The following is a 71,278-nucleotide window of genomic DNA, read 5'->3' as shown; positions in this document are numbered from 1 at the left end:
ACTGGGCCATTTCCAGCTCCCTGGCTCTGTGTAAACTGCCTCATACAAGTCATCCTGTGGTTGCTCCCCGTGACATGAGGACTGTTATCCCTACCTTTATGATGAGGACAGTTGGACTTAACTTTGGTGGCTTGCCTAAGGTGACTGACCTAGCTACCAGGTACTGGAGCTTCAAGCAGAGCTGTCTTTTGGAACAAAGACCCGGAGAATGACCTAGAAAGAGTCAGACTCAGGCTACAGAGAATTTGGGCAGGGCCAGGTCCATGTCCAAGGCAGTCAAAGAGCTGGGAAGATACAGTGTGATCACCCAGGCTCTGATACTGATGTGACCGCTGTTACCTCCATCAGGGAGAGGCAGGAGCTAGCATGACCATGTGAGGAAGGAACGAGGTAGAAAAGCAGTGTGCAGGGAGCAGAGAATGTTACATGCGCTCTGGAAACATCCTAGTCCTGGGATGTGGAATCGGGAGAGATGTCAGAATGCCCTAGCAAGAGGGCTGGAGCCTGGAGACACAAGAACACAGAAATCAGGAATTGGACTTTGGACCAGAGCTGAAGGCTGCATATAGCTGGATGCCCTAGTGTGTGATATGGGCCAGATGGTAAACCTAGAACATTTGAAGGAAAGAGTCCCTAAAAGAGAAAAGGAAAGAGTGCTTAGCACAGGTGATAGTGAGGAACATAGGCACAGAGCAGGGGAGCCAAGGACAGAAAGAGCCCGCAGGAGGGGCACCTCAGCAGACCATTGCTCAGTGGCCCATCCAGTGTGGCAGGAGGCAATGAATGCTACTGAAGATCACCTGTCGCCCCAGTGCTCTGGATTCTTGAATGAAAGACACTTACTCGCAGCCGTATATTCTAACATGCCTTAAGCAGGGTCACTCCAAACCTCCACACGTCTAGTACACTCTCACATCCGATATTCCTGAATTATTACTTACTAAGACCTATATTCCATCCTTGCTGCCTAGACCCAGGCCTGCAGCCCTCCTGGACAACGATCCCTGACAATGCTGGCTGTCTCTCTGTCCTGCACTTCTCAAGCCTGGACTTTCTCCTTTCCAGGCACGGGGGTTCTTCTTCTTCCCTCGGTCCCCTTGCCTATGAGTCCTAAAGTCCCACCTCTGCCTCTCTGCCCAACCATTAGCTGCTGGCAACCTTGTTTACTAATCGAAACCAATGGGGAGCCGGGGGATCTCACCATATTACATGTGGGATTCTCTTGTAATTTGGGGGACCCAATTAACATAATATAAGCTGTAAACCAAATCCACAGCAATCCAGTACAACCATCTCGGTATACACACACTCTTTCTGTCTTCCTGTCTGTCTGCGTGGTTCATGTGTGTCCTCCATATGGTCCTGTGCTGGGATCTTAGGTCTTCAGTGGGATACTGTTGAGAGGTGAGGCCACCACGGGATTAGATTAAGGGCATCCTTCCATGAGAGAGTTCTTTGCAGAGCTGATCAATAACCAGCAAAAGCAAGTTTGTGTAAGGCTGTTTTCCTTTGATTTATACCCTGGTAATAGACTTTCTAGACTCCAGTGCTATGATCCTAAATATATTTTCCTTACAAGCTACTCAGTTTCAGGTATTCTGCTGGAGCAACAGGAGCCAGGCGCGGTGGTTCATAGTCGCACTCCTAGCTATCGGGGAACTGAGGCAAGAGCATTGCTTGTCCCAGACGTCTGAGCCTAGCCTGGGCTACATAGCAAGACCGTGTCTCAAAAAGGGTAGGGGACTGAGCAGGGCTGTGGAGATGGCTCAGCCAGTAGGGAGCCCGCTATACAAGCCTGAGGATGAATTCAGATCATTAGCACCTGCACAGAAGGTGTTTATAAACTTTTACTACTAGAGGTGGGGGGGCAGGCAGAGATAGGCAGTTCCCCACAGCTCACTGGCAAGCCCACCTAGCCAATCTGTGAACTTCAGGCTCAGTGTGAGACTCTGTCTCTAAACATAGTATGGAGAATGATTGAGGAAGCAGTAGAAGTCTTCCTCTGACCTCCTCCCATCCTCTTGCACACGCACACGTGCACGCGTGCACACACACACACACACACACACACAGCTTGAGTAGAGAGGAGTTTGTGGAAGAAGAGATTGGGATAATGGGTAGAACTGGAAAAGAGTGGTAAATGATCTGTAAAAGAAGGAACTAGTTGTCAAAGTTGACACCAGAGATGGGAGCCCTAGCTGACAGATAGACCGTCTGAGGAGGCTGGGTGGAAGTGTGTGCAGCTTCCCTCACAGGGCTAACGTCAAAGGTAACGCTGGGCAGTGAGCACACTGACTGAGGATTATGGGAATGAGCTAATGAGTTGGTGAGGTCGGGCAACCAAGGAGTGCGCGCTGAGGGACTTGAGCCACAAGAGACTTTCTCACAGCTCTGGGAGCTGTCAGCCCACGGCCCAGGTGCTGCTGAGGCTGGCCTCCAGCTGCCCTGCAGAGGGCTGCCCCCTTTCTCAATCCTCAGGCGGCTCTCTCCAGGATGTATTCAGCCTGGGGTGAGAAGGGGGCTTCCTCTTCCTTTTTGTTTAATTTAATTAATGTGTTGTTTGCACACACCTTGTTTTTAGAAAGAGCATCTCTCACCGATCCTGGAACTCACCAAGTGGCCAAATGGTTGGCCTGTACTCTCCAGGAATCTTCTCCTTGGCTCTCCCTGCCAGTGGTAGACTGGCTTGTACTTAGCCTGTGAGGATTTGAACTCATGCTGGGAAGATGACTCACTCAGTCAGCAAAGGGTCCCGACTGAGTATCTCTCCAGCCCTTCTTCCTCTAAAGACACCAGCTCTATCCAGCTGTGCTCCCCAGGCCTCGGTCTTTGATAGAGTCTCACTGGGGACAGAGACCTAAGAGCCATGTAGTTCAGGCCCTTCTTTTACCAGCAGGTAAGCTACGGATTTGCACAAGGTCACACAGCTGATGGGACCCAGACAAAGATGGACTTCAACTATTGCAGGTGTGATGGGATGGCCTCCCTCCCACCCCACCCCCGCCCCCGCCCTTCAGGAGCCCAGTCTGTTGACCAGAGACTACCGTAGAGGGGAGCAGGAGGAGTTAGGGAGCTGTCAACCACGTCAAGGTCTGTCACCGAGGGATGGGAGAGACACACATTTAGCTAAGGTCTGTCCATCTGTCCTCATTGTGGAGAACACAGCTGTTTGTCTACTCACAAGGACTTCTCAGCAGTATACCCTGACCTTGCTGTACTGATTCAGCACAAAAGTTTAGACTTTTATTTTTCTTTTTGTAAGAAATGTTTATTTTTGGGTTGGTGAGATGGCTCTGTGGGTAGGAGCACTTGACTGCTCTCCCGAAGGTCCTGAGTTCAAATCCCAGCAATCACATGGTGGCTCACAACCACCCATAATGAGATCTGATGCCCTCTTCTGGCATGTCTGAACACAGCTACAGTGTACTTACGTATAATAATAAATAAATCTTTAAAAAAAAATGAGAGAAATGTTTATTTTTAAAAGTTATATTAAAAATAAAGTGAGAAAAGAGGTATTAAAAAATAAAATTGGATGATGCCTTTTAGAGGCACAGGTGCTATTTTGTAGGAAAATAAGGGCTTCTAAGACCCACCCTGCCTGTGTAATAAATACTAGCTGTTGACCTTTTAAACAGTTACTCCCAGCAGGAATCAGGAGAATGTGGGTCTTGGGAGAAGCCACATACAATAACAACACAGCAATAGCTAGGCCTTCTTTCTACAGTCTCCATGTGACCTTTGTTCACCATTTTCTGGCTGTGATAAAGCCATGGCCCCTTCGAAAGGAGAGGAGGAGGAGAGAACTGGGCAAATGGTTTCTGCTCTTCTGCCTCCAACCACACTGCCTGTTCTGCACAGAGCAAAGACCACACCCATGCATGCACATGTGCACACACTCGTGCACAAGCCTCCCCACTATTTACAAAATGTAAATCAGTGCTGGGAGCCTGGCTCTACTCTCCATGACTCCCAGACTCCAGGCTACTGGCTGCAGACAGTTCACACCCGCAGGGATTCACACCTGCAGGAAAGCTTAGCCCAGTGTGAGCTGCCAGAGTGCTGCTGTCTTTCGAGGGTACCAGAAGGGAGGGGAGGGGAAGGCAGAGTGCTGTGTCCCAAGACCACAGGACCTGGTTTTGAGTTCTGCTCTCCCTCTTCCCAAGGACAGCTTTGAGTTTCAGGCCGTCCATTCACAGTGTGGCCAGTGGCTTGAAGGGCCCTCGCTCCCACTTATTCTAGAGACAAGACTGCAGTGGGTTTGCTGAGGGGCCTTTTCTCTAAGCCATGTGGAGTCTGTTTCTGTTCACCAGGTTATGCTGTCAGTGTGGGATCTGGCTGGGTGCTTCGTGACTGTGTGGGTTCCTGTAAGTACATGAGTGGTGTGAATTTGGGGTTGCAAGTGGCACGAAAGAGAATGTAACCTCTTCAAGCCAAAACAAACCTCTTTTTTTGTTTATTTGTTTGTTTTGTTTTGGGTTTGTTTTCTGAGATTAGGTCTTAGCCTGTCACCCAAGCTGGCCTCAAACTCACTGCAGTCCTCCTGTCTCGGCCTCCTGAGGACTACAGGCTCGCTCGTTCTCCTTCTGAGTCGTAGTTAGCTCTCCTATGCTCTTCACCAACATCCTACCCAGATGGAGGCAGGAGATTAGATGATGCCATCCACCTACCCATTTGACTTTGGGTGTGCCCATTGAACTAACTGACATACTGTTTGCACAGTGAAGCCCAGGATACCCTGTTTCCACCTGGGAGTTTTAAGAGTCTACATAGGGGCCAGGTGCAGTGGGGTCCAGTGACTAGTTTGTGCCTTGTCTGTCAGTCATTCACTGTCTCTGTGGCCTTGGAAGACCTTAGGTTCGCAGGTTCTTCAATGGAAAAAATAAAGGCTCTACCTCACCACCTGCCATGAGAGGCATTTAGAGGAGTCACAGGACCATTAGCAACATCCTTGGTGTGTAGACAGCACTCGCTCACCGCTTTTGACCATCCATGGATGTACCCCTCACCTACATGACCCGCCACTGCCCAGTCAAGGTGGAATCACACAGAAGTCAGCTTTCCCTGGGTAATGAAAGCTGTGAGTTTGCATTGAATGGGCCATTGGATGAAGGAGTGGCACTGTCACTGAGCCATGGGGACCTAGTTGTAGTGCCATCTCACCTTAGGGGCTTCACTACCCTAAATGATGACCACAACTTGAGTGAACTCCCACAGAACACGGGGACCAGCATGCCCATAGACAACTCCAGGGCAAAGGTTCTTAAGGACTCCAGGACTAACAGACATACCCTTCTCCAAGCAAGATACCCGTTCTGGTTTGCACATGCTTGGCCCAGGGAATGGCACCATTAAAAGGTGTGGCCTTGTTGGAGTAGGTGTGTCACTATGGGTGTGAGTTTTAAGACCCTCATCCTAGCTGCATGGAAGCCAGTATTCTGCTAGCAACCTTCAGATGAAGATGTAGAACTCTCAGCTCCTCCTGTACCATGCCTGCCTGGAAGCCACCATGCTTCTTCCCACCTTGATGATAATGGACTGAACCTCTGAACTTGTAAGCCAGCCCCAATTAAATGTTGTCCTTTAAAAGAGTTGCTTTGGTCATGGTGTCTGTTCACAGCAATAAAACCCTAACTAAGACATTACCCAACCCAGTACAGACAGCAGACAGCGTCTGACGGAGCAGGCCATAGTAAAGCCACTGCAGATGGAGATGATTCCCTGTACTTCGGAGATGAAGTGGGAGGGGCTCTAAATTCACAAGGCAGGCACTAAGCTACCATTTCTGGCCTGACCTGTAAGTCACGTTGGGTGGGCCAAGGTCTGAGGGCCTCCTCCAGCGTGTCACCAGGCAGCCCTGAGGGCTGAGGCCTGATGAGGAATGAGAGATGCAGTGGGTGCAGCAGATGAGAGATGAAAGCCTTCTCAAGGAAGTGGAGGAGGCAGAGGCTGAGGCGGAGGCGGCTGACATGTTAATTGCCGTTCGAACTCCTAGCCAAGATCCTGTGGGGTCTCCCTGGGGCTTTACCCTTGGCCAGAGCATGCACTGGTCCCGGCAAAGGGCCTCGGAATGGAATGTTCTGAGGCTGGCAGGTGTGAAGCAACTGCTACAAATGCTTGCTCAGTGATGTCAGAGATCAGTGCTGGCAGAGGGCCAGACTCCCAGAGTGAAGGTCACTGTGTTGACCTGGAACTCTTAAATCTCAGGTTCCTGCCTCAGGCTCACCAAGTAGCTAAGGAGTAGAGGCATGTGGGGCCATGCTCAGCTCTACAGTCTCAGTCATGGCTCTCTTCTTTCTCCTCTCCCCTACTTTAGACCATTTTGTTAGGAAATGAGAGTTTAAACTACAAGGACTAACTGTGTGCTTGATCTCCCCTTCTCTCTTGAGCAGGATTGATAGGCCTCTGATTTGATTTGGAGCCTCAGGAACTATGCATCCCTGAGATTACCTGGAGATGAGCCAGGAAGTAAGTAAAGCCGTGGGATAACTTGCTGAACCTTTTGGAATGTCAGTTTTACCGGCAGATTAACTATTAAAACAAACAGAAGCACCAAAAAACAAAAAACCAAAACAAGTGTGCAGTAGAGAGGAAAGAGGGGTTTTCTTCCTAAAATTTATTTTTATTTTATATGTATGTGTGTTTTGCCTGAGCTGGTATACATGCATGTGTGTGTGTGTGTGTGTGTGTGTGTGTGTGAGAGAGAGAGAGAGAGAGAGAGAGAGAGAGAGAGAGAATGTGCAGTACCCACAGGGGCCAGAAAGGGCATCGGGTTCCCTTGAAACTGGAGTTACAGATGGCTCTGATGCCATGTGGGTGCTGGGAATCGAACCTCTGTCCTCCATGTTAGGATTAGGCAGTGAAAGGTATCTCTGAGCCAAGGTATGCTGCTTAGCTCACGCTATGCAATGGATCTAACACAATCGGTTTATTGGGGTAGGGGAGAATGAAAGGCTGTCTCAGAGTGGAGAGACCAGAGAGAGATAGAGACAGACACAGAGAATGGGAAGACGGGGGTGGGGGTTATATCCAGAGGGACCTTTAAAAAAATCACTTTTATTTAGTCTTTGTGAATATCACATCAGGCACCACCTCAAAGGAAACAAACAAATGTCACTATGGAAGCTGTGGTGTGTCATGGTGTGTCACACAGTATGCTTTTCGGCCCTGGCCCAGGCAGCTGCAGAGGGACCTTTAAAGGCTATGAATGTTATACGGGGTTCGAGTGTTAGACAGGAACATAAGTAACAGTGGAAACGAGCCTGGAGGTGGAGGGGTGATGATATAAGTCACTGAAAGGAGGCTGGCACAGCCCCCATTGACAACACGATGGAAGAACAGCCCTCTCTCCAGCCCCATCACCGACTCGTTTAGCAAAAACCTCACACATTTACAGAAAAGCTTGAAAGTCGTTTTTTGTTTTTGTTTTTGTTTTTGTTTTTAATTAGAACCATTTGGGAAAACCTTGTGTAGGGGCCTCATCACCTTCAAATACTGTGACACACATTTTGAGTAAGAACACCTTTCTATGTCACCATGCTACACGGGTCAAAACCTGGACATTCAGGTTGACCGATGATTACCATCCCAGCCTGTTCAAGTTCCAGACTTCCTGTGATGTAATGAGAACCAGAAAAAAAGATAGAGGCTGGAGAGGCAGCTCGGACGGTGAAGCTTGCACGAACACGGGGCCCTGAATTAAAATTTCCGGAGCCATGATTTAGAGAGCAGAGTGTGGTACATGGAAACACAGACACATGAGCACTCCCGTGTACACGAATGCTTAAACATGAATGCATGTATACATGTTCACATGTAGATACATATAAAAACATCAGCAGAACAGTAGTGGTGTTTATTGTTTATTATTATCTGCATGTGGAGCCATGTATACTTAGGAACCATGGTATATTCAACTAAAGCCAGGGGGTGTCATAAACATACAAATGGGGAGGAACGTTTTTGAGTCTATAATCCTGAGCGACTGATTACTACCAGAGTGGTGGTGTCAGTCTAGGGTTAAACAGACAGTTCTGCAGCAAATCCTGTACTAATAGAAGTAGGTTTGTTCAGAAACTCAATCCCTCTGTGTGTGTGTGTGTGTGTGTGTGTGTGTGTGTGTGTGTGTGTAGCCCAAGTCCATGTCACTTGTCTATCTCAATAACTCTCTACGACACTTTTGGGACAGGCTGTCTCTGGAATCTGGAGCTCATTCATTGAGCTAGGCTAACCAGCAAGCTCCACCTCTTCCTACCTCCCCTGGGCTGGAATGGCAGACATAGAGCCCTGCCTTTACCGGAGTGTGAGGGCTGAGGACTAACTCTTCATGGTCTTCATGTTTGCATTACAGCCACCCTCCCAGCCATAAACGTCCAGCTCCTTCTGTCACTAAGGTCGACACAGACAACTCCACTTTGAATCTGACAGCTTTGACATTTCCTTCACATAAGCAGAAAGATCCAGCACAGAAATATGTGGTATTTGGTGGCCACGTCTTTCATCTCCCTTCAGTCTCAGAGTCTCGGGTCTTTTATCAATTCACAATGATAGCATCTGAGGATTGCTGAGTAGGCTTGCGTTTTCTGTCCTCTAATGTGGGGGTTGGGTGGAGGGTTCAGTTCTGGAAGGAACAGCAGGAAGAAATACTATGCTCTCATGGTGTGATTGCTGCCGTGTCATCCCTGAGCCATCTCTGATGTGCCTGCATTATTTGACTGAGGTAGCATCCCCCACACTTCTCCATATAAAGTTATTTTTCCTTTGTAATTAGTTAAATACTTTTGTGGAGTATTACTTTGAAACTACATAAAAATCCTTTTACTCATCAAATAAATCATTATGATTAATCATTAGTGATAACTATGCTTATGAACATAACTATGACTATTATAATTAATTAATGTACATGGATCCCTCTTTTATTTAATGGGATGTAATGGGCTATAATCTATTATCACTATTTCATACTTAAATGATGTCAGATTTAGTCAGTGGGAGGCCCTTCAAGCTGGCTTCGGGTATTGCACGTCAGCATCATTCAAATACTCCTCCTCCTCCTTCTCCTCCTCCTCCTCCCTCCTCCCTCCTCCTTCTCCTCCTTATCCTCCACCTCCACCTGCTCCTCCTCCTCCTCCTCCCTCCTCCCTCCTCCTCCTCCTGCTCCTCCTCCTTCTCCTCCTCCTGCTCCTCCTCCTGCTCCTCCTCCTGCTCCTCCTCCTGCTCCTCCTCCTCCTTCTCCTCCTCCTGCTCCTCCTGCTCCTCCTCCTGCTCCTCCTCCTGCTCCTCCTCCTGCTCCTCCTCCTCCTGCTCCTCCTGCTCCTCCTGCTCCTCCTCCTGCTCCTCCTCCTGCTCCTCCTCCTTCTCCTCCTCCTGCTCCTGCTCCTCCTCCTGCTCCTCCTCCTGCTCCTCCTCCTGCTCCTCCTCCTTCTCCTCCTCCTCCTCCTGCTCCTCCTCCTGCTCCTCCTCCCTCCTGCTTCTCCTCCTCCTGCTCCTCCTCCTGCTCTTCCTCCTCTTCTTCTTCCTCCTCCTGCTCCTCCTCCTGCTCTTCCTCCTGCTCTTCCTCCTCCTCCTCCTGCTCTTCCTCCTCCCTCCTGCTCTTCCTCCTCCCTCCTGTTCCTCCTCCTCTACCTCCTGCTCTTCCTCCTCCTCTTCCTCTTCCTCCTTCTCCTGTTCCTCCTCCTCCTCCTCCTGCTCCTGCTCCCGCTCTTCCCCCTGCTCCTCCTGTTCTTCCCCCTCTTCTCCTTCTTCAAGTAAGGTCTCACTGTGTAGCCCGATTGATCCGGAACTCTCTGCATGGACCAGGCAACAGACTGGTCTTGAACACACAGAGATCCATACGCCTGTCTCCCAAGTGCTGAGATTACAGGTGTGCACCACCACTCCTACTTATTTTATTTTCTGTTCTCTGCCTTCCCTGTCTGAACTCTGGAGTCACCTCTCTCTAGAGTGCTTCTCTCATCAGTGGAGAATGAACAGTGTGTGCCTGTGGAGATCAGGCTGTGACTGACCTGAGGCCCTTGGGGACTGAGCTAAGAGATGCAGGTCTATCTATGCACATGGACGTGCAGATACACATGTGAGTTTGAGGACAGTCTGGTCTATATAGCAAGTTCCAGGACAGCCAAGAGCTACTGACTCACACACTTATCCCCAGACAAAAAAGGAACCTTGCAAACCCAGAGGGCAGCCTGAGTGATCCCTCCCTCAGACGACCCCTCAGGAGTGACGCTTCCTGGTGCGCTGCCTGTGACACTGTCTGTGCTAATGATAACTCCTGAGTGTGCTCTTAAGCACTCTTAAGCTGCATGCTGGAGGCTGGGTGGGTTATCTCCTCCTGTTCCACCAACTTCCTGCCTACAGGGAATTTCCCATCTCCTCTTGGTTCTCCTTGCTCTCCTAAAGCAGGCATGTGCCAGCCCTTCCCACCTGAGTCACTCCCCAGCAACCTGCACCTGGGGCACGCCCAAGGGGGCCATGTTCCACTCTGCAGGGAATAGGCAATGAGCCAGGTATTTGGGGATTTTCCTTCAGACTTCTCTCCCCAAAGCTGGCTTTCTCATCTTTCTCACTTGAAAAAGTAGCTTTGCTCTCTTTTTCAGAGAAAAGGGGCACTGAAGAAAAACACTCAAGAGCCCTGGCTCTGTTAAGTTTTGTGTTTTGTGGCTGGTGGTTGTTTTATTTATTTATTTATTTATTTTTAGACAGCATTTCACTAGCTGACTTCAAACTTTTTATGCAAATCATGCTAGCCTTGGACTCACCTGCCTAAGCCTTCCAAATACTGGGATTAAAGTTATGTCACCATGCCTGGCCCATACTCTATTTAAAATAAATGTCTCCCAAGTTGGCTAAGATGGTAGTCTGACAACTCAGGCCTGCCTTGGTTCATGTCCCTCAAACAATAAGACTCAGGCTCAGTGAGTCCCAGAATAGTGGGCAAGTTCCTAGGACAAGACCCCTGTGAGGGGGAGAACAGCTCAGGGTCACAGCAGGAGTGAGACCACCTGGGCTCACATCTTGGCTCTGGCCCTGACTATCTGTAGGATTTTGTTGGATCCCAAACGCTCCTGTCTCAGTTTCCTCTGTAATACGTCCTGTGTCCTGCTCAGGACTGACCTGAGAGCTCAGGACAGACATTCAGGCTGAGTCCCTGGGCAGCTCTCAGACACACTTCTGCTGTAGTCTTCTTATAAAGCTGGCAATGTCATAAAACATGAGCATCCTGTAGACTCCCTGGTACTCTTGTTCCATGGGCAAAATCTGCTCCAGGATTGCTTCATTTAGCCATGCCCGGAGAACCTGGTGACAGACCCCAGGAAGGATGTCACAGGCTGCTTTGCCAGGCTAGTGGTCTGGCCTCACCCACCACATGCGGACACTTTTGTACCTCAGCAGTAGGAGGCGGAGCCTTAAGGCCAGACTCTGAGCTCCCTTCCCCTGACGGGAGCTACCACACAGTGGTTCCTTGTTGCATGCACACTTCTCCCCAGCTCAGCTCAGTGGCGTCACGAGCTGGACATTGGCCCGACCCTGTAGGAGTGTTTACTTCCCCCCATAGGCGAATACTACAAATCAGGGCTTGACACAGGCTTTGTGGGCTACACTCGAGAAAGAAAGAAAGGAAGAGACTGTTAGTGAGGCAGATTAAATGAGTTATACCAGCGCCCTGTGAGCCACACTTTAACAAAAAAAAGCCTCCCCTCCCCCCGCTTAATAAATACAACTTTCAATAAATATAATTTGTGTAACAATCACAATAGACTTTAAATATATTTACTTATATGTGTATTTATGAGTATTGTGTCTCTGCATGAGTGTGTGTATCATGTGTCCAAGGGCCTGTGGAGGCCAGAAAAGAGAGTCTTGTCCCCCGGAGTTCAAGGCAACTGTGAGCCACCTGATGTAAGTGCTGGGAACTGAACCTTGGTCCTCTGCAAGAGCGGCCAGTGCTTTTGACCACCGAGCCACCTCTCCAGCCCCAGAAACACACAATTGTGCACACACAGAGATGCTGTTTTGGGAGACTAGTTGTAAAAGCGCTTCCCTACTTGCCCTGGCTCTAGGCTATGCCCCTGTCACCGTCCAAGGCTGTAACTGCTGTAGCTATGGGTGTCACTTGCTAAACTTTGTGAGGACAGGGAGGTCTTAGTGGCTCCAACATATAACTTTGCCTGGCCCTCATTCCAAAATAGAGCATGAATGGAAGCCCTCAGCAGTGGGGTCGTGCAGACCCCGCTCCACGCTCTCCATAGCTGTCTCTTCGTGGGAGCACACTGACTTCCTGACAATCCCCATGATGTGATATGATGAACCCAGTCCAGAGATAGATGGTAGGAGGAGAGATGCCATCCAGGTTTGGCCCACCAGATGCTTTCAGTGCCTCACCCTCCTCTACTGCAGGGACACTTTGGGAACGGTTGTAGTCTGTCACACGCTGTTGTTCTGGAATAACACTGTGTGGTCATTTATAAACAAGACAAGCTTCAACTGGCTCACAGTCTTTTTTTTTTTTTTTTTTTTTTACTAATAAAAAAAATTGTATTTACTTAGAAGCATTCAGAATGTCAACAAAACAGCCGCAATTTTTTTTTGCAATTACAGAGTGGTATTCAGTTAACAGAACAACAATTATCTTCGTATAAGCTGCATCAGAGACAACTGAAAATGAAAAAAATAAAACCCAAAAATAAAACCAAAGGAAAAAAAAAAAAACCAAACTACTGTCCCCATATATAACTAATTTGTGCTGTGCACCAACAAGAACCTGCTTTAAATTTCCATGCCAATTTACAACCCCCAGACTGTACCAGGCAAGGTTAGTGGCTATTGAAAATACCACCAGGACAGGGCTATCTAAAGACACATTCGGTAGTGTGTTAACTATACAAAAAAAGACACTGTACAGTTTAAAAACAAATCTTACACAGCCTTACATTTCAATTTTTTTCTTTAAAAGGAGTGAGTTGTGTACAGGGGGGTTAAATGCTTTATAGACAAGAAAAAAAAACTGCGCTAGAACCAACTTATTCATCATCATAATCTTCTTCCTCATCTTTGTCTTCCTCTTCTTCTTCCTCTTCCTCATCTTCATCCTCCTCATCATCTTCCTCTTCCTTCTTTTTCTTGCTCTTTTCAGCCTTGACCACCCCCTTTTTTGCTGCATCAGGTTTTCCTTTAGCTCTGTAGGCAGCAATATCCTTCTCGTACTTCTCCTTCAGCTTGGCAGCTTTCTTCTCATAGGGCTGCTTGTCATCTGCTGCAGTGTTGTTCCACATCTCTCCTAGTTTCTTTGCAACATCACCAATGGATAAGCCAGGATGCTCGCCTTTGATTTTGGGGCGGTACTCAGAACAGAACAAGAAGAAGGCCGAAGGAGGCCTCTTGGGTGCATTGGGGTCCTTGAACTTCTTTTTGGTCTCCCCTTTGGGGGGGATGTAGGTTTTCATTTCTCTTTCATAACGAGCCTTGTCAGCCTTTGCCATATCTTCAAATTTCCCCTTTTCTTTAGCAGACATGGTCTTCCACCTCTCTGAGCACTTCTTGGAGAACTCTGAGAAGTTGACAGAAGCATCCGGGTGCTTCTTCCTGTGCTCCTCCCGGCAAGTTTGCACAAAGAATGCATATGAGGACATTTTGCCTCTCGGCTTCTTAGGATCTCCTTTGCCCATGTTTAGTTGATTTTCCTCCGCGAGGCACAGAGTCGCCCAGTGCCCGTCCGGCTCGCGCTTGCCCCGGCGCTGTCTCTATGGAGCTCAATGTACTGCAATGGCTGTGAGAGCCGGCTCACAGTCTTGAGTTCTGCAAATCCAAGATGTGTGTGTGTGTCAGGGGGTATATCTAGTGAGGGTTTTCTCTCTGGTGAGAGGGATCCTGTGGCAAGAAGAAATGCCAAAGCTGGCAAGAAGGAGGGCTGAGCTCACTCACATAGCAAAGCCACTGTCAGATGACAAGTCTACAGTCAGAGTCATCCTTTTGACTGCAACAATTTCCAGTGTAGGAGGCCCCACTTCCTACACAGCCATTGGAGGAGTACCAGGCTTAAAGGATGGCTGTAAGTAAAATAGGCTACATTTTGTTAAGATACAAAAACCTTAGGGGGATTTTCTTATCATAGCATGGTCTAATTGCTCCTGGCTAGTCCCGTGAATAGTGGAGAGATGGGAAGTGACATGGGCCCAGCTGGGTGCCCAGCGTGTGTGTGGCAGGGCCAGACCCAAGCTCATCTTTATTTCACAGATATACCAGTCTCCACCTCCAGGCCTTCTCTCCTCCGCACAGTTCAAGAGGAGTGAGTTCTCTCGGAGGATCCAAGTTTGTTTCCCTGTACTCAGGCTCAGGTCATGCAGCTCAGAGCTGCCTTGTCTCCACTTCCAGGGGATTCAGCTACTGCTTTAGATTGCATAAGCGTCTGAACTCACCAGTGCACATATCAACATACAGACCCAGGCACACGTAAATAATTAAAAGGATATGCATCTTTTAAACAAGCGTTCAAAAATAAAGTGTGGGGCTGGTGAGATGGCTCAGTGGGTAAGAGCACCTGACTGCTCTTCCAAAGGTCCAGAGTTCAAATCCCTGCAACCACATGGTGGCTCACAACCACCTGAAATGAGATCTGACGCCCTCTTCTGGTGTGTCTGAAGACAGCTACAGTGTACTTACATATAATAAATAAATAAATCTTTAAAAAAATAAAATAAAGTGTGATCCCAAGGTAAGTTTTGTTCAAGGCCCTACTTCGGGCAGTCTGATCAGGACTCTCCCATGATGACGCCTCTGAAGGCGGCCAACCGACACAGGAGGAGCCACACCCACCGAACATTCTCTGTCATTAGAGGATCAGCCAGTGTGGCTGCTGTCTGCATCTGAGACTCCATCTCCCATTAAGTGTCATTAGCCTGGCCCACAGGCCCCTCCCTGCCTCCACTTGCCTGGATGCAACCTGGGAACTGGGTGGACAGAGAACCGGTTTTAGAAATGACACTTTCACAGCATGGGACTGAGACCCCAAACACGGAGCTGAACAAATAGGGCTCCTTGTTCCCAGCTGCATAAACCTTGGCTCGGTTTCCCAAACATTTGCTAAACAGTATTATAGTGTGTGGTGTACAATAAGAGTAGCATGGGGGAGCACCATGGGGGAGCACCATGGGTGCTGCATGGGGGAGCACCATGGGTGCTGCATGGAGGAACTGGTCTAGCACCATGTAGTGTAACACATACAGTATTTTTTATGTTTTGCGCCCTCCTAGGAAGGTTGGGCATTTTCCTTTTCTTTGATTGCAAGCAGGGATGTTGAAACCCTCTGGCTCTAGTGTGGAGAGACTAGAGTTGACCTGGCACATTCCCAACTCCTAATTGCCTGTGATGACACTGTCCTTCTACTCCTGGGCCCCACCCACCTGCTTTGTCAGGAATTCCACCTAGTCCTGGCCACAGCTCTCTCCCTACCTTTCACACAGTAACAAGTTCAAGAACAGGGCCCTTTCTTTCTTCCTTTCTTTCTTTCTTTCTTTCTTTCTTTCTTTCTTTCTTCTTTCTTTCTTCCTTTCTTTTTCTTTTTTTTTTTTAATGTATATGAGTAACTGTACAGATGGTTGTGAGCCTTCATGTGGTTGTTGGGAATTGAGTTTAGGACCTCTGCTCGCTCCAGTCTGCTCTGCTCCCTCAGGCCCAAAGATTTATTTATTATTATAAATAAGTACATTGTACACTGTGGCTGTCTTCAGACGCACCAGAAGAGGGCATCAGATCTTATTATAGGTGGTTGTGAGCCACCATGTGGTTGCTGGGATTTGAACTCAGGACCTTCAGAAGAGCAGTCAGTGCTTTTACCCACTGAGCTATCTCGCCAGCCCCAGGGCCTCCTTTTTTTGCTTCTATTTTATGGTGTACTGAATGATGCTGTTTGTTGAGTTGGGTTGTACAACCTGAGTGATTAGGGAGCATGGCTCTTCCTCAGGCCCTTCCTCACTCAGGGGGAGTGTTTGTCCAGTGGTGGTACAGGCTGCTGTCCCTCACACACCTTCCTCTTCCTGACCTGCTCTGAGTCTTGGTCAGTGTGATTCCTTTTGCGGGAGCTCACTCTCTCTCCCTTTTGTTTCTAGCAGCTCTGGCGCTGTCCTCCAGGTATCACCTTGGCCACCTCCCCTGCCCTCAGTTCTGCAGTCCCACATTTAACCCTTTTGCAGTGCCCATGGAGGAAGCAGCCTGAACTGCCTGCTCACTATTATGTGATCAGCTCCCAGAACAGCACATAGTAGGGCACTCGAATGCTAGTAGGATGTATCCAGGAAGGGCTGGCCACAACCAACACCTATCCTTTTGGTCCATTCAAGGGAAACCCAGAGATCATGTACTGGAGATGCAGGAGACATAGACTGGCCCTTGTCAGGGAAGGGGGTCTCCAGTGATCACCTCCCTCTGTGTCTCTGTTCTCCGAGCTAGACTATTCTTGGTAGCAGACTCTTGCTGTAATATGCTTATTCTCTCACAACTATTCAACTTAATTGCTGTTTTTGGCACCTACTATGTGCCGGGTGCCACAATAGGTACACCGTGGGTGCAAAGGTTAGAAAATGTAATGGGACCCCCACCTCAAAGATACTGTAGGCCAGCACTTTAGGGTACTTCATCTACCTTGGGAGAGGGACACACTTTCTGTTTTCTGGCCGTGCCTCTAAAACTTTAATCCTAGCACTCGGGAGGCAGAGGCAACTCGGGAGGCAGAGGCAGGTGGATCTGTGTTTCAGGCCAGCCTGGTCTATATAGTAAAAAAAAAAAAAAAAAATTAGTATGTATGGGACACATCTGAGGGCCATTGCTGGCCACATGGTTCCCCAGTCTTCTGGGAGAGTTGGGCTGGCATTGCCTCTAGGGAGGAGGCCTGGAAGGGAGGCTGTGGAAAGAGTCCTCCGCAGGCCAAGAAAGGAGGCAGCCTGGAACTGTGAGCTCACATGTGTGCTTTGTCCAATGCTGGCTTTCTGAGCAGGAAGCCAGGCAAGCGAACCCAGCCCCAGAGAAGGGAAATACACTCAGGACTCATATTTTTAGAAAGTGGGCAAGTCCTGCAGCTCGGTTCCCCTGTGGAATCTAAACCAGTTGGTTGTGTCTCTAAGCAGGAAGCCAGGAGCTACAGGCTGCAAGCTAGACAGAGACCTCCGTGGAATGCCAGAGTTCTCTATCCCGCTGTGGCTGCCACTTCAGGTCTTGCTTCAGGTCCCCAGGGCTATGAGAGACTTCCCCATTGTGGTGTAGGCAATGGCTGTGGTGACAGAGGTGTGAGCCAGGCACATGCTAAGCCTATGCTCAGTCAGGCCCTGCCATGACCCTGAGACGTAAGTATGGCTCATCTAGATCACCTATGCGCAGAGCACGTCATAGGCTGAGGCCTCAGAGGCTGGTGCTCTGTGTGAGATCTGAAGCCTCAGGGCAGAGCTTGGCTCCCAACCCCCACTCCCAGACTCTGCCAGGGAGGACGGCTTAGGTGCCTTAGCAATGGCCTGCAGAGGGTGAGCCCTTACTGCTACAATGTAGCAGCTACGCAGTTCACAGCCTCCCTCCGGGCTTTTAGAGCCTTTCTACGCCCAGGTTCAAGGTGCTTAGCCTTTTCCGTGTCTCTTTCCTCCTCACTGAAGCCCTGCACAGTGCTATGTGGAATCTGAAATCCAAGGATCAAAAATTTGAGATCCTGTGGAACTGATTTGTTTGTTTGTGTAAAGTCTTCTGTAGTCTGGGTGGGCCTCAGACTATTTAGGCCAGGATCACTGTACACTCCCCTGCCTTCACCTCCCAAGTGCTGGGATTACAAATGTGTACCCACACCCCTGGCTGGATCTGGTTTTTGGAAATAGCAGATCATCCCTAGAATTAAGGCTGTAGAAGGTCGATGACTGGGTGGAGGGGTGGAGGGAGGTTTTAAAGGAAATGGCGGAGGTGTTCTTTTTACAATCTGGCCTAAAGGCACAGAAGGTAGTTATTCCCAGAGGGGGGAAAAATCACAAAAATAGCAACAAGTTTAGGCATAGGGTAAGAGCCTCCCAAAGCCGGAAACACTGTGTTCTTTGATGCAGGCACCTCCAAGCAGGACGGGACATAAATGTCAGCAATGCCGTTTATGGGCATTGGCAGAATTGTCCTCATTTGTGCCAAGATGCTTAGAGGGGCCGAGGTCACATACTATGGCTGTATCATGACAGGCATGGGACTAGATAGGAATGGGACCTGTGCCCTCTTGGAGCCTGCAGCCCTGACTACAGCCCCCACTGAGGTGTCCCTGCCTTTCCAGGAACTGGGTGATTTCCAAGGACTGCAGTGGGCAGCTGGAACCCCACCCCCATTCTGGAGTTCCCACCCAGCTGGTTAGAAGCCCGACACAGATGGCAATTCTGGGTTTCAAATCAAGTTCTGGGAGAAGGGCTGGGAACATGGAACAAAGGTATTGCCTTGAAGTGGTTCTTCCAAGTCAGAGGTCAGAGGCTCCTGCCCCTGATGCAGGGCCTGGCACACTGCCTCCCTCTCCCTGAAGACTCAGCGGTGTGGGCTCCAGGCCCAGAGGCAAGATGACCCAGGCTCTCCTTATTCACAAGGAGAAGCCCTCCTAGTCTTCTAGTAGGAGGACCATAACTCCAAGCCTGGGAGCGAGCAGGACGGGATTCCAGAGAAGGGGGGACAAGCTCTTTGGAGAGATAATAGGAAGGATGCACCCCCACCCCCTTGATGGCCTGGCAAGGTGCAGCCAGCGCCACACCTAGAAGAACCCAGACAACAGTCCTGGCCTGGCTTGAAGAACATCAAGAGAGGTGTGGGAGGCAAGATGTCTGCAGCCCAGGGACCAGGCAGTGGAAGCACCCGATAGAGAGGAACCTTCCTGTAACGGCCATCGCAACACACACACACACACACACACACACACACACACACACACACACACGGTAGTTATAAGCAAATAAAGGTATTTATCACCACTTTGTGCCCACTCTGTGAAACAGATACAAGCCTTTGCTGAATAAAGGAACTCAGTCCAATTTGGCACCTTCCATGCTTTAGAGATTAACAAAACAAGTTTTTTTTTTTTTTTTTTTTGGTTTTTCGAGACAGGGTTTCTCTGTATAGCCCTGGCTGTCCTGGCACTCACTTTGTAGACCAGGCTGGCCTCGAACTCAGAAATCCGCCTGCCTCTGCCTCCCGAGTGCTGGGATTAAAGGCGTGCGCCACCACGCCCGGCTTTTTTTTTTTTCTTTTTTTTTTTTTTTTTTTTTTTTTTAAGTTGGGCCTGTGGATGAGTCTCTGTAACCCAAGGTACTCTAGAGACAGAAGAATCAGGAATGTGATCGGCCAGCCTAGGTCAGCCTAGGCTACCTAGTGAGATCCTGTCTCAAAAAACAAATAGCAAGTGCTATTTTTTAGTTACGGTCTCACTCACACTGACTGTTTGACATTATACACATTTTAGTTCTGTTCTTTTAGAGTGAACTGGGGATCCAGCGTGCTGGAGGGCCAGGTAGGAAGACTGAAAGTTTGTGGAGAGCCTATGTTCTATAGTGAGATTCTTTCTCAAAACAACGACAGGGGTTGGGGAGGGGAGAGAGAGAGAGAGAGAGAGAGAGAGAGAGAGAGAGAGAGAGGGAGAGAGAGAGCAGCTGGGTAACAGTGGCTTGCTGGGGGAAGAGTGCTCACTACTCAAGCATTGGGATCGCCAGAACTCACATAAAAAGTCAGCCTTGGTCTCATGTGCCTGTAACACCAGCACTGGGGGCCAGGGGCAGAGACAATGATCAATGGGGCTTGCTGAAAATCAGGAAGCTCCAAGTTTAGAGAGAAACCCTGACTCAAGGGAGGAAGGAAGAGGATCATAGAAGAGTACAGTTGATATCCTCCTCTGTCACACCCACCATACACCACACATACACTCACTCACACACGCACGCACGCACACCACACTCATGCATGCATGCATGCTTGCATGCTAGTAAACTGAAAATGAACCTCACAAAAGCCTCAGAAGCACGGCTAGGTTTATAAGGCAAGCGAGAGGTAGAGACACTTTAGTTAAAACACCATAGTAGGTTCCCTAGGGCATTCTTCATTCTGCGTCACAAAGGCAGAGGCCATCTGCCCCAAACTCAGATGCTCACACACCAAGCAAGTAGGGGGAAAGGGGATAAAGTCTATTCAGTTTCATGGACCAGGAAACTACTGGACAATAGAATGAGATACAAGCTGAAGAGGTCTTTGTAACTTGCTGTCATGACAACCTACAACCTGCAAGCCAATGATTCCAAATGAACTGGGGGCTTACGTCATCTCCCAAGGGCCACAGAGACCCAGAGGCATCTTTACTAACAAGGTCAGACCTTTAGCTGTATGGCAACACCCAAGGCCAATACACTCACCTAATGAGCGAAATCAAAGATGCCAAGGGCTGAAGTCGCCACGCTATGAGAGAATACACATTCTCTCGTGCTCCTGTGTGTGTGTGTGTGTGTGTGCCCCACCAACTCCCTCGTTCACTCAGCCTCACCCTTTGAAAGCATCTCCAGAATTTTGGCTAGTACCCTTGGCAGGTTTGCTTTGAGCACACACATACTCTGAACTCAGAGTTTATGAAGTGTGACCTGTCTGTTTTGTTTTTGTTTTGTTTTCCAAGACAAGGTTTCTCTGTGTAGCCCTGGCTGTTCTGGAACTCACTCTGTAGACCAGGCTGGCCTCGAACTCAGAAATCTGCCTGCCTCTGCCTCCCAAGTGCTGGGATTAAAGGCGTGCGCCACCACGCCCAGCTTTTTTTTTTTTTTTTTTTTTTTTGTGTGTGACCTGTCTGTTGGTGACTAGGTTCCATTAGGTTTAGCTGTGACTTTTCATCCATGATTACAGCAGGAAGGTACAGCCTGCGGTGGGGACTGGAGCCCTGACCCTAAGAGTGGCTCCCCTATAACCTGGAGTTCCCTTCCAAATGCTCTGGAAGCTCAGAAGTATGGCCCCAGTGAGGACACAGTTGGCTCCAAGAATTTTAGGCTAAGCTTGTTAGCTCCACCCAACAGTTACCTAGCAACAGCCAGGTACAGCCCTAGCTTGCTAAAAAGGACAGTTTGCTTGCTCAAGCTCTCTCTCTCTCTCTCTCTCCCCCTCTCCCCCTCCCCTCTCTCTCTTCTTGTGTTCCCAAAAGGACTATTTTCCCTCTCCTCTCTTTCTCCGTTTTCTGCCCCCTCTCTTTTTCTTCCTTCACTCCCTTCTTAATCTCCCTTCTCATGTCCCAAAATAAACTTCATTTTATACTACACCCGTCATCATCATCGAATGGCTGGTACCTCAGGGGGAATGCCTCATCGTGGGCCCTCTAAGGCACCACCTCCCACTGCACCATACTGCGGTTTTTCAGAACATATCCCTTGGCATTCAAGAACCTGCATTAACCATACATGAAGACCCCTCTTAGCCTGCCTTGTTCTAGATCCCAGGATACCTTAAAGCAGTGGGGCCTGAAAGAAGACATATGGCAGATGACTCAGGGCACTGGCAGAAAATTTCTGAGAGACATGACACTGAGCACTGCTCTCCTACTTGAGGTTGGAGGATGGATTGTGGGTCACACGGACTTTTCTGGAAGTCCCCATTATGCCTCCTTCCTCCTCCTATGGTTGCACAACAGAAGGCTCATATAGTTCAGAGGACAAAGAGGAAGACTTCAGGAGAGTTTCTGTTCCTGGGAGTTGTTCCTGGCTGTCTATCCCTCTCAGGGAAGTCACCAGGAGGGAGTGTGTGTAGAACCTGCTGTCACTGGGGTGACTGTCATTTCTGAGGTCTTGCTGGTTTTCGAAACTGGCTCTCATGAAGTCCAGGCTGACCTCAGACTAGCTGAGGCTGACCTTGAACTCACCTGCCTACCTTCACCTCCAAAGTGGGGCTGACACGGTGCTGGCTGCGTTAGTGGCCATGTCCAGCCGGAAGTCTTAGGAAACAAGACTCTGAAGGACAGTTTTCTTCTGTTTTTGTTTGTTTATTTGTTTGTTTTCTGGATCTTTCTGAATCAAGTGACCTTTAAAAGCAATTCAACTGTCACCCACAAAAGCTAATTCCTTCTAAGCCTAAAAGTATGTGATGTGTCTAGGCATCTCTGCAGAGGCAGGATTCCCAGAGGAGCTTACACCTCCCCGGGCTTTGATGCCTAGAGAAAGCTGGTGATTCTGGTGCCGTGAGGGTGAATGGCAGGCTAGCAGCTGAAGTGCAGAGTGGGCCTCTGCTTCAAACTCGGTCACAGAGTTGCGGCGTACCCAGGACATGGCAACGCACACACAGCTCTGGCTTCTTTTCTCAGGTGTTTGAAAGCAGGGCTTGTCCGACTAGCAGATTAGAAAAAGATAGGGCATGTGTCCCCACACTTTAAAGGCAGGGGAGAAAGCCTTGTTTTGAAGAGAAGACACAGAACCTGTTTGGTGACTTGTCACTTCAGAGGGAACAGATACCTCTCCAGGTGAACATTCACACCCCTCCCCTTCCTCCTTCCATCCAGTAGCCTTGGCTGGGGACCAGGGCGAGGACAGGGGACCCTGAGAAAAAGGCCACTGCTCATCCAGACAGCACCACTATTGGATGACAGAAGTCTGAGAACACAGGGAACAGTTTAGGGCAAAAATAAGTTTATTAATCTTGCCAGGTCACATCGATAAAGCAGCCAGAGCTGAACAATGGCCCCATTGTATGTGAGTCAGGGTTAGGACAACAGCTGTAGCACACACACTTTTTTTTTTTTTTTTTTTTTGGATAAGAGTACGTTGTCAAATTTATCTTCTCTTTCTTCCTCTTTTTTTTTTTAAAGATTTATTTATTTATTATATGTAAGTACACTGTAGCTGTCTTCAGACACTCCAGAAGAGGGCGCCAGATCTCGTTGCGGATGGTTGTGAGCCACCATGTGGTTGCTGGGATTTGAACTCTGGACCTTCGGAAGAGCAGTCGGGTGCTCTTACCCACTGAGCCATCTCACCAGCCCCTCTTTCTTCCTCTTTAATACATGTTAAAGAGCTGGTATCACCTGCTTTTTTTTATTTAAAGTCACTACTGAATCTTGGGAAAGGTCAGATCCCCATAATCAAAGCCCTGGGGATTTGGGGAAAACACACTTGTTGGTTTTGTTTTGAATTGATACTAAGGTTTCCATCAAGCTCCTTATGAAAGCGAGCTCTGAATGTGGTCCTGCTCCCTGCTAGCTGCGTGCAAAGAGTTCTACAGTCGTAAATCTGCTCCCGTAGCCCTGCCTGCGTGTCCCCTCCCGTGGCTGAGGAATCCACGATCAGTTTAAGTGCATAGCAGAGGCCTCAGCATGGCCAGTGGGCAGCGTCCTTCCCTTTCTCCTCAAGCATCCTTACAAGAGAGTGTAACCTCAGTGAGGAAGCAAAGAAACGACCAAAGGCTCTGTTACTTTATGAAGATAAGCACGCACACTAGGTAGGGGTGGAGGTGGTAGAGAAGAGGCAAGAACTGAGAACTGAAGCTGATACTTCTCTCTGGGGATCGCTAGGTAGGGCTTTGGCTTGCAGGACTCTAGTTTGGACATCTGTATAAAGAAAGGTTCCTAAAAGCAAAAGAGAAATTGTTGTTGGTGGTGGTGGTGTGGTTTTCTGACTTTTACGTAGTATGATAGAGTTTCCTAAAAATGAAGAGAAGTTTATAAATGTCACCTGAAGAGAAACCGGGAACCTCAGGTCCACCTTTCCTTTTCATTTTAATCTTGCTTTGAAATATGGTCCTTGGGCTGGCAGATGGCTCAGTGGTTAAGCGTGCCGACTGCTCTTCTGAAGGTCCCAAGTTCAAATCCCAGCAACCACATGGTGGCTCACAACCATCCATAACGAAATCTGATGCCCTCTTCTGGAGTGTGTGAGGACAGCTACAATGTACTTACATATAATAAATAAATCTTTAAAAAAAAAAAAAAAAGAAATACGGTCCTTCAGTACTGGGAATTAGATGTCATTTAAGAATACCATGTCACATAACTGCAACACAGAAACTAATGCTTTTCAGCACACAAGACACACAGCAGGGTCCTCATGAATCACAAGAAGGGGACTTTAATTAGGGCTTTGGACATAAGTAACAGCTAAAGTAACAGTCAATGTCATTATAGATTAAATAGAGAAAAATATGAATAAATAATAGAAAAAAATAACCCTTTAAGAGGAAATATCGTGCATAACATAATATAGTAGCTTATAGGTAAGACAAAATTTTGTTTTTCAAGATATAATTATGAGAATATATTAATATACAGTCACTCATTCTACTCACAATAAGAAAAAGAATTGTCTATAAAGGATCAGTAACAGCTGTATTGAGACCTTCAGTCATTAAGCAAACACTGTGTATGGCATCTTACTTTGTCAAAAGGGACCTCCTGGCCCCTCTAAGCAAACCCATCCCAAGTAACAGCAAAGTTGAAAGCACTTGAGAAAGTTTGAAGCCCCTCCTTAAATTTTAAAATGTTTGAGATGGCTTCAGGAGAACAAGGGCTGAGCCAGTTGATAGACCTTGCTCCAACGAAATAAAACCCACTCATTCCCTGTAAGTAACTTACAAGCTAAGCGGGGCACCAGGAATGTGTCCTTCAACAGCTCATTAGAAGTCGGAGTCTCGGTAAAACTCACCGCGAAAACCAATGGGCTCTGCTACAGTGAGTGCTGGAAGGCCCCGCAGGCAGAAGGGTGTGGCTCTTGGGCCAGCCCTTCCCTAGCTATTTTTAGAAGTTGGAGACTCCAGCCTTAGATGGTTTGGATAATAACACAGTGGCCACAACTCTGTAAGACAAAATCTGGAAGAAGACTTCATGCTGCACAACTGAGTTCAGTGTGCTCCTTCAAATCAAGCAGGAGGCGCTGCTCACAGAACATAGCCTAGCAGATCATTTTCTTCTGTTTTCTAGCCACCTTGTAACACAGAGCTAGTGAGGTGACAAAGATTTAAATTTCCCTTTAAATTCTGGAAAATGTTAAGTAAAAACAGGAACTATCTTGCTTATTTGAAATCAGGAAATGTTGCTTTAATTGGGAACAGAGCACACTGTACTGGAGGGTCATGTATCCTTAGCAGAGTTCCATAATAGGAAGAATTCTTAGTGTCTCATCACAGTGCCAAGGTATCTGTTAGAGAAAAGGAAGCGCTCACAGCCTGCAGTTTCTAGATAGTGGTGTCTTCAGAAGCAGGTACTTAAGTAATTAATAATGAGTGTGCGTACGAAGACTCCCGATACTCACATGTTCATTAGCATAGCTACCTGTCACGGGAGCAGATTTTAGAGAGTCAAATGAGACTTGCTTTCTAAAAATTATCTTTTCCAAACTCGACCTCATTTTTAAGTTTCACGATTCAAAATTACAGTAAATCTTACCCGAATGGGTTCATTTAGAGTTTTAGTTAAGAAAATGGGGCAAAGAAAATTATGTTAAGAAACAAACCCTGGTCCGTAAGGTGCCAACTTCCATCCTTCAAAAACAAACACACAACAGCTAGACCTCAAAGTGTATAATGACACTATAAAAATTTAACAAGCATTTCTTTTTCTTTTTTTTTATTTTCGAAGAGGAGAGGGAATCCTGAGTATCAGAGTCTGGACCAAGTTGCAGTCATGGAGGCCCAGAGGTCCTAATTCCGGGACCCGGAAAAAGGAAAAGGACATCTGGGGGGCAGGGGGAGGGGGCGTTGTCCTTGCCCTGCTGGTCTCCTGACTCCGCGTTGCACTGGGATTGGGGCAGAAGCTTCTCTCCCGACAAGCAGCACTTCGTGCCACCCAGCTCCAGAACTGGACCCCCCCAGTGTGGACATACAAGTTCTACCCAGGCCATTCCAGCAGTCTCACCCATGGCCCTCACAAGTTCTCCTTCAGTAGCCCGAGTTTGCGCAGAGCCTCGCGCCGAGCTTCCTCAGTGGAGCCGCGGCCGGAGAACTGCACTGTGATGCCCTGCGGCCGGAAACCCACCGCCCGGGGGAGCGAGCCCGTGCGCTTGCGGGCATCTTGGCTGCCGTCCGGGCGCGGTTCGTACAGGCTGCGGCTGGCATTCTGGCGCGCCAGCTTGCTGGTCACTGCGGGCTCAGGCCGGAAGGTGATGGTCTTGCTGGTGGGGACGAAGGAGCTGGGCTCGCTGCGCAGGGCCTCGTGCACGCTCTGGAAGCCGTTCGCCAGCGCCGGTGGCTGCTCCGTCTGCACAGCCCGGGACTGCTGCGCCCTGGCCGGGACTCCTGCACGCAGCGCCCCGGGCTCGCCGGCCATGCCCGCTCTGCCCAGGGTGCGTGCTCCATCCGCAGAGCCACTCCTCTGCTCCTCCGCCTTCTGCCACCGCTCTTCTGATGATGTGTCGCCCGCAGCGATGAAGGACACGCCGTTGATGTTGGCCAGGACCTGGGCCTTGCGCTCCTGCACATTGACAGCCGCCTTGGAGATGGTCTTGTTGAAGTCCTTGCCTGCGCTGTTGGTCACGCTTATGTTGCTGGGGAAGCGATGGACCTTGGGTGCCGACTGGGTCGTGTGTCGATGCCACACGCCGACATGGTCTCCGTTTCTAGAAGCTGGAGAAGTCGGCGTCCTCCATTCCCCAGGCCTGCCTTCCTTTGATGGGGATGTGGGAGACAGGGCTTCATTGCTGGCCAACTTCTCAGATATTTTCTGAGCAATCACCAGAGGAGTGGGCACAGAACGCAGCAGTTTGGGATGCTCTGCTGGAGGAGAGGGGGACATCAGCTCCTTTCGCGGGGCAGAGGGAGTGGGGACAGGCAGGGAGGGCGGCAGAGGAAACACCTCAGGGCCCCTGGAGTCTGGTGGTGGCAGGGAATTCTCAGCGGCTTGTTTCCCACCTTCAAGAAATGGAGTGCCGTGTTTTGTATCAGATGGGGCTCCTGAAAGAAGAGAGGTCTCATAAATTTTGCCCCAATAAAAGTTACATGCAGGCTCCTGTCCACGCTACTCCTGAGAGCCAGTGGGACACTCTATGAACCTCCGCAGTGTCTAATCAAAACGCTCGTCCTGATTGATGCATGGGTTACAGAGGAGGCAGTCCATTTAGTCCCAGATCCACACATTCAGAACCAACAGATTCCTGACAGGGTGGTGACTAGCTAGAGCCAGAATCATCCAGTTAAGAAGCAGCCTGGAAAAGGTTTCTGAGGATCCATCACCCTGGGGGCAGGTGATCCCCAGGAGCCAAGCAGTGACCACCTCAGCAGGGGGGACACTAAGGACACTACAAAGGAGACACTGAAGGAGGATAGCGGTGCCCACCTTGAATCCCAGCACTCCAGAGGCAGAGGCAGGCAGATCTCTTGTGAGTTCAGGGCCAGCCTGGTCTACACAGTGGGTTCCAGAACAGCTAGGATTTTATATAAAGAGACCCTGCCTCAAAAAAAAAAAAAAAAATCAGAAAAGCTATGAAGATAGGTTAGAGAACTGCAGGGCACAAGTGCTAAATTTTCCAAACCTGTTTTCTTCGGTGTGATTGTGTGATCTAATCTTTTTAAAGGATCAGCAGGTTCAAATTACCTTAGGACTAAGCATCAAAACAGAAGCTCAATAGAAATGCAAAGTCCAGTGTCCCTTCCCCCAAGGGCTGGCTGCAAACCATGCTCTCTTTTTTATATGGAGCCTGTGTGATGGCAGCTTTTGAGTAATGCTTCAAAAGATGTATGGAAGCTAAGAGTGGTGGTATGTATACACTCGAGAGGCAGAGACAAGAGGACTGAGCGTCAGGCTGGGCTACCCATCAAGCTCCAGGCCAGCCTGGGCTGTACAGGGAGACCTCATCTCACCATATACCCTTCTTTCCCAGTGTTGACAGTCTGTGCGTGCACACGTGTTTTCTCTCTTCTTTCCTGTCCTACATTTCCCTAGGTGTCTTCTTGTTTTTAATATAAGTTCCCATCAGCAAATAAAGGCTGTGAGAAAATTCCCCTGACTATTTCCTTCCTGTTCTACCTCATAACTCAATGGGCATAAGCTTATCTCTTGGTACTTACCTGCTCAGTACCAACTCGAACCTTCTCTGCCCTTTCTTGATTGCTTCAGATAACCTTTCGTTAAAAATGGGATATAATCTTGCACAACAAATCAGGTGCTCCCCCAACACACACACACACACACACACACCCCTACATGTTCATTTGGTCTTTCTTCTTTTTTTTTTTTTAATCTTTCTCTCTCCCTCCCTCCCTCCCTCCCTCCCTCTGTCCCTCTTACAGTTCCCTTGCAGAGACTCCCTTCTAGAAGCTTTAAGAGTGTCTGTACTGACCAGCCCAGGCAAACCGAGCAGGAAGCGCGAACGTGTCTGGAGTGCTCCACCAAACCAAGTCAAAGGTGTTGGGAGCTGTAGGCTATGGCTCACCTGTTACTTGAGGCACATCTGGAAGGCTCTCAGCTTCCCCAGACGCAGGTGCGGGCTGTACTAAATCGATGACATCTTCAGGCTCAGAGTGGCTGGAAGGGCTCTCTTCCAGAGACTGTGGAGAGTGGCAGTGAATGCCACTGTCACACAGGGCTGGCTCCTCAAAGTCATATTCCAGGGAATCAAGAGTCTCTTCAAAGAACAGGATAACGTCCTTTTCCTCATGTGTGAGGTGCTTCAGGCTCTCGTCATCCTGCGCGTAAGTAATAAACAACAGCAAGGTCAGCAAAGAGAGTCACAATAAATAGGAGTCGATACCTAGCTGGGGGTAGACTTCCCTGTATCCTGGAAGGTCCCTGATGTTTGGGTTATCCCACCCCACTGACAAGTGAAATGTGAGCCTTTCACAGTTATACCTCATAAAAAAAGGTATTGTTAAAAGATGCAAAAAACCCCAAGGTCCTCCCCCCTCGTGAGCTCTAGCATGTGATTGCAAGTGCTAAGTCCAATAGGGCATACCTCAACCAGGAGCCCCATACCATTGTCTCCACACTATCAAGGGAGAACTTCTAGTTACACACTGGATTGAACTCATGCTGCTAAAACAGTAGGAGGACTTATTCATTTCTTTGAAAAAATATTCCTTTTTTTAAATTTTATTTTACGCTTATGGTGTGAGTGCTTTGTCTGCAGATATGTCTCTGTGCACTGTGTGTGCTGGATTTCCTGGAACCAGAGGTTCTGAGAGCTGTAAGTTGCTGTGTAGATGGGTGCTGGGAATCTAACCCAGGTCTTCTACAAGAACAAGTGTTCTTAACAGTTAAGCCACCTCTCTAGCCTGGGACCTTACTGATTTCCTTACCTAGGCATAAATCACAAAGATAAAAATGACAGTAAAAAGACGGACATGGTGGTACATGCCTCTAATCCCACCACTCGAGGCAGAGGCAGAGGCAGAGGCAGAGGCAGAGGCAGAGGCATCTCTGTTGAGTTTGAGGCTAGCTTGATCTACAGAGTAAATTCCAGGACAGTTGCACAGGAAACTCTATGTCAAAAAAACAAAAACCAAACCAAACCAAAAACCCAAAACCAACACAAAACAACAAACAAACCCCACAGGCAACAAAGGGAAGTAGAAAGCAGGTGAGAAGAGATGGGCTGCTTTTACACCCATGGTTGGGAAAGCCTAGACCCAACATGCTGGGTATTGTATGGCTGCACTGAGCCCAGCCAGGAATACAGTGATGCTGATGCTTAAAGAGTAGAGCTGGCTAGAGGTCTCCTTCAGAAGCAACTAGGTCATCCTAGCAGGAAATGAAGGGTTTGTTCGTAAAGAAGGAGTTTGTAGTAGAGACTGTGAAGCTGAGCTGATGGGGAGAACTGGAACAGGAAATGGGAGCGGGGCAATGAAGCCCCAACGGATTCCCTGTCTAGACAGAGCACGCTAAGAGCCTTTGGCAGGGGGAAACCTGAAGGACTGGGAGCTGAGAAAGGATTCTTTCAAGGTATCGGCTCGGCATTATCAATCTACAGGTGGAGCTAGTCAATACGTCCTACATTAGAAACTTCAGCCAAGGTCTGACTCACTGGTTAATGCCACACACTGATCTCCCAGAGGACCTGAGTCCAGTTCCCAGCACCCATGTTGGGCAGCTCACAATTGCCCACGACTCTTAAGGAGATCTGGTGCCCTCTTCTGGCCTCACCGGGAACGAGGTGTATGTTCACATACACCTCGCCACCACCACATATACACATAATTCAGAATTCAAAAATAATACAAGGGGCTGGTGAGATGGCTCAGCAGATAAGAGCACTGACTGCTCTTCCGAAGGTCATGAGTTCAAATCCTAGCAACCACGTGGTGGCTCACAACCATCCATAATGAGATCTGATGCTTTCTTCTGGTGTGTCTGAAGACAGCTATAGTGTACTTACATATAACAATAAATAAACCTCTGAAAAATAATATAAAAGAAATGTTAGTCTATATTTCTAAGACAGAGTCATGAGAGCTAACACTATGGGAGCAGTGGCTACGGGAAGAGGGGGTTTATGAGTTTTCTGAAAAGCAGAACCGGTTCCTCATGCAATGTTCTCTTGCACTATAGCTACTGAACACCCAGGCTTTTCATCTCCACTAGACTGCACTTAAGAATCACATCAGATATATGAAGGCTTGCATGTTTTCTTACATCCCACAGGGAGTTATTGTAACCAAAATGTCAGGTGCCATTTTGACTTTCTCATGCCTAGAACATGCAAGAAACCCAGGAGTGTGTGTGTGTGTGTATGTGGCAGGAGAGAAGGCTCAGAAGTTAAGGACACTTTTTGGACTTGTAGAGGATCTAGCTTTGGTTCCTAGCACCAATATGGTAGCTTACAACCATCTATAACTTTAGTTCTAGGGGAGCTGATGCCCTCTGACCTCTGACCTCTGACCTCTGTGAGCACCAGGCACACATGTGGTACACGGACATACATGCAGGTAAAAACACCTATATACGTAAAATAAGATAAAATAAAGCCACACACACACACACACACACACACACACACACACACTGGTGGGACACATTGGTGGGCACATCTGAGTGTCATAATGCATGGCTCATGGCCTACCTCCTTTCTTCACCACACTCCTTACTTCTGCTGGACTGCCAAGTCCCCACATCTCATACACACCGCCCTCAGTCACTGTATGACAGACAGTTCTCATCCTTCTTGTCTTTTTTTTCCCCCCTTGAGACAAGGTCTCTCTGGGTAGCGGTCCTGGAATTTGCTATGTAGACCAGGCTGGCCTTGAACTCACACACATCCGCCTGCCTCCACTTCTCTCCCAAGTGCTGGGATTAAAGGCATGTGCCACCAAGCCCAGCTCATGCATTGTTTCAACACAAGCCTTGCAAGTCTGAAATCATCAGGGCTCTTGGCACAATAAAGATACCTCTAGTTAAGTTTCACCCATTATAGATTCTGTCAGGGTGCCATGACACAAGTGCTGGACCTCCACTGCTGAAACACAAAGTCTAGAGAAATAAATACATGCTCTCTTCCCTACTGTGACCTCAGCACAGGGCATCCAGTGGGGTGATGTATGACTCTGAAAATATTTTTATTTTTAATTTTAATGTGTGTGTGTGTGTGTGTGTGTGTGTGTGTGTGTGTGTGAGAGAGAGAGAGAGAGAGAGAGAGAGAGAGAGAGAGAGAGAGAGAGAGAGAATGAATATATGTGTGTGTGTGTTTGGGGGCGTGTGTGAACATGAGTGCAGAGCCCTTTGAGGCCAGAAGAGGATTAGAGAGAGAGAGAGAGAGAGAATGAATATATGTGTGTGTGTTTGGGGGCATGTGTGAACATGAGTGCAGAGCCCTTTGAGGCCAGAAGAGGATTCTGGATTTCCTGGAGCTATAGTCATAGGTAGCTGTGAGCTACCTGCTGTGGACGATGAGAACTGACGTCCACTTAGTTGTCGTGAGAATTTGTTGTTGGTTTTTTTTTTGTTTTTTGTTTTTTTTTTTTTTTTGGTTTTTCAAGACAGGGTTTCTCTGTATAGCCCTGGCTGTCCTGGAACTCACTTTGTAGACCAGGCTGGCCTCGAACTCAGAAATCCACCTGCCTCTGCCTCCCAAGTGCTGGGATTAAAGGCGTGCGCCACCACCGCCCGGCTTGTTTTGTTTTTTTTTAACCTAACTATGTTATGTGGATATCTTTTTGTTTTAATTCTAGGTGTGGGATATGGACTGTTTGTCTATTAACTATAATTGTCTTGCACTCTAGGAGAGGCCTGATTTTTGCCAGCTGCACACAGTTTAATTCTGGGGACCCTGGAAAGGGAGTAAATGCCAGAGCCCCAGGAGGGGTGAGAGGTGCTCAGAAGGTGGCTGCTCACCCCTGCTGCTCCCGGTGGCTGGTGCTGCCGTTTGTCAAGTGCTGGAGAGCAAAGGGATAGAAGAAGTTGGAGATATCCTGATGATGATGATGGGCTTGCCCCAAGGAACCAGACACCCCTAATCTGCAGGAAGTAGTCCATTTTGTTGGCCAAAAGAGGTCTATGGCCCCTTTCCCTCCAACCTTCTTTCTCTCCTACCTAACACTGGGGAATTGGAAGGGATCAGGATGGAATATGGGTTGGAAGGGAGGGAAAGGTACACAAACTCAATAAAATAATAATTATAAACCAACTAAACAAAAAACCACGCCAACACTCAGCCCTCTCTGCAGGACCAGTATGCACTTGAGTCTTGACTCTCCCTCCGGCCCTATGTGTGACTTTTTGAGTCTACTTTGGTTAGGCATCATTCTCCTTGGTTATATAGCAGAACTGAAACTGCACCAGCCTGGCTCCGAGTCCAGTTCAAGGATAGAGAACTTGCCTAGGATGTTCAAGGCCCTGAGTTCTATCCTCAGCTCTATAAAATAATATAACACACAAGTACCAAAGGCAAGGCCCTAACGTGGACCTTCAGCTTAAGACCCATTCTGATTTCCCACGAGAAGAGGACAAAGTCAGAAAGGACTCTAAGCCGTTAGAGCACGTGCTCTTAGAGAGGTCCTGGGTTTGATCCCCAGCACCCACATGGTGGCTCCCAGTCATTTGTAACTCCAGTTCCAGGGGTTCCAATTCTCCCTTCTGACCTCCACAAGCAGCAGACACATATGTGGTGTACAAACACACATCCAGGGGCTGGAGAGATGGCTCACTGGTTTAGCGGTTAAAGAGCACTGACTGCTCTTCTGAAGGTCCTGAGTTCAAATCCCAGCAACCACATGGTGGCTCACAACCATCCGTAACAAGATCTGACTCCCTCTTCTGGAGTGTCTGAAGACAGCTACAGTGTACTTACATATAATAAATAAATAAATCTTTTAAAAATATATAATAATAAATAAGTCTATTAAAAACAAACAAACAAACAAACACAGGCAAAACACTCATATATATCAAAGAACAAAAGGATGGACGATAAGACCCGTGTCTAATCCAACCTGAATTAGGAGGATGCTCTCCACACGCCTGCTTACATCTGTATGGAAAGACCTCGCATGACTTTGCAAGGATCTTACAGCTACTTCACCAAGGGGTTAAGCCTGGTGAAACTAAGTCCTTTGCTTGCCTTCTCTTTTGTCCGCCCTGCCTAATCCTATTCTAGCAAGTGCCTTGCAGAGAGGCTGCCATCACCCTGTGCAATATACCCAGGAGTTCTTCAGCTCTCTCCCCTTTTCTTCTGCTAATCACATAATGTGAGTTACAAGTCGGCTCCAGCCGATCTGCTCAGAGACAAGACCCCCAGGCCACTCTGACTCTCAACCTGAAGGCTTTCTCCCTCAGGTAGGAGCTGAGTGAATGGTTTGGAGACCTGGACCCTGCAAGGTCAAACGTGCTGTGGATTTAGTATGTGTTGCCTCACTTCTAAGACTTGAAGCTTCCACCCAGTGAACCTGGACTCTGGGCATGCTGGGAGAGGAAAGATGGCAAAGCTAGGCAGTGGAGCAAGGAGCACTTGTGGGGAGATGCTGAACACTGCCTTCGACAGGGGTGTAAAAGGAAGAATTCTTGGTCTTGAGGGAAAAGCTGGGCAGGTAGAGGTGTAGCATTGAGATATATCCAGAGTCGGAAAGGAAGTTACGGCCAGGGGAGTGGCACAGGGCATGGAGGGTGGCTGAGAATGGGCGCAGGATTTCTCTGGAGGAGATGAAAAAGTTCTAGAATTGGCTGGTGATCTCTAGACACTCACAGAAACCATTCATTTTAACTGTCACATGAAACATAAAAATTGTGCATATTTGTCCCACGTGATACCAAACTCAGCCAGATAGACATTATCTTTAAACATTTTTCCCTATGGTGAAAACGTTCAAAATCTTTTCTTTCAGATTTCACAAGTGCAGTGCACACTGTTGCCGTCAGTAGTCAGCTGTGCAATAACACACCAGAACTTGTTTCTAGCTGGCTGTGACTTCATATCACCGACACATTTCTCCCTATCCCTACCCTACCCAGCCCTGGTCACCACAATGCTGCCTGCAATGTCTATGAGGTCAATTTCTTTTTTCAGAAACTGTTTCCCTTCCTTTTACTTTATATATATGGCTGTTTTGCCTGTGTGTGTCTCTGCACCATGCACATGTCTGGTGCCCATGGTGGCCTCAAGGGTTGTAGGATCCACTGGGACTGCAGTTACAGATAGTTGTGAGCTGCCATGTGGGTGCTGGGAACTGAACTTGGGCCCTCTGCAAGAGCAACCAGGGTACTTAGCTGCTAACCCACCTCCCCAGTACCAAGTCTGTAAGATTCTGTGGGTAAGTGCAATGGTCTGCAACTGGCTCCATCCACATTGTTGCAAGTGATAGGATTTTATGGCAGAAGAGCATCCATCCCATTGTGTGTGTGCGGCACATTCCCTTTATCCACTAACTGGATGATGGGTACTTAGCTTGTTTCCATGTCTATTTTTTTCTCTGTGTTTGAAGACAAGCTCTCATTATGTATAGCAGGTTTGGATTCACCCAGTCTGGCCTCAAACTCATGATCACCTCTGCCTCGGCCTCAAGTCCTGGGATTAGAGGCATGCACCACCATGCTTGGCCCTTGTGGGATGCTATTTGGTCATACAGCAGATCTATTTTTTCATTTTTAAAAGAAAGTCCACCCTTGTTTTTTATAGCAGCACTAACACATACACATATGCATGCACACGCGCACACACACACACACACACACACACACACGAGCACACGCACGCGCGCACACACACACACATGCACACACACACACACATGCACACACACACACATGCACACACACAAAGCAAGGTTCTCTTTTCTCTACATCTGCACCAGCACTTGATGCTTTTAGTCTTTCTGATAACCATTCTTCCTGGGGCAAGGTGATATCTCATTGCGTTTCTGGTTTGTATTTCCCTGGTGATTAATGATATTGAACTTTCCCCCTATATACCTGTTGTATGTCTCAAGAAACATGAATCTAGGGCTAATCTTCTGTACTCCCCCTACCACTAATTAGAATGCTTGCACTTTCTTCACTGTGTGTGTTTGTAGCACCTTTGTTGAAAGCCAGCTCTCCATTGTGTTCCATTGGTCTGTGTGTCTGTATTAATGGTAATGTTATGCTGAGTGTATGAGTATGTGTGTGTGTGTGTGTGTGTGTGGTGTGTATGTGTGTGTAGCTGACAAGAAAACTCAAGGCCTTTTGCATATATGAAGGAAGTGTGCGCCACTGAGCTACCTGGCAAGTTTCTAGTAGGCTGTTTGACTGCAACGCTGTAGTATACTTTAAAAATAACATATATGAGTATTTTTGCCTGCAGGTATACCTGTACAGCACTCACATACAGTGCCCATGGATGGCAGAAGAGAGTGTTGGGTCTGGACGGGAGTTATTGACAGTTGTGAGCTGTTACGTGGGTGCTGGAACCAAACCTGGGTCCTCCGCAGGAGCAGCCAGTGCTCCTAACCACTGAGTTGCCTCTCCGGTCACGCTGTGCTGTCGTATACTCTGGAGACTGGCACTTCAGCAGCTTCTACTTTGTTCTCAAGAAAACTTTGACTATTTGGTGGTAGTGCTGTTTCATACGCACTTTGGATTGTTACTGGACACTGGACAGGATAAAAAAATGTTCTAAAAATGGCAGCCGTTAATTGTACAACTCTGTATATATATTAAAAATTGTGACATGGCACACTTTAAGTGAGGGAACTTTAAAGAATGTGAATTACATTTCAATTTTTAAAAAGCAGAGCCGTGGAATAGACACCCACATGGAGGAGAGCAGAAAGACTCTAGAGTGACCTCTCTGTGGACTGGCTGGCTTGGAAGTGGTTTTTGATAATTTAACACTTAGGAAATGAAGACAAATATAAATGTCCTATTTATTGGGACAGTGAATTATTTTAAAAAGTAAGTTTGTCTGCATTAATCAGGAAGATTATATCCTGACAGGAGAGGGTTGTTGTTTGGTTGATTTTTACAAAGTCCCTTTCCATAAATGTTTGTTTATTGTTTTTTTTTTTTGAGACAGGGTTTCTCTGTGTTGCCCTGGATGTCCTGGAACTCACTCTGTAGACCAGGCTGGCCTCACACTCACAGAGATCCACCTGACCCTGCCTCCTAAGTGTTGGAACTCAAGGCTTATGCCTCCAAGTCCTACCCCTAGAGTAAAGTAATTTAAAAAAAGATTTATTTATTTATTATTTATATGAGTACACTGTAGCTGTCTTCAGACAGATACCAGAAGAGTGCATCGGATCCCATTACATATGGTTTTGAGCCACCATGTCGTTGCTGAGAATTGAACTCTGGACCTGTGGAAGACCAGCTAGTGCTCTTAACTGCTGAGCCATCTCTCCAGTGTGAGTAAAGTAATTTTTTAAAAGGTAGATGACAAACTTTTCCTCTGTGTGTGTGTGTGTGTGTGTGTGTGTGTGCGCGCGCGCGCGCATGCATGTGCAGTCACACATGTGTGAATGTAAGCATGCACATGCCATAGCAGGCATATCCTCTCTATCCTGTTTGGTGCTACATGCAGCATGCTACCTGGCCCTTGATCATCCAAGGTTCTACCCGTCTGTGCCTTGCATCCCACAGTGGGAGCACTGAGGTTGCAGGCGCACACTACTGCACTTGGTGTTACAGAGATTACAGGGACTCAACCTAGGTCCTGACACTTCCACAGCAAGCACTTCACGCACTGAGACACACACACACACACACACACACACACACACACACACACACACACAACATGAATGTCGGTAATACGTACAAAGCCAATAGTACAGAAAGATCTAGGTTAGAACCGACTAGGAGCACGAGTATTTGGGGTGAGCGGCCAGGAGAAGGACACTAGAGAGGAAAAAAATCCAACCCTTTAGTAGAACTGAGACCTGAGCAGGTTAACATACACACTCTAAAATGATCTCTACTTAAAAACGCCTGTGATTGTCAGGCTTCTCTATTCCCCGCCCCCCCCCCCCCCCAAGAAAAAACATTTAGTTGAATGACAATCTGAAGAATGCACAAAGGGACCAGAAATACCAAAGAAAAGGAAATATATATTGTAAAAATGAGGACAACCAGAGCCTGGTGGGGTGGCACCTGCCTGCGATCCCGGTACTTGGGCTGAAGCAGGAGGATCGTGGTAAGTTTGAGGCCAGTGTGGTCTATGTGCAGTTAATTCTATGCCAGTCTGGGCTGCATGGCAAGACTCATTCACAAGCAGCAGGCAAGCCAGCCGCGGTGACCAAACAAATATTCTGAAAGAAGACCTGAGCCAAGACTCTTCACGGCTTGTCCCCAGGTAGGCAGCCGAGGACATTTTGTCTGGTAGATTCTGATTTGGTGATCGGATGTTCTTTTTTTTTTTTTCCTCCAAGATTTCTTTTTTTTTTTTTTTTTTTTTCTCGAGACAGGGTTTCTCTGTATAGCCTTGGCTGTCCTGGAACTCACTTTGTAGACCAGGCTGGCCTCGAACTCAGAAATCCACCTGCCTCTGCCTCCCGAGTGCTGGGATTAAAGGTGTGCGCCACCACGCCCGGCCCAAGATTTCTTTTTATTTGATGTGTATGGGTGTTTTATCTGCATTTACCCCTTATGCCTAGTGCCTAGGATGTCAGAAAAGGGTGCTGGATCGCCTAAAACTGGCGTTACAGAGAGCTGTGAGCTGCCAGGTGGGTGCTGGGAACTGAACCCAGGGTCTCTGGAAAGGCAGCCAGTGCTTTTAACCATTGAGCCATTTCTCCTGCCAGATCACATGCTCTCAAAGAAACCAAAGACCAGTTTGACATTTGAGCAATGCTTTCCTGATTTAATTACATAAATGGATGCCAGAGCAGAATAAAGGCAGAGAGAAGACTCGCGGCTTAAATGCTGTGCTTTCTCTGGCAGCCTCGGCGAGTCACCATAAGTACACATAGTATTTCCCGATGGCAGAACAAGGGCTTAATTATGCTGATTTCTAACTGGACACTGTTGTAATTTCTTTTTCTTTTTTTGCTGTAGCTAACTTCAACCAGTACTTCAGTCAAGAAAGAGACACAAACAAACCAGCAAAGAATGAGGTCTGTGTACAGTTTTGATTACAGAACCGATGGAGGATAGCTTCAAAGGCTCACGAGCTGGGTTCCGTAGCTTTCAACTTCTTTAAACTGGCCACAGAGCCCTTGATCTCGAATGTGTCTGATGTTCAGAGCCCCATAGGCTGTGACACTGCTCGACTGGAGACCAGGCTGCCTGTGCGCAGCCCACTGCCCCACAAACATTCTGGCTAGACTCCACCCCCACATGCCATACCGCCCCAGCTCTACTCTTCTTGATGTGATCTTGAACAAAACCAGGTTTCACTCAGATCCCATACATAATAGGCGTTTGCTAACGTCCAATGAGTTAAATAGAAGCTCTCTGGCCATGTCTTCAAATAGCTCTGTGATGGTTTGTATATCCTTGGACCAGGGAGTGGCACCATCTGAAGGTGTGGCCTTGTTGGAATAGGTGTGACCTGGTTGGAATGGGTGTGTCACTGTGGGTGTGGGTATAAGATCCTCACCCTAGTTGTCTGGAAGTCAGTCTTCCACTAGCAGCCTTTGGATGAAGACAGAACTCTCAGCTCCTCCTGTGCCATGCCTGCCTGGATACTGCCATGCTCCCACCTTGATGCCTTGATGATAATGGACTGAACCTCTGAACCTGTAAGCCAGCCCCAATTAAATGTTGTTTTTATAAGACTTGCCTTGGTCATGGTGTCTGTTCACAGCAGTAAAACCCTAACTAGGACAAGTTGGTACCAGGAGTGGGGTATTGCTGTGATAGGCCTGACCATGCTTTTATTTGAAAGAATGTGGATTTTGGGACTTTGGATTTGGAAAGCAGTGGAATGCTTTAAATGGGGCTTAATGGGTCATCCTAGTAGGAATATGGAAGACTTTGTTGCTGGGATTGATTTGAACTGTGTTGACCTGGCCCAAGAGATTTCAAAGGAGAAGAATTTCAGAATGTGGCATAAAGACTGGTTTTGTGGTATTTTGGTGAAGAATGTGGCTACTTTTTACCCTTGTCTGAAAAGTTTGCCTGAGGCTAAGGTAAAGAGACTTGGATTAATTGCATTGACAAAAGAAGTTTCAAAAAAGCCGGGCAGAGACTTTGTTCTCTGGTTAAGTCTTATGAAGAAAAGTTTGAACAAGCATAGCAAGCTTAGAAAGGAAAAATATAAAATATACGGTTTGAGTATTAAAGGAGTACCAGGAAGTGAAATGGAGCAAAATCTTGTGTTCTAAGAGATAAAGATTAAGGGAGTGGGACCTTGGGGCAAGATCCTACCCAGCTAAATTAGATCCAGGCATGGTGGTACACACCTTTAATCCCATGAGACAAGCATGCTGATCTCTACATTCAAGGTCAATCTACAGAGCAAGAACCAGGATAGCCAAGCTTAGGTAGTAAAGGATTTAGAAAACATAAAGCTAGTGATAATGTAATAATACAAGGGGATCATGTTCTAGTTCCTGTAAGCAGCAGAACTCGGGCAGCTTCAGCCATGTGCCTCTGGCTCTAGAGTTAAGAATGGAAGGAACTACTGGGAAAATTGATGCTGGTTAGCTGGAGCTAAGGAATTAGCAGTGATTAAGAAGAGACCAGCATCGTTGAGATGAAATCTTCTGGAAATTGTTTTCTGGGATCACAAAGAAGCTGTGTTCCAGAGATACCCAAGGTTGTACCTCATGCTGCGGCTGGACTTGGTAATGTGTAAGAGTCACTCAGGTGGTACTGCTTGTGAAGGAATGCAGGGATCATGGAGAGAAGCTGAGGCTTAGCACTGTGAGAGGCCAGGGAAGCCCATTGGAGAAGGTGAAGCCTCAGCTGTAGTTGATGGCTCAGGATTGAAGGGGTCATGCAAAGGATTTGAGGCTTGTCACCCTGAAGAGAGCCTATGAGAGGCTATTGGTGAAGCCTAGTTGGAGTGGAACACCCCAGTGTATTGAAGATGTCAGTACCATGGGATGATTACCAAGAACAGCAGCCGTAATAGAGTGGATCAACCTGAGCATAGAGTGCTACAGAGGACAGAGATGGAGAAGTGATGCCAGCCCTTAGGCATCAAGTGGAATCCCCGACACTGAAAGAAGAAGATGTAACATTGAAATTGCCTTGGAGACTCAAAGATGTTAAAAATGCCAGAGCCATGGGATACATGCTGAGGAAAGCTGCTAACAGGGAGTGGAACCAGCCCAGGAGGAAGCAGTTTGTTGCAGTCAAAAAAGATGAAAAAGGAGTGGAGATCTGAAGACCACTTTGACATCAGCCATGGAGATGCAGAGTTTGGAGTTTGCCCAGCTGGTTTCCTGCCTTGCTTTGGGGATTACAGTTAATTAAGTTGAATGAATCCCAGAAGAGACCTTGAACTTTGGACTTTTAACATTGTTGCAACTGCTATAGACTATGAGGACTTTGAAAGTTGCACTAAATGCATTTTGCATTATGCTATGTTTAAGTATGGCCCCCATAGACTCATGTTTTTGAACAAGTCTATGGGGACCAGGGAGTGGAATGTGATGGTTTGTATATCCTTGGACCAGGGAGTGGCACCATCTGAAGGTGTGGCCTTGTTGGAATAGGTGTGACCTGGTTGGAATGGGTGTGTCACTGTGGGTGTGGGTATAAGATCCTCACCCTAGTTGTCTGGAAGTCAGTCTTCCACTAGCAGCCTTTGGATGAAGACAGAACTCTCAGCTCCTCCTGTGCCATGCCTGCCTGGATACTGCCATGCTCCCACCTTGATGCCTTGATGATAATGGACTGAACCTCTGAACCTGTAAGCCAGCCCCAATTAAATGTTGTTTTTATAAGACTTGCCTTGGTCATGGTGTCTGTTCACAGCAGTAAAACCCTAACTAGGACAAGCTCATTAGACCAGAATAGTTTCTGGTCTGGTTCAGGGAAGAAGGCGGCCCAGGGTCACTTACTAACCAGTCTGCGTATCACAAAGCAAATGGCTTATCAAAATCCTGGGACATTGTGTACACTAGTGCCTAATGTCACCCTGAGAAGCACAGTCCCCACAGCTCAACAGCCCCTTATCCTTGCTTTGCGACTAAGGGGCATGCCCGTGGGTAGCTCTGTGCCTGTGGGACATAACGTCCATTAGCTCTGGAGTTGGGAGAGTCATGAGGGTCACGGAGCATTACACTGTAAAACCTTGCCAGGGGCTCTGGATGACTTGTTTATGCCCAAGTCACAGGTGACAATGACGAGGAAGCACTGTGGGGTGCCCCAAACCCTCAAAGAACAGGACATAGATTAGGGTTAAATTCCCTAGGAATCAACTCTGTGAAGACCTCTCTACTCTTTCCAACCTACCTCTCAAACTCCCATTATTTCTAATGGATGCTCCACTGTGTCCTAGGGCAGATTAGGCTTTAAAAACACATTAAGAATACGAACTCAAGTCCAGCATGGTGGCATAGGCTTTCAATTCCAGAACTTGGGAGGCAGAGCCAAGAGGATCTTTGAGAGTTTAAGGCCAGCCTGGTCTACAAAGCAAGTTCTAGGGCAGTCAGAGCTGTTACACAGAGAAACCCTGTCTCAAAAAAAAAAGAGTAAGAACTCAAGACTATAAATGTGGTTATGCTTCCAGAAGGGACGGGCACAGGATGTTTCATGACGCGTGGCTTAGTACTCCTGTCACCAAGTTGAGAACAGGTGGCCTACCATCCCAAGATGTCTTCTGGAAGCACCAGAGGGGTGGGCATATCTGAAAAAACTAAACAAATCTTTCAAAAAACCTAACATTCTTGGGTTTGTTAGTGCCACGTAAGGGCCTGGATCAGAAAGCCCAGGATTTGTAAAGCCCTTGAGTCTGTCTGAAAGTGAGGTGTCTTTATCCTGTGAGATGGCTCCCCTGCCCCCGGCCTGGGTTATCAGTGCCTTCAGGCATGGTCCTTTCTGGGGCTAAGCTGCTCTAAGTTATTATCTGTGGCCAGAGATTCGCTTCACCGATACGTGCAGAATTTACGATGATTAAAAAGAAAACGCCAGGTCACAGAAAAAATTTCCAAGACATCCAACTGGGCTTCGTAAGCTGTTCCTCAAATCAAAGAACCAAAGCATCTAAAAGCTTTAGAGAAAGCATCCTCTCACCATAGTGAAACTTCTGGACCGGGAACTGCTGCACCGGCTCTCCAGACTGCCACCTCTGCTCAAGTCGCTGAGCCCGCAGCTGGGCGACGTGTCAGAGTCCATCTCCAGAGACTCTGGTTTCTGCTGGTTCCCAGGCATCCCCACACAAAGCTGTCACTAGGTAGCTCACAGAAAACAGGGTAGGAGGCAGGGTTCCATTCTGAGGCAGGGAAGGAGGTCTTCTAGAGAAATAAAACACAGAACAGCAGTTAGTGACCTGAACCGTGCCGTATGGAAGGTTAGGCCCACACTCATGGACCAGGAGAATTAACACTGAAAATGGCTGTCTTACCAAAAGCAATTTACAGATCCAATGAAATCTCATCAAAATTCCAATACCAGTGGATTTTTTGTTTTGTTTTGTTTTTAAATAGAAAAAAAAAAACACAAAATAGCTCAGATAAGCAAATGAGGATATTGAGGGTATGCTGGGCCTAGGCTCAGTACGTAAGAGGGCCTAATGGGCAAACAGGAGGACCTGAGTTTGAAATCCCAATACTAAGTCTAAAAAAAAAAAAGCCAGGCACTTGTAACCCTAGTGCAATGGTGTGTGTTTGGCGGGTCAGGGGGAAACAAGGTAATCACTGGGGCTTGGTGGCCCAAGTTCAGTAAGAATCTGTCTCATGATAGAAGGTAACAGAACAGGACACCCAGTGTCCTCTGGCCTCCACACCTGCACGAACAGCCTATCCCCACAATTAATAATGCTGAATGTATCACCATACCTGATTCCAAATTATGTTACAAAGCCAATATGATATTGACACAAAAAAAAAAACAGACATGGAGATCAATCCAGACAGTATTTAAGATTCAAACATAAACCCAGTGAGATTTGAGAAAAACACCAAAATTATATATATTAGAGAAAAGACATCCTTCTTCTCTAACAGATGGTGCTGGGGAAACGAAATATCCACATACAGAAAACTGAAACTAGATCCTTCTCTCTGACCCAGCACAGAAAGTAACCCTGAGTGGACCAGACACCTTAAGGTAAGACCCCAAAACCCTGAAGCTGAGAGGAAGACAGTATAAAAACAGGTATAGCTAAGAGCTTTCTGAACGGGACTCTAGTCAACAGTGACAAGTGGAGTAGCATGAAATGAAACGTCCTCTGCTCCACCAAGGAAACGGATCATCAGGTGCAGAGGGCCCACGGGATTGGAGACAACCATTTCTATCTATCCATCTGACAGAGGATTAATATCTAGAAAACCAACTCAAAATACTGAACAAGCCAGGCAGAGTGATGCATGCTTTTAACCCCAGCACTCTAGAGACAGTCAGCCTTCTCTGCACAGTGAGTTCTAAGCCAGACAAGACTACAGAGTCAGGCCTGGTCTCAAACAACAAACGAATGAAAAGCTACTTAGAAACCTAAACAGAACAACACACACAATCAAAAAAACAAACAAACAAACAAAACCCCAAAACAAACCAAAAATCTGAGCATATCACTGTACAGACGTCTCCCAAGAAGAAGAGATACAAATGGCCAATAAATATTTTCAGATACGTTCAACACCCTTAACTCTCAAGGGAATGAAAATTAAAACCATACTGAGATTCTATCTCACCCCAACTGGAATAGCAGTCACCCAGAAAACAAATGACAGCACCTCCTGGCAAAGATGAGGAAAAAAAAGGGACTTTTGTCCACTGTAGGTCAGAGGCTAAACTTACCCTGGGAATCAGTATGGGGTTCTCAAAAAACTGAAAACAGTCCTTCCTACCATATGGCTCAGCTGGGCCACTTCTAGGCAAATACCCAAAGGTCTTAGAACCTGCCGCAGTGACGGTTAATACTGCTGCCGCAGTGACAGTTAATACTGCTGTCACTCACTGATCTAGTCACAATGGCTAGGAAATGGAATCAGCCTGGATGTCCATCTACACGAGTCGATAAGGAAAAAGTGCACACGCGCACACACGCACATGCGCACCCACGCACACACGCACACGACATAAGAACATATAGATATTTTTGAGAGAAGATTTTACCGTGCATCCCTGGTTAACCTACAGCTTGCTATGTAGACCAGGCTGGCCTTGAACTCATGGAGATCCATCTACCTCTGCCTCCTGAGTGCCTGAATTAGAGTCGGGCACCCACCGAATCTGAATGACTTTTTTTTTTCCTTTGGTTTTTCCAGACAGGGTTTCTCTGTGTAGCCCTGGTTGTCCTAGAACTCACTTTGTAGACCAGGCTGGCCTCGAACTCAGAAACCCGCCTGCCTCTGCCTCCCGAGTGCTAGGATTAAAGGCGTGCGCCACCACGCCCGACTTCTGAATGACTTTTGAAGAATAGAAGCATTACAAAGACACTGGTGCTGGGACTTGGTAAGGTCAGTCTGGCAGCTTCCTTTGCCCCGAGGGCCTCCACTATTAGGCTCTGGTACATCTTCCCTTAGGCTTTCCTGGCCCGTCTGCCTGAGCGACCACAAAACAGGCTCCCTTCTCCAGGTCACAGCACTTGGGGACCAGAGCTACGATGGCCAGAGGCCCAAGTGATATCTCTAAGCCTGACGGGTGTCTGAGTCCTACGGAAGGTAGAAAATACTGAAGGTGACCCTGGCAAGGAGGTCATGTCCATATAACTTGCAAGAACAAAGGCATCCGCAGTTAAGAGCACTTATTGCTCTTCCACAGAAACCAGGTTTGGTTCCTGGCACCTACATCAGGTGGCTCACAACTGGCTAAACTCTAGTTCCAGAGGATACAATGACCTCTGGCCTTTGTGGGCATTCACACACACACACACACACACACACACACACACACATTGTGCACATAAACACAGGCACATAGATACACAGATAGATACACAGGTCGAACTCCAATGTAGTAAGTCTCAAAAAGTCAAACACTTAGCATGCATCTAGTGACCCTGCAGTGCACAGTGCAGACCCACAGAGAGTGCTGACAAAAGGGGCCAGCGCACAAGCCACAGAGCCCAGCAAAGTAAAGAGATGCCTGTGTTTCAGCTATGCTCCTGGACTCAGGTTGGAGTCAGGCTAAGCAAGCTGGCCCAGGCAGTGAAGGCAGGCTAATTCTTGCATCCTTCCTGTGGATCCCACCCACTGACTCAGCTCAAACTGGGTCCTGACCCAAGTGAATCACAGCTCCAAGGAAAGGGGAGGGGCTGGCGCGCACCAGCCTTCAGGAGTCAGCAAGGTGAGGGCGTGCAGGCTAGGAAGTGCTGATTCACCCACACAGTTCAGAACTCCCCAGCCTGTGGGAGGGAAGACTCTGGAACTGTGCCCATCTGGGCAGGGATGGCAGCGGGCAGCACGTGGGCCCTCACGGTGTAGCGGGGAGGTGGTGACTTACCACCGTGCACTTCCAGGAGACACCTTTTGTATGTGTTGCTATAACTCCAAAAGCTAAGAAACTGTACTTTTGGCTTTCGAATGTAGAGTTTCTTAGCTGTCGTCTCTCACATTCTGTGTGTGAGGAAGCTAAGAAGTCCTTCTACAAGGCCAAGGTGGCAGAAGAGAGCAGGTGAAACCTTGGTTCCACACGCCTCCTGGACATTAACTGTTGATCTAAAGGTGGGAGCAAAGAGCCAATCTCCACCTGGCCGGGAATGGTCCCTGAGATAGGGACCCTTGAGCTGGAGCAGACAGGACTGACAGCGCGGAGCACAGCCATAGGCCTGAGGGTCATTACCACTTGGAAATATCTACTGTCCTTGTCCAGTCTAGGGTCTCTCTGCAGTGAGGGGGGCTGGGGGAGCAGAAGATACTAAGAAACCGACTCTACTCAGGGTTGCAGGGGTGAAGAGCAAGCATTGGAAAAAAAACTCAAAAGACCAGACATACAACCAGGTCTCAATGTTTTTGGTGTTTCCTGTGTTTACCTTTGAGCAAGGAGAACAAGGCCAAGGTCATTCATTCATCATCTTAGTGAGTCTTCATCTGCCCAGACTGCTTTAGTCTGGAGGACAGCAGCCAGCTGAGGGGGAAAGTCTAATAGCTATTGAGCTGTGACTGTAGAGAGTCGAGTGACGCCCCCATCCCCTCCCACCCCACCAAGCTCTGCAGTGAGTTTGCTTGAACCCCCCCCCCAGCCCCCATGCATCTCATTTTCTTCTTACTGCAACATTCCAGAAGGATGTTGCATGCTGTAGAGGGTAAGCCTACAACATTCCTTACAACACCCGACTGCTTGTCAATAGCCAGGAGACACACACAACCCAAGCGGCCACGCCACGCCACTGTGCACCTGAAAGCTACTGAGCCTGTGGAATCCCCACAGTGACCTCTTCTCTCAAAGGCCCATTCACAGGCACAAACCTCTGAAGACACTGCTGGCTCCTCCCACCGCCTGCCACTCAGATCCAGCCAGTCCTGCAGGGTCTCCTTCCAACAGCAAAACGACCATTTCTTTCTGGCCCTTCCCTAGTACAGACCCATTGCTGCCCACGCTGACCTACAGCCAACCCGCCTTGTCCATCTTGATGGCCACCTGGCTTCCTCTACTTTCCTGGAACTATCACACCGGATCATACCACTCGGATGTCACGACTTCGGTAAAGCCATCAACTCTAAACCCCTCCTTCCAGACTTCACAATCAGATGGACTGCAGAAGACTTCAGCAACATGGTTAAAGATGTGATCTCAGCAGTGTTTACACTACAGTATACCGGATAAAGCAACCTCATAACATACATTCCATTGACCAGCATGGTGGGGCTCTCCTATAACCCCAGTACTCAGGAGGCTGAGATAGAAGACAGGAGGATGCAAGGCCATCCTGAGCTACCTACCCAGATCCCATCTATGCACGACAAACATTCTTTTCATTTTATAAAGAGAGATGGAAACGGCTGACATGCTGGGTCACAAAGCAAGTCTTAGCACATTTCAATTCTGACAGTAAGAAAGTCTCTTTTGACAATATAACTGTATTACAATGCCAACAAAGATAATTAGAAGAATCCACCCACATAGCCGTAAGAACTGAGTCCTGGGGTTAGAGAGATGGCTCAGCTGTTAAGAGTGCTTGCTGTTCTTCCAAAAGACCTGAGTTCAGTTCTCAGGCCCCATGTTGAACCGGGGGGACTTGAGGACTAATGTCCTTTTCTGACCTCAGAGGATGGATACACACACACACACACACACACACATGTGGCACATACATATAAACATACATAAAGTCTAAAAAATACCTTAAAAACTCGGTCCTAAATAACTCTTGCAAACTATTTATATTAGAAAGTGTTTCGAGCTCTGTGGTAGGAGGGACGTTAGAAACGGTCCTAGGATGCAGCCAACACTTGTGATGCCAGAAAAGGAGGAAGAAACATAATGAACCGAATTCATCCCAACTTTAGCTGGGCAGGACCAAAAAAATAAACAGAGTGGATCACAGAAAAGACATGAATACAGAGAACCCAGATTTAAATAAATAGGAAAAACTCCTTCTGACCAGAGCAGGACCCTAGGGTGACCTCTGCCCTTCCTTCCCTCACTCACGGGGATTTTGAGAAACTCGGACACAAAACAACCTAGCAAAGAAATAATCTTTAACTTGGTCCTGAAAAATCTCGATTCAATGACATCATGACCAAATGACTTCTTAAAAGATATGAGGTTTTTTTCTTGACCTTCAAGGACATTAAAATGCAAGTGTCTCACAGTAGAACTGTTTAGAATGGTCCCGGCCGATTGCCATGAGTGGGCTTTACATATGATGAAAGTCATGAGATGAAGCAGAGACAGGCAAGCACAGAGCGGCCATTGTGGGCCTTTGGGCCAGTGGCTCCTGACAACATCTGTTCCTTTAAACAGGCACCCGAGTGGCTTTGTCTGACAGGCATTTTGTTGGTTTTACAGCAAGATGGAAACCCTACGTTCATAGTCTCTATCTGGCTGGGCTAATTCCTCTGTGTGTGAAGCTAATGTGTGTTAACAAGAATGAGTTTTATAACACAGAGTTTACAAAAAGAAGAAGCAATGACACCCTGCTTATCATTTTAGTAAATCAACTCTTGGGGTTGGTTTGGTCGTTTTTCAAGACAGGGTTTCTCTGTATAGCTTTGGCTGCCCTGGTCTGGCACTCCAGGCTGCCCTGGTCTGGCACTCCATCTGTTGACCAGGCTGGCCTGGCACTCATAGTGACCCACTTGCCTTTGCCTCCCCAGTGCTGGGATGCAAGGCATTCAGTCACCATCTCTCAGAGGTTAACCTATTCTTTATAGAAAACTGACTCCCAACACCCTTTTCCATTATTCAAAAAATGGAAGAATTAAAAAAATTTTTAGTCATCCTTAGATTATTTTCTTTTCCATTAAAAATAAATTATGAACCACACCCTCAAAGCACCTTTACTTAAGTCATCACAGGACACTGGTTAGCTCTGAGCACAGTTCTCAGCTTACTTAGAAAAACTGCAGTGTGACTTTCCACAGCAAGCCAGAATCTGCGCCTCCTCTTCCTCCCACACCCAAGTTGTCCATTCAGAAACCCCCAAGCTGACCTAGCAGAAAGGTGAAAGCTGGTCCCGAGACTGGTCTCGTCTCCCACAGCCTCCAGCGACCTGCCAAGTTCTCCAGCAGCCCTTCCAACTCCTGACTGCTCTCAAGGCACAGAGCTATCAAGCCAGCAGACTTTGTACTCTCCTAATGAACACCGCAAGGACCCATCTGTAGGCACACAGACTCAGAGCCATCTAGATCTAGCCTGCCCTTACCTCTTCCATCCAAATACCCACAACACAGACCCTTTTATTTATTTCTCAGAAAACACCAGTCTCCACAGCTTCCTGTTGCTCTTTTTCCAGCCTTCTAAATCCAGCTCAATGCTGCATTAAACTTATCACTCCGCCGGGCGTGGTGGCGCACGCCTTTAATCCCAGCACTCGGGAGGCAGAGGCAGGCGGATTTCTGAGTTCGAGGCCAACCTGGTCTACAAAGTGAGTTCCAGGACAGCCAGGGCTACACAGAGAAACCCTGTCTTGAAAAACAACAACAACAAAAAAAACTTATCACTCCTTCCTCCCTCCATGGAATATCCATATTCTCTCCTACCCCCCAACCCCCAGTTCACACAAGCAAGTATTTGAGACTTAGTCTCATGTAGCCCAGGCTAGCTCCAAACTCGATCTGTACCATGTGAAGGCCTTAAACTGCAACTCTTCCCTCCACCTTCCGAGGGCACCACCATGCCCAGTTTCTTTGGTGCTGGGCTGGAACCTGGGCTCTGTGCATGCAAGATAATCATTCTACCAACAGAACCACATTCTGCCCTGAACTTCTACATCTTACCGCCCTCTCTGCTCCATCCTTTTGGTCTTGCTGTTCATATTCTACCACTGCAACTAAGTGTGTGTGTGTGTGTGTGTAGTCACACATTTTGGATGATATTTGTCACCAAATATAATGAATATCCATTACTTAACTACATCCCCAGCATATGCACTTTTTGACACAGGTTTGTCTTAGGGTTTTACTGCTGCGAACAGACACCATGACCAAAGGTTCAGAGGTTCAGTCCATCATCATCAAGGTGAGAACATGGCGAGGCAGACTTGACACTGGAGAAGGACCTGAGAGTTCTATGTCTTCATCCAAAGGAAGCCAGGAGCAGACGGTCCTCAGGCAGCTAGGAGGAGGGTCTCAAAGCCCACTCCCACAGTGACACACTTCTTCCAACAAGGCCACACCTTCTAAAAATGCCTCTCCCTGAGCCAAGCATATTCAAACCACCATAGGGTCTCACTAAGTGGCCTTGGTTAGTATAATATCAAGGAGATCTGTTTGTTACCAACTCCTAAATGCTGAGGTTAAAGGCATACACCACTGTACCCAGCTAAAACCACACATTTTAAAACTCTAAAGCCATCTTACTTTCTCGAGGAGCGGAATTGAAATCCTAAAATTAGATTTGTTTCTGAGACAGGGTCTTGAATACAGCTCTCAGGCTGGTCTGAAACTCTCCACCTTCCTGCGATGGCCTTAGGTTTTTGTTTTGTTTTTAGCAGTATGAGAGTTCAAAGCCAGGAGCCCAGAGCCTGTTCATGCAATGCAAGGGCTCCACCACCACTGAGCTTCAGTCGTAAGAGGAGGCTGAAGCAGGAGATGTTTAAGGCCAGGGTTTACTATATGAAGACACACTGCTGCTTGTTTTCAGTGCTGACAACTGGACCCAAGGTTACTGCAGACGCACACAGAGGAGCACATACACAACCTCTACCCTTGACCCTTACACAGGGTTCCCTGTAGCCTCCCTCCCCCACAGCACTGGGCCTTGAACTCACCCTCTCACAGGCATGCTGGGTAAGCACACTCCATGTCCTGAGCCACATTCTCAGTCTTTTTAAAAACGTGCTTATTTTGACACAGGTCTACATTCACTGGCTGGCCTTGAACTCACTCTGTAGCCCAGGTGGCCTTGAACTTGTGCTCTTCCTCCCTCAGCCTCCCTCGTAGCTGGGATTAGAGACCAGTGCCATCAGACCTGGCTGTGTGATCTTAACTTCTGACCTGATTTATGTAAAAAGCAAAGACCTTAAACCCTAATGGATACTCAGTGAGAGGCAAGATGACTGTTAATTTGATCTTTGAAAGCACAGGCGTGCTTTCATTTAGATTTCTGTGCTTTAGGAAAACTCTTTCAGAGCAGTGTAGAAAAACAACAATAATTTCAAACTCTCTCTGTTGTTAATACTTTCAATTACTAATAGGAGGTAACATCGGAGCGAAAGTCACATCTAGTAAAAGTGACCAATGGCCTACACTGAGGCAAACAAGCTGACCAGGGAGCCTTGAGGGAGTAACAGTGCAGGGGTGGAGGTTTCTTCTCACTAGGGTACTATCTCTGAGTAAGAGATGAAAATATGATGTCCCTAATAATGAAAATCTCACCTATAACAGCCTCGTTGAGTCTTTGTCCAGACAGAAGTTTATAGTTTTCTCTCAGCTGTTATTCTAAAAACTGACATTTTAGGTGTCTATTTTAGCTGGGTGTGGTTTAATCTCAGCACTCAGAGGCAGAGACAGGCAGATATCTGTGAGTTCAAGGCCAACCTGGTCTATGTATTGAGTTCAAGGACAGCCAGAGCTACGTAGAAAGACCCTGTCTCAAAATAAACAACCTCCTCCCAAACAAACAAAAAATACAAAAAGTCTATTTTCTTTCTAGATATCAGGGGCAAGGTTAGAAAAACAGATTAAGCTATTCATTTGAGAAAGAATTTTTATGAGCTTTATTCAGAAAATCCTTCCGAGCACCCACTACGTGCTGCCTGGTGAGATAAGATACGTTCCTGTAACTCAGAAGCAATGATTGCCCCTTCTTATTTTACAAAGCCTTTTGTTCCCGGGAAGCTTAAAATTCTCACCTCGAGTTTTCAACCGTGGAGTTTGTTTATTGGAGTATTCATAACACCTGGTTAGACTGGATGTGGTGGTGATCTGCCTTACATCTTATCTCAAACGAACAGATCTGAATCCGAACCACAAGTGAAGCTCACATGAGACCTCCTGCTGGGCCTGGCACAAACGCACTCATGCTCTCTCTCTCTCTCTCTTGCTCTCTCTCATCTCAGACAGGGTTTCTCTGTCTCTGTCTCTGTCTCTCTCTCCCTCTCTCTCTCATCTCAGACAGGGTTTCTCTGTCTCTCTCTCTCTCTCTCTCTCCCTCTCTCTCATCTCAGACAGGGTTTCTCTGTGGCTGTTCTGGATTTGTAGACCAGGCTGGCCTTGAATTCACAGAAATCTGAAAGCTACTGCCTCCCGAGTGCTAGGATTAAGGGTGTGCACCACTACTGCACAGCTTCTTATTTTCTTTAATCGAAATTTCTAGAACAATTCCCAATGTGCTGTGCATGAGAGAGAGGGCTTTTTTTTTTTTTTGAGAGTCTCATGTAGCCCAGGCTGGCCTTGGCCTTGCTATGTAGTTGAAGATGACCTTGAACTTCCGACTCGACTGCCTGCCTCTACTTCTGTAGCACTGAGATCACAGCCCCCCACTACAAGCAGCACTTTATGCAAGCACTCTGAGAACCCCTCCACACCCAGCCCCATGTCAGAGGGGCTCATTCAAGCTCTCAGCCCTCGGAAGCTTTCCTGAGAAAACAATGTCCCCTTCCAGAAGGCGGCAAAGGGCCACTGTTTGAGTCTAAATGCAACCCCCCAGCTTATAATCAATATGTACAAAAAGCTTATAATCAATATGTACAAAAAGCTTATAATCAGTATGTACAAAGTACCTATTAAAGCATCAGTGGGAACCGAGTTTGTAAAGGGAAGCAGGAGAGAACTAATCTAAAGTCTTGAATTTCAAGGCCTACAGAGGCCCTGAGAGAGAGAGGTCACGCTCCTATCCCAAACTACAGAACGGGAAACCCAGTTACCAAAGCTCCAAGTGGGGACCCTCAGGGTCACACAGCTCTTGGTGATGAAGCCCAAGTTGTGGGGCTCCTGAGTCCCAATGGAATGTGGCTCTCTCTCCTTGCCTGGCCAGTTTAGAAATACATTTGTAACCTGCGATGGTGGCCCACACCTTTAATCCTAACAACTGGGAGGCAGAGGCAGATGGATCTCTTTGAGTTCGAGGCCAGCCCGGCCTACAGAGCAAGTCCAGGACAGCCAAGACTGCTACACTGAGAAACTCGGTCTCAAGCAAAGAAACGAATAAAATAAAGATTTGTAATCTGTACATATCTGTTTGTCTGCCTAGTGACTACTTCAGGGCTCAGCCACATCGACAAAAACTACTGAAGAAACAGATGAACACCCCAGGGTTTCAGATAACTAAGACAGGTAGAAGATTAAGTATTTCATAGCACTAGTCGGACAATTGGCCCCTGAGAAAGAGAAGTACTTTCAAAGAGAAAGTGGAAAAACAAAACAGCCCACAGCAGAACAAAGGGTTGAGAGAGAACCCGGTCCACAAACTGCAGTCCCATGCATGGTTTTGGTGACTTAAAAAAACCGAAACAAAACAGAACCACAGTTTGCACAGGCGTTGAGTGTCCAGTGTTGGGAGCTTTGTTCCCAGCAGGTGAGGCTATTTGGGGAGTTTCTGTGACCATCAGGTAGTGTGTCCCGGCTGCAGGAAGTAGGTCGTAGGGGCAGGTTCTTGTGGGTATCTTGTCCCAGGCCCCTTCCTACTCTCCATTTTTTCTTTCCTTCTCTGCTTCCTGTCCACCTCCAGCAGACTCTGCTGCCATGATATTCTGCTCATGTGCACTGGCACCAAATTAACCTTGGCACCTCTGAGTTGTTCTCTTAGGTGTCTGGCTCACAGGAATGCAAAAGGAACGAAGGAGAGAACTTCTCTAATGATGTAGAGAAAGATGGCTGAACAGCTGTCAAAGTACTAGCAGAGCAAGCCTGCTGACCCAAGTTCAATCCTCAGAGCTCACAGTGAGAGAAAAGAACTGACTCCCCAAATTGCCCTTTGACCTCTGCATGTTCATCATGACAATGAATACACCTTCCTCCCACACAAATAAATAAAGCAAAATAAAAACAATAAATAAAGATGTATTCAGCAGCCTTCGCCTCATCTGGAGAGGACACTCTCCAAGAACCTCAACAAATGCACGTTACAGAGTAGCACACTGAACCCCATAGAAAACGGTTTTCCTGTGTATACATATATTCAATGATAGAATTCAACTTATAAATAAATTAGGCGCAGTAAGAGATCATTAACAACAGAGTGATTAAAACAATATGCTGAAATAACAGTCACATGACTGTGCCCCCTCTCGGTACTCAGGTAATATTGTCAAGCTGTGGTTGACCAGGAGCAAACAAACTGGGGATGAGGATTGGGAAGAAATCAGTTAGAAAAGTACCCGCCAGGCATCTCGGAAAAGCTGGCCACATTGGCACACATCTCTAACCACAGCATGAAGGGCTAGGGGAGGAAGACACAGGTGGCTATCTGGAGTTCAGCGGGCAAGCCAGCCTAGCTCTGGGTCCAAAGGGGAAGAGAGAGACACAGTCTCAAGCAATAGGAAGAGAAAGAAAAGAAAATGATTGAGGAAGACACTAGACACCGGCCCCTGCCTCCCCCCGCCCCGTCTTATGTGTATATACTCCCCATCTCTCTCTCTCTCTCTCACACACACACACACACACACACACACACTCACACACGCACGCACACACGCACGCACGCACGCATGTCGCGTCCTGCCAGTTAGCACACTTCTCAACACTGTTTGTTAGTCATTAGCAACTGCAAATCAAACTCACAAGGAGATGCGACTTCTTACCACTAGGATGCCCTCAACAAGCCACACGGGGTCTACACATGTGACGGGACACAGTGCATTCAAAAAGGCGGTGGGGATAAAGGACCAATACGCTGCTGACAAATCTTGAAACCACAGAGGCCAAATACTTTACAATTCCATCTGTAGGAGAATAGGCAAACCAAGAAACAGAAAGCTGTTAGTGGCCACCAGGGGCCACTAATGAATGGGAATTCATTCCCTTGGGGGGAAGGGAGACTGTTTAATGGGGAGGGGTGATGGAAAGTTCTAGAATCAGACAGGTGTGATGGCTACACACCATATTAATATACTTAGTGTCGCACTTTAGTAGACTTTAAGATGTATGTAACTATATACTTTATATTTTACTATATTAAAAATGATAATTGGACAGGTGAAATGGTTCAGTGGGTGGAGGTGCTTGCCACCAAACGTGACAACCTGAGTTCTACACCAGAGGCTCACGTGGTGGAAAAAGAGAACCCATCCGTGTAAATTTTCCTCTGACCTCTGCATGGGCACTGTGGCACATGAACATATATGTGCACACATGCGCACACACAAATAAATGTAATAAACTCTTTTTTTTCTTAATGAGAATCATTTCAGCACTTGGGAGGTAGAGAGAGGTGGACTGGAAGTTCAAGGTGATCCTCTGCCAGGCATCAAGTTCAAGACCAGCATCAGCTAAAATCTGACAGAGGCAGGAGAGAGTGATGAATGAGAATCAGGTTTTCCGGCGCTAAGGTATCTAGTATGGTGATAGGCATTCATAAAGACCTACCAGATTCTGCTCCAGAAACATAGGATGTTAGGCTGCACAGACCGTGAGTACAACACTATCTTTTGTTAAATTCTCTCGAATTTCAAGATTGATGCTGTTACCCTGGGAGAAAGCAAGGGCTTTACTGAGAGGAGAAACTTCACTGTGGTTCATACAGACAAGCCATTATCAGGGATGTCACTATACAAAGAGAAGGCCATCTCAGCATGCTCAAGAGGCATTCAGAGACTGGACAGGGAGCCATCTCTGTTGGACACTCATGAGGAAGCCATCACTGAACCCCCAAGAAGAAACAAATGCTGCCCTTGACTGTCAAAGCACTCAAGTTCTGTGATGCTGCTAGGATTCCCTTGGCACCTACAAATGGCCCCGAGGCCGCTGGCATCCATCCCATAACAGCTCAGATAAGATACACTCCAACTTTTTGTTCCAGAGGATTTCCTGTGCTGGGCTCTGCTCCACCCAGAGCGTCCACGTCCTCCCTTCAGGTTTCAAGGCTCTCCTCTGCCTCTATCAGTTACCTGAGCTGATCTTCAGATCAACGTAAGGTGCCAACTGTAGGCTCCTGAGGTGTCTGAGAACCTTGGAGCCGAGGCCAGGTGTCTCATCAGCCACTGGCGAAGGCAGGATTACCAGATCTGGGTTTAATCAGTTTGGACCATATGGCTCTTATCTAGAAATTCTGCATGTGCATTCGCAAGTCAGGGCTCAGCACACTGAAGCTGGTCAAAGAGACCACAATTGTAAGGATGAAGGAACTGAGGGCCACACCACGCCTGCATTAAAACAGGCCAATCCCTCTGCAACGAAGAGCCACGGGGCTCGTCAGTTTCAAAAACACAGCCCATCTTTATAACTGCCACTTATTCTAATTTCAAATTTCTGTTTTCTGTGAGAGGAGAAAAATGCTTTTTAAATTATCAGCATCCAAAATTTTCCAGGAGAAGCTCACTGGAGTCACTGTTAAAAGGAACCTATCCAGTCACCAAGAAAAAGGCTATTACTGGTCTGGGCAAGAAAATACAGAAGATTCCATACATACGCTGTCAAGCCTGGCAAGAAAGATCTTAGCCCGACTTCCACCCTTCCCACCCAACCCCAAGTAAATAGGGCATTTGTTTGTATTTCCACATTGGCCGCACCATTGGCCGCACCAACGAAAGTACCTCCTCCACCTAGAAAAACAATCTGGGACATTCAGGCATGGAATATGAGGGCAAAGTTTTAGCACACACTGGAGCACCTCACAGAAAATCATTTTTCATAAGAGTCTGTCCTGCAAGCACTTCCCAGAGTTTACACTTAATACCTGGTTTGGCATTTCTAGATCGTTCTAGGACAAAGCTTCTTCTTCTTGTTGTTGTTGTCTATTAAAACTGGAGCCAGAAGGAATCTTCCCACAGCAGGACTTGAAAGTTTTACTGTTTAGGGACACACACACACACACACACCCCTCTTCATTGTCTCCTTTGCACCAAATAGGTTCAGGCAAAGAGTTAAAAGTTGTCCTGTGGTTAGGTGCCTAGGGGAGGGGGTTAGTTACTTAAATTTAGAATCCCTAAAACAAAGTTGAGAAACTTTCCGTCTCAGGAAACGCTGCAGTTTATTTGACTGCCTTTTGTTAAGCCCTGTCTCATTAACCACATATTCGTTCTTTCTAACCCTACCGTCCCAGGTCTCCCGGCAGACCCACACAAACATCCCCGCGCCATTCAGTTACCTGCGGGGAACCGGCGGGGGCATGGAAAACCTGCCGAAGGATTCGCGCAGGAACCTGGTTTAACAGGTGGCTCTGGCCATCTCCGGGTTTCAGCCTCGCAAAGGACACGGTCCTCCCTCACGCGCAGTCCGCTCCAGGAAAGGTAAGGGACCAAAGCCCGAGAGTCCGGGACTCAACTCAGACAACACGCCACGAGCCACTCTCGCTCTCGGGAAAACCCCTAGGTGAAAAGCCACACGTCGCGATCCCCGAAGCCCCAGGATGGAGGCCAACCGGTGGCACTGACCTCGGCAACGACAGAGCCCCAGCTGCGCGCAAAGGGCTTCCCCAATTACCAAGACCCGGACCCGGCGCCCTGGATGATCCCGACAGCTGCTGCCGCTCCCGGTGTCCCACGCTTGGCCTGGCCTCGCTCAGTAGGGCGGAACTCACCGAGCCAAGTCCCCTCCGCGGGTCGCAGGTGTCCACGTCGACTGAGACCCTCGGGGCTCAACGCCGTCCTCCGGCCAGCAAGTCGTGCACGCACGCACGCCGATCGTCCCGGGCTGCCTGGAGCGCGCTCCCCAGGGCGCCCAGCACCTCCCCGCCGCGCGCTCTCGGCCGTGCGCGCTCCGCCGCCCAGCACTCTGCACCTCTGCCGCGCGTTCCTGGCGGCCGGACTCCAGTCGGCCAGAGGTAGTCTGCGCGTCCCCGCGATACTTAAAGGGCCAGCGCCCAAAGCCCTTGGCTGTGCATTTCAGGCCTTCTCGGTCTACTTGTGAGACTGAATTGAGTGAGCAATCGTAATATCAATGTGCTTTTGAAGTCCTGAATAAGAAGGGACTTCTCCAGCAACTCCACCACCAACTTTGAGAGTTTCGTTGGTGGTTTGTTTTTGTTTTTGTTTTTTAAAGTAGAATTTCATTATGTAGGATGGCTTCAAGTTCATGATCCTCCTGCCTCAGCCTCCTGACTTCTGAGATTACAGGCATCCAACAACAATATCCTGAAGAGATTATTTTCATTTAATAATAATGACTGTTATTTATGAAATACTTATACTTTCAAACCAGACACATAACATACATTATTTTGTTTAATTCATTTAGACAATGTTTGTGGGGCGGTGGGGTTAAGTCTTTGTTTTTGTTTTTTTGAAAAGGGATCTGATTATGTAGCCTTGGCTGGCCTGGAGCTCACTATGTAGACGAGGCTGGCCTCCAATTCAGAGAGAGCCAATGCAGGCTGAGATTAAAGGCGTGTACCACCACGCCCAGCTCTATTGATGTTTAATGAACTTGTAAACATTGTCCATGTGTGAGTTACTTATGTGATGTTCCCATATGTGTGCACACTGAACAGGGTTTTTAGCAGAGTAAACATGGCGAGCTCCTTAAATATTTATCATTTGTTTGCCATGAAAAATGTCAAAATCCTTCTTGCTTTTTTTGAGGATTTTGTTTCTTTTGGTTCATTCATTCATTCATCCACTCATTCATTCCTTCATTCTTGTGTGTGTGTGTGTGAGAGAGAGAGAGAGAGAGAGATGCTTCAAAAAGTGAAGGTCAGCCGACGTGGGTCAGAGTTCAGGGCTCAGGGCACGTGCCTCAATCCGATGAGCCATTTTCTTGGCCAGCCAGGTTCTTTGGCTTCTTACGGTCATTTTACAGAGAGGGATTTTTGAGGTAGATGAGGCTGAAGAAAGGCCCTGGTTTTGATCCTGTTGATTGTTGGGATACCTTTACTACTGGAGGAAACATTTCTGAATAGCTAATAGTAATAGCTCATTGTTGTGGCAGCCTTTCCTAACTGGGCAGAAGCTAATGTTCTCAGCGAGAAAGCCAGGGCCATGGATTTTATTCACTGTAATGCTTGGTGTGGCTCGAATGACAACCTGTACCCCCCAAATGTTTGCCCTTTCCCCATTTAATGGAAAGCGAAGGAAGTGGCTGGCCACACAAATGACTGGGTTACAGGCAGTTGACAGGGCTGAGTCCAATTCCTCAGTCCTGAGATCATACCTTGGTCCTCCCCAGGAAGAAGAAGTACCTGATTAAAGGGAGGAAAACTTTTTCTCTAATAACACACTGGCCTCACCTAACTCCCTGCATCTTTAATTAATGTTTACAAAGCACTTTAATCTACATGCTAGTTAATTAGGCAAGCATTATTATTTTTTTTTAAAGAAAAGATGCCTTTTCATTTTACACAGAAAGCTTCCCCATCCTTTCCCTATCACCTCCCCACCCCCATAATTTCAAGCAATAAGCTGAAGGCAGGCAAGAGTTCAAGCTCAGGGTCCTCCAGCCTGCATAGGATCCTCCAGCACTCCCATCCACTTAGAGTCAATGTGACCCTGTTCTATAAAAACAGAAACAGTCCAGCCACACCTGGTTGTAGCTATAAGCAAAACCCTGCAACTGGAAGTAGGCCCTGCTGATCGGAACAGTAAAGTAGTCACGTGGCTTCCCAGTGTGGTGCGGGGCGCAGTGGACACAGGAAGTGTGTTTTCTGGGCATCCCTCTTGGACTGGTCCAAGAGGAGCCATCTTCCAAAAACACTTCCGGTTTGGCAGGTTTTGGCCCACTAATTGCAGACATGACTCTGGTCACTGACATAAGAAGGTGTCCAGCTCGGGCTGGGAGGCAGAACTCACAGTCTTTATTCTCACTTTCTGTTTACTCTTGGCCTTGGACTTAACAGGCACTGGTCGGATAATGGCTGTGTCCCTAGGCTGGATGAATTTTATTCGTCCTCCAAGCCCATCGAAGCCTATTCTTACCACATCTGTGCTGCAACGGGGATTCTGCTGTGGTCCTGTTGGGCTGTTTCTGACCCAGGACAGCATTCCGGATGAAGAGAGGGAAGGCGCCAGCCAGTTCCTCATCTGGCTCTCCTACACATCGCTGGCCACCCAGTGAGAGCTGGGACTCCGGCTTGGAGAGTTCGAGTACCTTCTTGAGGACGTCCTGCACGGGAGAGAATGCCCTCTCCAGGCACAGCTTCTTGGGGAGGCAATGCTGTGAGCCGGAGGTCTGGGCTGGAGGGGTATTTTCATCAAAGGTAGCATTCACTGAAGGATGGCTGGTAAAGCCTCGGGTTCATCATCACCACAGGGGCTGGGCTCTCAAAAACCAGGCGGCTGACCGTCTCATTGGTCTCTGGAGGCAGGCTCAAGGTTTCCTGGAGGATCATCAGCTTCTTTCTTAGGCTCGTGATCTCCTTGTCAGCACTCTGTAAGTCCTTCTGGGCTGACCTCAGTTCTAACTTGGCCTGATCCAGCTGAGTGTTGAGAGTCTTCAACTTACTCCTAGAGGACACCAAATCCTTCTTCAACCTGCCAGCCAGCTCCCCTGAGGCCTTCCAAGCTTCCTTTACATTCTCATACTCTTTCTCGAGGGACACGCAGTACACAGCCAGCTGCTCCACCGCTGACTGTCCCACACCTACGTCTTGGATCATCTCCTCCACCTCAGACCGCTGGCCCTGGAGTAGGAGCTCAATTTGCTCCATGGTTTTTCATCTTGCACTTGAGTCGGTGGGCCTCCTGCCGCTGCTCCAGGAACTTCATCTGTTTTTTCAGGGTGGAACATAGCATCTCTGCCTTGTTTAAGGCGTTCTGCAGGGACTCCACAGTGGCATTGCGTTCTTCCAGGGTGTCCAGTGGAGTGTCGATAATGGATGGCCTGACTGTTCCATTTCTTCCTGTCTTTCTGGGAAAGCTGAGCTTTGACACTTTCCAGTTCATTCTTTAAGAATTCTACATCCAAGACACTCTCCTCTTCCTGGGCGAGGTTGAAGAAAAGCTTGTTTATAATAGTCTTTTTGCCAACCTGGACTCTACACTGTGGGCAGGTCCGACTTGGTGCTGTCTCAAACCACTGGATTAGGCATTGCTGATGAAAAGTGTGGCCACAGTGGATGGCAAAGAAGTCGGAGCAGATAGTGCACAGAGCCCTGATAGGCATGATGGCTCGACTCAAGCAGCCCAGAGAGCCAGCTACCTACGACAGACACAGTTTGGTGGCCGAACCCGCCGCCGCTCTGGTTCCTTCAAATTTTGCTCCACCGCACGACTTCCGGTACTGAACCGGAAGGAATAACAAACCCACGTGCTTCCCTCTGATTGGACAAACTTCTAGGCAAGCATTATTATCCTCCTCTTTCTGAACCAAATCCAGACGAGGATCTAATTGGATAGTTCCCCGATCCTTGGTGAGAAAAGAGCCAAGCTTTTCCTATTGTTTTTTTTTTTTCCCCTTTTTTCTTTTTCTCTCTCCTCTCTTAAACTTTTGTCTCATATTGTGTTAAATGTGGATGCATTTATCCTAAGTGGTTTTTTAGAGGTATATAATATTAAATGCTGTGTGTTAAGAGTAATATAGTTCACCCTTGTCTTTAAGAAAGCAGGTTAGATGCGGTGTGGTGGCACACACCTTTAATCTCAGCACTCAGGTGGCAAAGGCTGATGGATCTCTAGGAGTCTGAGAACAGCCTGGTCTACACAGTGAGTCCAGGCCAGCCAAGGCCATTGATGAGCTGTGTCTCAAACAAAGAGAAAACAGATTAGGTAAACAAGCAAACCAACAAACAAGCAAGCAACCCCAGGCTTTTTATGTTTCATAGAATATCATATTGGTTTTGCTAAGCTTTTCTTTGGGGTGTGGATTTTTTGGGGGGAGCAATTGTTTGGTTGGTTTTTTCTTTTCCAAGACAGGGTTTCTCTGTGTATCCCTGCCTATCCTGGAACTCCCTTGTAGATCAGGCTAGCCTCTAACTCACAGAGATCTGCCTGTCTCTGCCTTCTAAGTGCTGGGATTAAAGGCCTGCACTACCACCACCACCCGGCAGGGGAGTCCTTTAAAAGTTTTTCTGTTGTGTCTTAGGGATGAAGTAAAAAAGGAGAAAATGAAAAGATGGTGGAATTATCAAGGAAAGAAAGAAAAAACTTAAAAGCAGAAAGGAACAGGTAAGGCTGGAGAGGAGACGAACAAGGGAGATGAGACGGAGTCCCTCCTGCTAGCAAATGCCAGTGATTATGAGAATTACTCTAGAAGACCTGTAGAGAGCCTCTGGGGTTGGTTTAACTACGAGAACTCACTGACATCTATCTGCTTGTGGCTCACCTCTTGTAAACAAAATAAGATTACTACAGAAAAAGACTGTCTACAGTAGCAGTTCTCAACCTGTGGGTCACAACCCCTCGGGGACTCGAACTGTTCTTTTACAGAGGGTCACCTAAGATCATTGGAAAACAGCCTCCTAACAATAGCAAAATTAAAGTTTTGAAGTCTCAATGATAATACTTTATTTTATGGTTGGAGTGAACAAAATGAACAAAGATGTCCGTCTTTGTACCATTTGGACATGCACATGCTGGGCGTGTGTGGTGAGAAAAGACTTGAGGTGAGGTGAAGAAAAAAAAATAAACAGCTTGGTGGGAACTCAGGATAGTTATCAATAAAAATACTTAATCTCTAGAAAGGAAACCTCTACAACAGTGGTGCTCAACTTTCCTAACACTATGATCTTTTAACTCTTTGTTCACCCCAACATTTTATGGTTCCTTCCTTTAACAAAAAGGAGGTTGGGCTGGCAAGGTGGCTTAATGGGTAAGAGCACTGACTGCTCCTCCGAAGGTCCTGAGTTCAAATCCCAGCAACCACAAGGTGGGCTCACAACCATCTGTAATGAGATCTGACATCCTCACAGTGTACTCACATACATTAAATAAATAAATAAATCTTAAAAAAAAAAAAAAAAAGGAGGTCGACCAGCAGAGGGGGTGTTGATTAGGTGAATCAAATGGAGCCTTTGATTTCGGGAGCTTGGTAGTCTCAGGAGGAGGAAGTGGCCAAATAAGGGAATAGACCTTGGTGGCTAGCTTTAGGAATCGAATGGGGTTTTCGTTTGTTTGTTTTTAAGCAAGGCAGAGGGAATGGGGGAGAAGGGTAATGCCTGCCAGATCTTGGCTCACCACGCTCAAGCTGTCCAGAGTCCTTTCAAGGAGGTTGAAGAGTTAAAGTCAGGTGCGGCTGGCTGAGACCCTGTCTCCAAAAAGAAAGAAAGAAAGAAAGAAAGAAAGAAAGAAAGAAAGAAAGAAAGAAAGAAAGAAAGAAAGAAAGAAAGAAAGAAAGGAAGGGAATTGAAAACAGATTCAAGTATTGGAATGATGGGAGCAGAAGGTTATCATCCTTGATATATAATCTAAGGAATATAATTCAAAGACAACCCTTGCAGAAGGTCAACAGTGAGGTTTGAAGGGAAGTTTTCAAACTTATACCCCCACCCACCCACCCAACATAAACATGATTCTATTTTATAAGAAAAAAAAGTCATATGGTATATAATACTATTTCAGTCAGTATGGAAATTATGTGGCCTATTTAGTTTATGCCAACCAGTGACATCATAGCCTCCCTAATTTATAGAGATGCACTGTGATGTCTACACAGGGACAAAAATCACCTGTGGATAAGCCTAGTCATGGCTTATTTCAACATTAAAATCTTTGAAAGGGCCGGGCGTGGTGGCGCACGCCTTTAATCCCAGCACTCGGGAGGCAGAGGCAGGCGGATTTCTGAGTTCGAGGCCAGCCTGGTCTACAAAGTGAGTTCCAGGACAGCCAGGGCTATACAGAGAAACCCTGTCTCGAAAAACAAAACAAAAAACAAAAAAACAAAAAAAAATCTTTGAAAGGCTTTAATCCAAAGTTACTTGTTGTGTGATTTTATGGTATTTTATACTCTCCACAAAAACTAATGAATTTTAGTTTTTAGGCGAGTAAATCCTAACGTTGAAAGGAGAGAATCTGGCGTCTGTCAATACTGATAGTCTCTGTGTAGTTTCCCTTCACGTCTCAGGGAGATACACAAATCCATCAAGAGACAGAGAATGGGGAGCAAAACCAAAGCCCAAATGTTCCGATGTTTATTGGAAGGGAGGAAGAAAAGGAGATTGATTAATTTCAAGGTTAACTTCAGTGAAGTTTGTACTAAAAAGAAATCTTCAGAGGCTGGACAGATGGACGGCTCAGTGGTTAAGAGTGCTCACTGCTCTTGCAGAGAGGGACAGAATTCAGTTCCCAGCACCCACGTTGGTAGCTCTTAACCACCTGTAACTTCAGCTCAGGGGGATCTGACATCATTTTCTGACGTCACCCTTCTGGCATCCAAAGGCACATGTATACGTGGATCATGGATCTATGTATAAATGAATACAAATAGGCTTAAGTCTTCTTGTTTGTTGTTTGTTTTGCTTTGTTTTTTTTGTTTGTTTGTTTGTTTTTTTGTTTTTTTTTTTTCTTCAATAGCATTTCGCTGTCCCGAGACCAGGCTGGTTTCAAATTCAGAGATCCACCTGTCTCCGCTTCCCAAGTGCTTGGGTTAAAGGTGTGTGCTACCACTGCCCAGACATTTTTTTTAAAAAAATTATTCTACAGATAAGGAAATTATGACCTGGGGATTCCAGGGTGATGGGTGTTTCTAAAAAGCTAGGGAAAGCCAGATGGTTTCACAAATGCATGGTGTTACACTGTCTGTATTACAGGTCAATATTTTGAAGGACATAGATGGAAGAAAATAAATTACATCTAAAGTAATTAATTAGCTAGTTAATTAGTGCTCACTAGGCAAGTGCCTACCACTGAGCCAAACCCTCAGTTTCTCAAAGTTTGTTGCTGTTGATCCCTTGGCTTAGTTTTGGTGTTTTAGAGACAGGGTTCCCTGTGTGGCCCAGGCTAGCCTTGAACTTCCTGCTCCTAACCTCTCAGGTGCTGGGATTACAAGTGTGTGCCCCATACCCCTACCAAGTGCTGGGACTATAGGCACATGTACCACACCCAACCCTATAGTCTAAGTCTGAGTTCCTAAAGAGGTACAAGACACCCCCCCCATCCTTAGTGAACACCAAAACCCCATAACCCCCAAAAAGCAAGGTGAGTGTCAGTTATGTCTTAAGAGTGTCATTTAAAATTACCAATTCTTCGTCCAGAAACCATCTGTAGTTGGGCCAGGTGGTAGAGATGCAACCATAGTCAGTAAAGAAAGTTCCCTATCTGCATGGAACGTGTTTTCTAGTAAGAGTTGGGGTATATAGACAAGACACTGATGGAAAGACTGCCAGCTGCTGTCAGTGTGTTGAGAGCCCACAAATGATTCCAAGAGGGAAACACATGGACTGTGTGTTCCCCAAGATGAACCTGGTTCCTTGTTTGGCTTCTAATCTTGCCTAGTTTGCTATTCAAAGAGCTGGAGGCTCTCACGGGGTTTGGGAATTGGCTTAAACAACCCTGCAGAGTCCAGGGAAGCTGGGAACTGGGCAGCCACTGACACAAAGGGAGACTTATTTTTGAGGCAGGTTCTAAGGATATGCTCCTGTCCAGTTGCATTGCTTCAGGCATGCCAGTGCTGGAACTGTGGGTGCATACAACCCTGGCTTCCCAAAGAGATGTGAGGTATGAAGTTTCCTGGGCAATATGTCTCTGAACCTTCTCCATTTCCCCACCAACCTTCAATACAACCCTCATTCCTCGTGGATGCTCTGGGAGTGGACTCTCTCCAGCAGATTCGAGTATGGATTGAGAGTGGTCTTAGGTGATCCAAGCCAGGGACAAGTTTCAACCCAGGCATGTTTGGCTCTAGATAAATATGACTCCATGTCATACAGTTCAGGAAGTAGAGTGGCTGACATTTCTGGTTTGTGTCACTTTTCTGCACAGTTGAATTCTAGTTTTGTTTTGTTGAAACAGTCTCCTTCTTTAACCCAGGCTGGCCTCAAACTTCAAAGATGGCTCTGGATTTCTGATCCTCCTGACTGATTCTACCTGGAACTGAAGGCTTACACCACAGTGAGATGTGTTAAGGATCAAAGTCGGCCTCACACACACGAGGCCAGCACTCTACCAACTGAGCTACCTTCTGGCCTCTGTAAGCTTAAATTCTTGTCATATCGTTTTGTTTAAAGTGCTTTGTGGTTGCAGATTTCTGAGTGTGAGGGCTGGCATTTCACCATACAACTTAGATATGACCCACGACGCCTATTGCTGTTGGCTCTGACCTGGAACGGAATGCTAGTGATGTTAATTTCATGGGTTCTGAGTAATAAGCAGTTCTCCCTGGGTTTGAGAATCAGGATGGTCACCCAAGTAGTGTAACAGTGAGACCCGGTGTGTCCTGGTCTTCCCATCTCCCTTCATGGCCCCAAACCATGCAGTTAGGCTCCCATGTGCTAGGTCTCATTTCTCTTTCCAAGTTACAGTTTCAGCGGAGAGGAGGAGAAGAGACCCTTGCTGACGGCTCTCAGAGCTGCTTAAAATATATCTCACTTTCTAAATTGGTAAAAAGGATTCAGATAAACATACTCTTCCTACAAAGAGTCACAGCAGGAAAACCAAACAAAGCCACACAAAATCCCCCAGTAAGTGGCGCTTTCCTGTTATCCTGAAATTGCAACAGAATACCAAACCCTTAGTGTCAAAAACAAGCATTTGCCATCCCTTAACATTTTACATTTAGTAAGTTCACACACACATACACACACACACACACACACACACACACACACACACACACACGAGAGACAGAGACAGAGACAGAGACAGAGACAGAGGAGCCTGAGAGCCCAGTGGCTAACCCATCAAGGCAGATAGCCAACACATCCGAACTGTCCCCTCCACTACTCTCCTTTCTGTAGCTTTCTGAGGCTGAGTCACACTCCCACTGCATATGCAAACTGAAGCTTATCTATCAATCTGCGGAAGGACTTTTGGTTTTTCCCACCTTTTGATCATTGTGAAGGAGAATATATAAACATTGCTGTACAAGTAACTTTTGTTTCCCCTCTTTACGGCTTTGGGTATCCGCCCAGAAGCGAAACTGCCTAGGTACATGTACACCCGATGTTTCATTTTTTGAGGACCCCACCCCCGAGACACACATACCACCGCCTGGCACCGACACGCCTTCTTCCATTGCCACCAGTATGTGAAGGGTCCAGCTTCCTGCAGGCCTTGCCAGTATTGATTGCTCTCCTTACAAATAACGAATACAAAGGTCAGGCTGCATCTTAACAACAGAATGGGGACTGGCGTGACCGTAAGAACTTAGCAACTGTTAATCTGTGCAGTCTGATCACTGGTGTGTGGAAATGGGAATTTGTTGGGAATTTTCTGGAGACAAGATATGGAAACAATAAAACAATTTAATTTTTATACCCTTGAACAAACCAGTTATAAAAATAAAGTGCTAAGCAGAGGGAATTCTCTCCACTTGACTTTTTCTTAAAATTCCTAACTCACTTGAAAAGTGTCCATGAGGGTTTCGGGCAGGCTAGGGGTATTTATTGCCTTTACCACTTTATCTTCCTCTGATGCCAGGCTTTTGTTTTCAGAACCATTCAACAGCTATAGCTTTTTGTTCTTAGCCTTCATTCTCACTTTCAACCACTAGACAGTTTGAATCACGTATTCATTATGACCATTTCCCCCACAGTTGAATGTGCATATTGGAACTGAGACACCTTCACAGGCGAAATGACCCATCATCACCTTGGCCTCTAGAATTGCCTCTGTGATGACCTGGAAAACTTCTGCCACTGTCATGGTCTGCTTCATTTAATAGTTGAGCACCTCCTCTGGCTCTGATTGAAAAGCTTGTTGGGAACTTGTTGGCTGGGTGTCACGTTCACTAAAGTCATTCATCCATCCACTACCCTTATTTGGTCATGAAAGGCAGTGCTGTCCCTTTGGAATGCTAGAGATGGAAGAATTATAGACACAGAGAGGAACAAACTCAAAATAAACAATACCAAGTTAAGGCCTTCCGTGCGAGACAGAAAAATCCACTGGCAGGCTGTTTGTAGCCCTGTGGTAGAGCACTTGTCTGATGTATTTGAGACTTTAGGATGGAGATGAAGAGAGGGAAGTATTTAGAGGCCAGGAATTTTCTTAATCAGTAGATTGCTTACCTAGTTTGTACAAAGCCTGGGAACAATCGCAAGCACTACATAAAGCACGTGGCCATGCCCATAGCAGGAGCTTCCAGAGGTAGAAGCAGGAGGTTCAGAGGTTCAAAGTTATCCTTGACTACATAGCAAGTTTGAGGCAAATTTGATATACGTGAGACTCTGAAGCCCTTTGGAGACTCACAAGATGAAACCTGGAACCCTGAAGAAGGATCTAGGGAGGAAGGAGAGCTAGCTAGAGATGCAAGAAGTCCACATCTTCGTGTAGAGACACAGATCTAAAGAATTCTCGGTGTTGGGGAACACCTAGGCTCTAAGAGGGCAGTGACGTCTGAAATTCAGATCATACAGTCATTTCCTGTTTCTCTTTTTTTTTAATTAATTAATTTATTTATTAAGATTTATTTATTTATTATATGTAAGTACACTGTAGCTGTCTTCAGACACACCAGAAGAGGGCATCAGATCTCATTACGGGTGGTTGTGAGCCACCATGTGGTTGCTGGGATTTGAACTTCAGACCTTCGGAAGAGCAGTCGGGTGCTCTTACCCACTGAGCCATCTCACCAGCCCCCTTTCCTGTTTCTCTTAATGCTTCCTTCAGTCACCAGGACTGAACGGGGAGGGTCAGATCCCACCATTTTCAGAGAAGCAGGCAGGGGGCTGATACAGAGCTGGGGGTCTCTGACAGACAGCATGGAGGGAATGCAAACTCCCTTGCCTTTGAATATGATAGAGAAATGGGGGAGTGTTTTCTAGACTGCAACTAATAAGCCCCGCCCCTCACTCCAGTGCTGAGGGATGGGGTCTTGGGCCTTGAACATGTTAGGCAAGCGCCCCATCATTAAGTCACATACCTAGTTTGCCTTCCATTTTGGCATTAAATAAAATAGTGTCAAGAAGCTAGAGCTGAGACAAAAGGATGGACCATCTAGAGACTGCCATACCCGGGGATCCATCCCATAATCAGCCTCCAAACTCTGACACCATTGCATACACTAGCAAGATTTTGCTGAAAGGACCCTGATATAGCTGTCTCTTGTGAGACTATGCTGGGGCCTAGCAAACACAGAAGTGGATGCTCACAGTCAGCTATTGGATGGATCACTGGGCCCCCAATGGAGGAGCTAGAGAAAGTATCCAAGGAGCTAAAGGGATCTGCAACCCTATAGGTGGAACAACAATATGAATTAACCAGTACCCCGGAGCTCTTGACTCTAGCTGCATATGTATCAAAAGAGAGAGGCCCATTGGACATGCAAACTTTATATGCCTCAGTACAGGGGAACGCCAGGGCCAAGAAGTGGGAGTGGGTGGGTAGGAGAGTAGGGAGGGAGGGTATGGGGGACTTTTGGGATAGCACTGGAAATGTAAATGAAGAAAATACCTAATTAAAAAAAAGAAGCTAGAAACCAAATAGATATTGGGGTTGTATCAATAGTCACATAGGCGGCATGGGCCAGTGACATTAGATGTCCCCTCTTCATACATGCCAGTGTGCTCTTGAGACCAGATTATGTCTACCATTATTAAATATGTTATCTAAGACTTTTTTTTTTGTTTTTATTTTTTCTTGTTTTACGAAATAGGGTTTCTCTGTGTAGCCCTGGCTGTCCTGGAACTCACTCTGTAGACCAGGCAACCAGGCTGGCCTCGAACTCAGAAATCTGCCTGCCTCTGCCTCCCAAGTGCCTGTGCTACCACTGCCTGGCTATCTCAGACTTTTGATCTTCTTTAAAGTTCTTTTAAAAACTTGGAGACCCTTAGCTAGAGAGGTAGATAGCTTGGTAGGTGAGGTATTTGCTTTGCAAAGACAAGGACCTGAATTTGGTCCTCCAGAACACACATTAAAAAAAAAAAAAAAGAGGATGGTGATGCTTCCTATCCCGGTCCTGGGTAGGTGGAGACCGCTGGCTCTCTGGGGCTCTCTGGTCAGCAAGTCTAGACTACTCTTGAGAGCTCCAGGGCCACGAGAGTCCCTTCCTCAAACAAAGAAACACAAGCTTAACGTGGATAACTCCTGAGAAACGAGAGGTGAGGCTGACCCTGGCTTCTATATACATACGCAGACACAAAAAACCCCAGACACCTCGTTCCACCATTTCAGAATATAATAAATACCATAACATTTTTTATCATTCTACAACATACAAAACTTATTCACACACATCTGATTCTAACAGCAGCCTTGGAAGATGCTCCTGTTTTACAGATGAGGAAACCAAGGCTCCAAAGGCTTGCTCAGAGCAGTTTCTATAGCAAGGAGCAGGTTATCACTGAGGCTGTGGCTTTGTTTGACCTTTGTTGCCAGAGCAGTTGTGATCCACGCTGACTGGATCTGGAATCACCATAGAAACACACCTCTAAGTGTGTCTATGAGAGTGTGTACAGCAATGTTTGAGCAGGGAAGGCTCGCTCTGAATGTGGACAGCACCATCTCATTCATGGATTGGGGCTGCAGGCTGAGTATAAGGAGCAAGCAAGCAGCAAACAGAGCAAGCTGAGAGGCAGCACTCATCTCTGCTTCCTGACTGTGGATGTCTCACGTGCGTTCTGCCAGCCGGCTTCCCTGTCAGGACGGACTTGCAGCCAAAGCAAACTCGTCCTTTCTGAAGTTTCTTCTGGCAGGTGTGTTGCCATGGCAACGACCAAAGGAGCCAATAGAGCTGCCCTTCACAGTTTTGTGGTCACCCAGCATAACGGAACTTTGGTTGAGCTTTTTCCGTTTTGAAGCCAATTAAGGTGTTTGTACTCCAATTATTGACTATTTTCAAGCCTATCAAATTAGCCATGGGAAAAAACACAACCTTTACGAGAGATGAAGGAGTAGTAATAAGCATTAGGGATGTGAAATTCTCATTACCAATACGGAAATCTTTTATTAAATATTCATCTGGGTGAGGATGCTGAGGAGATGCTGGGGGCGGGGTACAGGGATAACAAAGAGTAGAAGCCTGATCGTTTAGCTAAAGGCTGAGAGTGGTGTGAAAACCCAAAAGGATTTTGATGGAAAGCCTCAAAACGTTCTCCCCAGTGTTCAATAAAGCA

At 47.2% G+C, this 71,278-nt stretch overlaps 1 protein-coding gene and 2 pseudogenes across 3 annotated transcripts; all 3 read right to left on the bottom strand.

Annotated features, from left to right (window-relative positions):
* Window positions 1–12,694: 12,694 nt before the first annotated feature.
* LOC110289870 (high mobility group protein B1 pseudogene) lies at window positions 12,695–13,772 on the bottom strand (annotated as a pseudogene).
* A 9,215-nt stretch (window positions 13,773–22,987) lies between these two features.
* On the bottom strand, window positions 22,988–57,903 carry Proser2 (proline and serine rich 2). 3 transcript variants are annotated; one of them, XM_021153463.3, is made up of 5 exons: window positions 57,722–57,903; window positions 57,290–57,509; window positions 42,512–42,732; window positions 28,362–28,614; window positions 22,988–26,883 (listed from the first exon to the last, which is right to left on the bottom strand). In XM_021153463.3, the coding sequence occupies exons 3-5, from the start codon at window positions 42,647–42,649 to the stop codon at window positions 25,859–25,861; spliced, it is 1,416 nt and encodes a 471-aa protein (XP_021009122.1). In that variant the 5' UTR covers window positions 42,650–42,732; window positions 57,290–57,509; window positions 57,722–57,903; the 3' UTR covers window positions 22,988–25,858. The 3 variants fall into 3 exon arrangements, with proteins under 3 accessions (XP_021009122.1, XP_085691339.1, XP_021009114.1); XM_085835213.1 differs by lacking the exons at window positions 57,290–57,509; window positions 57,722–57,903 and adding an exon at window positions 57,576–57,668; XM_021153455.2 differs by lacking the exon at window positions 57,290–57,509 and having other exon boundaries at window positions 22,989–26,883; window positions 57,722–57,902.
* Window positions 57,904–59,876: 1,973 nt separating this feature from the next.
* On the bottom strand, window positions 59,877–61,236 carry LOC110290515 (E3 ubiquitin-protein ligase TRAIP-like; annotated as a pseudogene).
* Window positions 61,237–71,278: the final 10,042 nt, after the last annotated feature.

This window comes from Mus caroli, unplaced genomic scaffold, assembly GCF_978045245.1.
Source record: "Mus caroli unplaced genomic scaffold, Mus_caroli_1 scaffold_2, whole genome shotgun sequence".
In the NCBI taxonomy this organism is placed as follows: domain Eukaryota; kingdom Metazoa; phylum Chordata; class Mammalia; order Rodentia; family Muridae; genus Mus; species Mus caroli.
This window is presented reverse-complemented; position numbering and strand designations above follow the sequence as displayed.

Coding starts and splice junctions, on each gene's coding strand:
- Proser2 (XM_021153463.3), bottom strand. CDS start 42,649: ATGCCTGGGAACCAGCAGAAACCAGAGTCTCTGGAGATGGACTCTGAC. Junction 28,615..42,511: donor GGTCCAGAAGTTTCACTATG/GTGAGAGGATGC, acceptor ACTTACGCGCAG/GATGACGAGAGCCTGAAGCA. Junction 26,884..28,361: donor AGATGTGCCTCAAGTAACAG/GTGAGCCATAGC, acceptor CTCTTCTTTCAG/GAGCCCCATCTGATACAAAA.